The sequence below is a fragment of the Leopardus geoffroyi genome, chromosome A1, assembly GCF_018350155.1.
Source record: "Leopardus geoffroyi isolate Oge1 chromosome A1, O.geoffroyi_Oge1_pat1.0, whole genome shotgun sequence".
Taxonomy (NCBI): Eukaryota; Metazoa; Chordata; class Mammalia; order Carnivora; family Felidae; genus Leopardus; species Leopardus geoffroyi.
Window position 1 is genome coordinate 89,790,163 of NC_059326.1, and position 60,948 is coordinate 89,851,110.

The window sequence follows — 60,948 nt, forward strand, 5'->3', positions numbered from 1 at the left end:
CTTTCCTGATAGGTGACATGAGTCAGACTGTGTGGCATTTTGGGACTGGAAGGAGGCTTCCCAGCTGAGGGAACAGCGAGGGCCTAAAACAGGGGACGAGTGACCTGTGCTCACTAGAGAATGGAGCTCATACCTCTGAGAATGGCCCTGAGGTCTTTCACACTGTCTCCTGGCCTATGCTCTTTGTTCACATGCACGCATATAGATGTACACACACACCTGCCCAGAACATGCTGGGTCATTCTGATAACATCCTGAACCAACGTGGCCATGGGTAGGTTTTGGGGATAATGGAGCATGTACCAACACTGGGAGTTCACCCCACGTGCAGGTCCAGTGTCAGCACCAGCTGGTGGCTGCTCGAGGGTCCTGGCCCTGCCAGATGAATGCATGATGCACCCGGCCTCTCCGGCCCCTCTCCTGATCTGTTCAATGGGCGGATCGGCCCAGAAGGCCCCAGAGTCTCTGCAGTCTGGTACAGTCTGACTCACTCTGCAAACAAGTAACACACAGTTCATTTTCTTCATCTGCTGACAAGACAATCTTGAAAAATCCTGTTACGTTGGGAGGGGTGACAGAAAGGCCATCTGGGCAACACCCGTCCCTAAGGCCAGTGATCATTCACTTTCCAGCTGTGTTTTTAGGAGTAAATAATTAAGGCTCCAAATGCTCTCAAGAGGGTGGCTCTGCGGCTGTCCTTGGTGGTGACCCTGCGGCAGAGCCCCCTCTGATTAAGCTCTCTTACCCTGGCTGGAGTCCCACTTGCTGGTCCTGGCCATGGTCACTTTACCTCAGATAACAGGGCACCATCAATCCCTGGGCTGCGGTTCTCAGATCCTCTGTGGCCTCCCCTTGCCTCACCCACTTCTCTGCTGTCCTGTAAGCACCTGTCCTGTGCTTGGTGGTTTGTAGAGGCCATCTCATCCTTTCTCATACTTGCCGGGGAGCTGGGCTTTCTCAGCCCCATTTCACAGAAGAGAAAACTGAGGTTCAGGGAGGCAAAGGGGCTTTCAGGGTCACAGGCCAGACAGAGGGGATTCCTCAGTATTCCTGTTCCCCCAATGAAATGCACCCTCCACCTCAGCTCCTCAGCTCTAAACCCTGCATCCAGTACAGTCCCTCTCTGGGCTCCAGACTCCCATCTGTGGAAGGGACAGGTATCCAACAGGGCCCTGACCCCCTCAGCCTGCTACCCTCTTGTGCTCCAAGGATCAGCAAATGGCTCTCTTGCTGCCCCCAGAGCTGAATACTGAGGGCCATGCCATGGCTCTCTTCCTCCCCACTGCCCCTAACTGATAGCTCTAGAGCTCTGCCTGTGCAGCCTCCTGGAGCTCCCTCCTGTTACCAGGCATGCACCCAAGCCCAGCCACCCAGCCTCCTCCTGCCCCAGACATTTTCTAAAGTGAAAAGCCCACCAAGTCACTTCCGCTTAGGGGCAATCACTGCGCCTCCAACCACAGAGCTCTGGTTCTGGCTGGGTGGGCTCCCCACATGCTTTTCTTCTGCCTGATCCCTATCCTACCCACTGTGATAGAAGGTTTTGCAACCCGTTCACCATGCCCTTAGTCTGGTAACAGCACCTCAGACTTTCCTTGGCGAATGTTCACCTGCACCCCCATGGTGGGTATGTAACCCAGACCTATGATGGTGTATACAACAATTAGTTTGGGAATGCAAGAATCCCTGGACAATCTGAGGGATGTCCCCAGGACTTCTGCTGGGATCTCTGGGGAGGGGTGCTGCTGCCCACTGGGGTTGCTGTCAGTAACATATAAGCTTGGGACTGCCAAGGGCCAGCAAGTAAGGGAAGCTGACCTGAAGCCAAAGCAGAGCTGAGGGACTGCACACAGGATCCAAGCACCTGGACCTGAACCTACCCCTGCAATTTTGAGTTACGTGAACCAGCGAAGTCCCTTTATGACTTGCACTGGTTTGCATTTTTTTTCCTCCCAGTTACACGCCATCCAGATCAGTTCTAGGAAGAGTGGGTGGCTTCCTCCACTTGTTCCCATTTATCTGTTGTTCTTTGCGGCTCAGTGAGGATTCACATCTGCCACCCAGCTTCACCGTGAGCTGTCAAGGGCAAGGATGGAGCCTGACTCATCATCATCCTTCACTGCCAGCATGAGGCCGGTGCATGGTCAGCCTAGGAGGGATCCAAGGGGTAAAGGAATTCTGTCCCCTGGGGGAGAGGAAGCCATGAGGGATATTTTCTGAGCGGATCCCCATCCTTGCTTTTGGTGTTACTGCGTTCCCTCTTGATCGCTTCAGGAAAGAGATAAGATTCCTCCTTTTGGGAAGAGAAGTAATGAGAAAGGAAGGTTCTCACTGCTTCTGCAGGCTCTCTCAGACTGAGCCCACCTGTGACCTTCAGACACTCAGTGAGTGTGATGGATGGATGTAGTGTTGGACCACCCAGCATCTTCCCTTTTTCTCATCTGAGGACCCTCCCTTCACCTCTCATTCTAGGTGGTTCCAGAGTGAACCCCTGTCCTCAGCTCCCAGGACTGGTCCCTGAGTGGGGAAGTGAGCTCATGTGTCTAACCTCACCAGGGTGGTGCATTGTATAGACCTGGCCTTAGGCCTGGGCACCTGCCTGAGAGACCACAGGAGGTGGGGTGAGAGGGAGACAGCACCATGAAGATGCTATTTGAGCCCCTGGATCTACTTTTTGGGAATAGACCATTTCCTTCTTTTTTGCTCAAGTTGATGTCTTAGTCGGGCTGCCATAATAAAATAGCCAGGTGATTCAAACAGCAGACATTTATTTTTCACAGCTCTGGAGGCCAGGAAGTCAAGATTAAAGTGCCAGCAGATTCGGTTCTTTTAGTTCTTGGTGAGGGTCTTATTCCTGGAACGTAGACCGAGCCTTCTTGCCGTGTCTTCCCATGGCCTTTCCTTGGTGGCCCGTGTGTGGAGAGAGAGCAATCTCTTGTAAGGACTCAAATCCCACCGAGCGGGTCCCCCACCCTCATGACCTCATCTAAATCTAATCACCTCATCTAAATCTAAGTCCCCACCTCCAAACACCATTACACTGGGAGTTAGGGTTTCAACACATGAATTTTGAGGGGATGAAGACATTCAGTCAAATGGCCAGTTTGAGGTGCGTTCTTGGTCCAAGAACTGAACAGAGGCCTGAGGTCAGAACTGTGTGGGACTCCAGGCCAGCCTCGTGGCTGATTTGGGGTTTCAGGGGACAGAAGGCAGAAGACGGCCCACCAAAGTCCTGTGCTCAGTGGAGATCTTGGAAGTCCCATCAAAATGGAGCCATTGAGTGGCTCCAGTCACAGGATTACAAGGATTCCTTTGATGGCAAATGAGAGAACACAGAGTCACATCCCCCAGTATCTTCATTGTGCCAGGTGTGAAAGACTGGTAGGGGCACCTGGGTGGCTCAGTCGGTTAAGTGCCCAACTTCAGCTCAGGTCATGATCTCACAATTTGTAATTTTGAGCCCCAAGTCGAGTTCTGTGCTGACAGCTTGGAGCCTGGAGTCTGCGTCAGATTCCATGTCTCCCTCTTTCTCTGCCCCTCCCCCGCTCATACTCACACGCGCTCTCAAAAATAAATAAACATTAAAAAATAATAATAAAAGAAAAGCACCTGGTATGAAGTCCCATGGTCAGCCAGCATCCCTGAAATGGGCAATCACGGTGACCTGCCTGTGTGTGTGTAGGGTTGGTGGGAGCCAAGGCAGGGCTTTCCTTCCGGGAAAGGCTTTTCTGTGCTTGCTTGTTAGCAGTATCTCTGCCATGATTCCATCTGTGCACATGGGCATGCCAGGCTGGAGGGCTAAGAGTCTGGATGTTGGCCTATTTTCAGTTATTTTTGCTCACCAACATCTGCAGACCCACGAGAAGATCCAAAGTATTTCGCTCCATAGACTGAAATTGGTCAGCCTCGTGACATGGGACAATTTGCATCCCTGGAGGACACAGACAGCCTTGTTCTCCCTGCCCTGGCTTCTCTGCCACAGAGCAGGTCAGCCAGGCGGGCTGTGCCAAGAGGCCAGCCCTGTGAAGGCCTCCACAGCCTTTGGCCTCACAGGGCCGGCCGGGGCCTAAGTCACAGGCCTGCAACTGGTCACTTTGCAGGCATGACAGGAGGCCCACACTGTTCTTCCTGGGCTGGGGTGGGGCTGTCTGCTTCCCAGGAGCAGGAGGCCCTTTGGACAAGAAGCCTTTCCTGCCAGGCTTGAAAGCTTTTGATTTCTTCTTTACGGGAGGATGATGAAAATATTCTTCAACGGATTGCAGTGATGGTTGCACAGTTCTGAGAATATACAAAACCATTTTACGCTGCATGTCATTGGATTATATGCCAACAAAGCCATTATCGTTATCAATACAACCAAATGCAGTGAGGAGTAGACACTACATAGTATCTTTGTAGCCCTTGTTTCCTACCAAATCACACAGCCTGTGCTCACCCGATTCTCAGAGTTGCACAGCATTTCATGGTGGAATGAAATGTTCCACACTCTTCATGAAACCAGGCCTCTGTTGATACATATTGCCAAATTGCTCTCTGGAAGGCTGTACTAACTGACACTTTCTTAGTGTGTCCGAGAAGCTGCTATCCTCCATTTTATGGAAGGGATGCTGTTTTGCTCAAGGCCATACCTAACAAGGCAGCACAGAGCCGGAATGCAAACCTGCTTAGTCCGGCTCTGGGCCGGAGGTCTGCTCCCTGGTGTCCACCTCTGCCCCCTCTGGGCCCTGGGGTTGTTGTTTTACCAGAAGTCTGTGGTCTGTACATCTGTCTGTGCCTGGAGGGGCGCCTGGGTGGCTCAGTCAGTGAAGTGCACACCTTTGGCTCAAGTCATGATCTCACGGCTTATGGGTTCGAGCCCCCATGTTGGACTCTCTGCTGTCAGTGCAGAGCGCTCTTCGGTTCCTCTTTTTCCCTCTCTCTCTGCCCCTCTTTCACTTTCTGTCTCTCAAAAATAAGTAAACATTTTTAAAAAACAAAACAAACCAAAAAACACTTGCTAATATCAGACCATCACATGTGGGGGAGGGAGGTTGTATATGCTGTTACAGATTATAAATTTAAAAGTCGGGGCACCTGGGTGACTCAGTCTGTTAAGTGTCCGACTTCGGCTCAGGTCATGATCTCACCATTTAGAGTTCGAGCCCCATGTCAGGCTCTGTGCTGACAGCTCAGAGCCTGGAGCCAGTTTCGGATTCTGTGTCTCCCTGTCTCTCTCTCTCTGCCCTTCCCCTGCTCGCGCTCAGTCTCTCTCTCTCTCTCTCTCTCTCTCTCTCAAAACTAAACATTAAAAAAACTTTTGTTCAAAAAAAAGAAAAAAGTCTTCAAGACATACCAACCAAAGGCAATGGGTAAATGGTGTTGGTATCCTGATTTAAACCAACAAGCTATAAAAAGACGCTTTTGGGGGCGCCTGGGTGGCGCAGTCGGTTAAGCATCCGACTTCAGCCAGGTCACGATCTCGCGGTCCGTGAGTTCGAGCCCCGCGTCGGGCTCTGGGCTGATGGCTCAGAGCCTGGAGCCTGTTTCCGATTCTGTGTCTCCCTCTCTCTCTGCCCCTCCCCCGTTCATGCTGTGTCTCTCTCTGTCCCAAAAATAAATAAAAAAAAACGTTGAAAAAAAAAAATTAAAAGACGCTTTTGACACAATCGAGGAATATTGAATATACTCCAATACGTATCAATATTAAAGATGAGGTGAGTGTTAGATAATATTAATACACTGCTATTAATTTTGTGTGGTGTGATACCGCTATTACAGTCTTAAGAGCTTTACACATAATGAATTATTAATGAATCAAATCATAGCAGGACGTGTTCCATTAAAACAAAAACTTGAAAGAGAGTTAAGACAAAATCAGTTACACATCAATAATTGTTGACTCTGGGGAATGAGTATGAAGGGGTTCATTCGACTATTTTTGAAATTTTTCAGAACAAAAAAAACACATGTGGACGTGTATGTCATTGCGTGGGGATACATATTTGCCGAGACCCAAAATATTTTCTAAAGATAATATTGCTATGGTTAAAAACTGCACCCTCTGGTTTCCATTTACAAGAAAAGAAAGACGGTTTTTGGAGACAGGTCGAGTCATTCCAGAAAGTGTGCAAGACCTGGACGTGCTGGCAGAGTGGAGAAGCCCCGTGAGCTGGTAGATGCCCCCTTACCTCCCACACTCCACTGAAAGTCAAAGTGAGGGTGACAGTTGGCTGTCAGGTTCCAGAAACAGGTGGTGGTACCACCCACATCCCAGGAGGAAGCTCAGGCAGTTCACAAAGATCAGTGCTTGGAGGACCACATCCCAGGAAGGACACGACTCCACGGTGCACGGCACGTGAAAGTGATGAATGCAGTCTCAGTGACTGGGTGGGCCACCTGGGAGCCCCCAGACACAGCCGAGAGCAGAGTGACAGGGACCAGGGAGAGGGCAAACATGCGCAAGGGTCAACCTCCCCAGGTGAGCCAGGGTCCCCACCCACTCAAGGACAAAATGTGTGAGTGGTTCAGGCACACCTGCCTTCAGGCAGGGCTGGAGCCAACACAGATCTCCTTTCCTGTTTTATCTACACTCTTGGATTCTCCCCACTGGGGTGAAGCTGGGACAGGCAACACCCCCGTCCTATACCCTAATACTTGAGGGACTGGAAGAAAACTTTTTTCTGATGGTTCCGGCCAAAATCCTCTGGGATGACACTCACTGGTTGTTATCAGCCCAGGTCCAGTCCAGACTCCATCCCTATGTTCCCAGTGGTGCCCTCATTGTCCAGACCTGGGCCATGTGCCCACCACAGCAGCCAGGAGAGAAGGCAGCCCCCTGGGATCCAAGAGGCTAAGAGGAGAGAAGGGATAGTTCCACAGAGGAATCCAGGGTGTTGATCCCAGAGGGAAGGAAAACAGGCCCGAACTCCCCCACTGCCCATCAGTCGCTCCAGAAGTCGCTCCACTGCCTACGTGCCAAGTAAATGCCCAGGCAGACCCTCCCTGAAGCTAGAAGGGGCCAGGAGGTTCTTGCATCCCCACTGCCTTAACAAACATGGAAACCAGGACACACATGACATAAGAATGGCTCTAGGTCTGCTCTGGGGCCCAGACGCGGCCTCATGGAGCTGGACGGACCCTTGTATAGGATGCTTTTCACTGCCCTATCTGCATGGCCCACCCAGAAATGCTCCTCTCCATCAGAGAGTGGAGAGGGATGCCAGAAGAGTCCTGGACCCCAAACCTTCACCCTCTGTCCCTGCCCCAGGCTCTAAAAATCATAGCCAAATGCCGCTGCTAGACTGGACAACATGGAGGTGACATTAGCCACCACACTCAGAGAGCCCCTCCTCTACCCACTCCCAGAATCTACAGGACATCAGCAGTGTATGGAATAGTCAGTTCAGCTGCCCATGGGGCCAGGCAGGAAACCAAGGCTAAAAGGACAGCCAGCGCCCATCCTGGAGGGAAGCACAGGGAGGACATGGAAGGCAAGCCCCTCTCAGGACACAGCCACACTCAAGCACTGGGAAACCATCACCAGAATTGCTAGCTCATCTGATTGGTGACGAGAAACTGGAAGCCCAGGACACCCCCTGGGCCCTTCTTAGTCTCATCTTAGTAGACAAAAAGCTAAGAAAACAGGAATGCGGCATCAGAGTCGACATTAGTGGCACTAGAGTGACCAATTGCCACCCCCGCCTGGCTCGCCCAGGACTGAGGGGTTCCCTGGGGTGTGGGAACTTCAGCACTAACCCCAGGACGGTCCCAGTGAAACTCAGACAACTAGTCACCTTGGGTCACACCCTCAGACAGGATGACAGAGCATTTCCTAAAGGGAGTGGGGAGGGCTGGGTTAGCCTCAGAGGTGCCCAGCCAGAGCATTACCATTCCGAGACCTCAAGGGGCAGGATCCAGAGAGGGCAGTGTGGGAGAGGCCGCCAGACCCAAGCTGAGGCCTTAGGGAGAAGATTTCTATCCTGACCTCACCGCCTCCTTCTCCAGACCTCCTGCTGGCCAGAACCAACCAGAAGCCAGAGGGCCTGGGACCCCTGGGAAGGTCAGCCTCCCAGGGCACAGAGCCGGGGAGGGGTAAAGAAATGGATCTGGTGCCCTTTTGTCCCAGAGGAGATGCTTGCCTGAAGTGATGGGGCCAGAAAGAATTCACTGCTCGGAGTCGGAGTAGGCTGAGCTTCTGCTGTGCAGGTGTTACTATCACCAGCTCCTGCGTCTCGGCCAGAGAGCCTCCAGGGCCCACACCTCCTGGGGTCAGCTGCTGCTCTCCGTTCACCAATGCCAACAGCCAATGCGTGCAATCCCAGATTTCTGCTCGCCCACAAGGACAGACCCCACTGTCTCCTGGCTGGGCAGAGCAGAGGCCCAGCTCTGCCTGGGTGCAATGGCACTGGAAGTGCGTTGACAGTGCTGGCATTTCTGGGCCACATCCGGGCTTCTTCACAGCACAACTCTTTCTTTCTCTTTTTCTTTCTTTCTGTCCCTCTTTCTTTCTTTCTCTCTCTCTTTCTTTCTCTTTCTTTCTTTTTTTCTTTCTTTCTTTCTTTCTTTCTTTCTTTCTTTCTTTCTTTCTTTCTTTCTTTCTTTCTTTTTATATATCTAGGGGAGCCTGGGTGGCTCAGTCAGTTGGGTGTCAAACTTCAGCTCAGGTCATGGCCTCGCTGCTCTGTGCTGCAAGCTCGGAGCCTGGAGCCTGCTTTGGATTCTGTGTCTCCCTCTCTCTCTTCCATCTTCTCTGCTCATGCCTCTGTCTGTCTGTCTCTCTCTAAAATAAATAAACATTAAAAAATTTATTTTTAAGTTTTTATATATTTATTTTGAGAGAGAGAGAATCCCAAGCAGGCTCCATGCTGTCTGCAGAGGTGGATGTGGGGCTCAAACTCACAAACTGCTTGTGAGATCATAACCTGAGCCAAAATCAAGAGTCAGACGCCTAACTGACCAAGCCACCCAGGCGCCCCCACAATTCTTTCTAATCCAAAGATCAAACTCTGGCTACAAACAGTATTTGTGGTATAACTATATTATTGTTTAAATAATGACTACCAATGCAAAGAATATTGTTTTGGGGCGGTCGTAAAAAAACTTGACAGGATTAACCCTTACAAGATTCTTTTTTATTTCCTTCCTAAAACGAATGTGTATCTTTCCTGGAAGAACAAAGCTATACAGATTTATAATTAACTTTGTTATTTTGTTAAATTAATTTCCAGTCATAAAAGAATATGGGAGCTCAGGCTTGTGACAGAACTCCTCCTCAGTCCCTGGAGAAGAGAGAAAGAAGTTGGAAAAAGTCCGTGGCTCCAAGGAACTCTTTAGGAAGGTCACCTCCATGCTGAGCTGAAAGGGAAGGGAGGGCCTCTCTTGCCTCAATGCTGGCCTTGGGGGTGGGAGAGTGGGGGCAGCCATCTGGTGACCCAAAATGAGCCAGACAACGCTTCCCCTCTCCCATGCCCCGGCTAACCTCCTGAAGGCTTACTCCCTCCAGGCCTACACTCAGGGCAGAATTCCTGCCTCCGTTTCCGATCCAGATCTCCATTGCTGGCTGTCCTCGAACCCTGGTCCTGGGGCCAGTCGTTAAGACTCTCCCTAGCCCTGCGCCTCTGCACCCCACCCCACCCCTATCCACTCCACCAGAACCCAACCCCATAGAAGAGAAAAGGGAGGAGTCTGGGGGGTGTGGCTTCCTGCCCCAAGCCCAGGTCTGGCCTCATACCTCGCTCTGCTTGTGCTCCCCACCACAGATCTCAGCTGAGGACGAGCCACCCTGAGGCAAGGAACTCTACCCAGGTAGTCTCTGGCCTGGGTTCCCTGAACCTTGTCTGCCATGGGCACTATTCCAGGTCCCCTAAGAATCTCGTGCCCCAACCCCTGGAGGGAGTGATCCGATGCAGAGCTCCAGCTACACACCTCAGCACCCTGCCCCCCCCCCCCCCCCAGCTCCCTGGACCCTCTGCTGAAGCTTGGGAAGGCCTGCGCTGCATGGCTCTTGGCAGGGCTGGGTCCCTGGGACCTTCAGGAGCTGACATCGAGGTCTGCCTGGCATTTCTGCTCTCAGAGGGGAACAAGAAGATCAGGAGGAACAGGTGACTACCCTGGGCCACCCAGTGGCCACAGCCCAGCTGGGATAAGTGGAGACTGGTGGTGAGGGCCCCGATGACAGCATGGGAGCTGTTGAAAGCCCAGCTAGGAATCCCACAGGAGTTAGAGGGCAGCCCTCATCATACCTGGAACCCTATAACCCACTCCAGGACCCAGTGGAAATGTTAAAGGAAAAAAAAGCATCTGAACAGACGCTGTGGCCCAAGGCTAGCAAACACATTCCGTGTCTACCAGGACAGCCGTGGGACTTAGTGGACTATGTGGAAAGAGGAGAAGGAAGTAGATTTCTGGGTTTTTTGGGAGAAACCAGTCAGTGAACAAATTCCCCCAGTTATATAAAGTTGACTTGAGATCTGAAAAAAATGGGCAGGTGAAGAAACTACATCTGTGGCTGCTCTTACCAAATCCAGCATGTGGTCTTATTCTGTTGGCCAGAAGGGTCAAGGTCACTCCTGGAAAGTGAGGCCAGAGCCGTCCATGGTGATCAGCCAGGCCCTGTGAGTGTCTGGCTCCAGCTCGATTCTCAGGCACAGGATTCTCCTGGGAGCACAGGTATGGAGCCAGGCTAGGCAAGGCATCTACCCATGGTCTTGTATCCTCCTTCTTCTGAGAGGGGCCATGCCTGGGCCTCCTGATCCAGACCAGCCCCCTACTTCCTGGCTGTGTGACTTGGGGCAGATTGTTTAATCTTACTAAATCCCAGGGGCCTCCTGGGTTGTACCAGGACAGGTCCCTGACTAGGTTGAGGGCAGGAAGGGGCAGCACCTTATAGGTTGGGGCCACCAGCTGCCTAACTGCTTCCCTGAACCTCAGATCACAGTTCCAGGAGGTTGAAGCAATCAGGACTCAATTTGGTTGCGAATGACAGAAGTCACTTTGAAGTGCCTCCAGTGAAGATGGGAACTTATTGAGCCTTGATACCAAGAATTCCAGGAATAAATCTGGCTTCGGCCCCAGCTAAACACAGGGGCTCCAAAAAATGTGCATCTTCAGGGCTCCTGATGGCCCAGTTAGTTGAGTGTCCTGATTCTAGATTTCAGCTCAGGTCATGATCTCAGGGTCATGGGATCAAGCTCCGTGTCAGGATCTATGTTCAGTGTGGAGCCTGCTTAAGATTCTCTGTTTCTCTCCCTTTCTCTCTTTCCCTCTTTCCCTCTGTTCCTTTCCCCTGCTCATGCTGTCTCTCTCTCTCTCTCTCTCTCAAAAAACAAATGTGCACCTGTCTCCATCCTAGAGATCTGTTTTGCTCTGGATTGCCTCACTCTTGGACAGCTCCTCCCCACCCCACCCCAAAGTTGACAAGAGGGTCCCCAGCATCACCAGTCTACCCTCCAGACAGCTGTGCCACCAGACAGGGAAGAAGCTCATCTTTTCTGATCTCTCCCATGTCCCTGAGCAGGTTGTCAAGAGCTCAGCATGAGCCACATGCTGATTCCTGAACCAATGCTAGGGCCAGGGGGACCTAGTGGCTATGTGGTCCAGGTCACATAACTAGTCCCAAAGCAGGAGGGATAATGGGCTAGCAGATGCAGATACCTCCACAGGGGTCCTAGCATCCATGCCACTCCTCACTCGGGAGCTGGATGGGAGATAGATCTGGAAGCTGCTAGGATCCCAGGGCTCCTGGTGTCTTGGTGCTTGCAGAGGGCCTGATGACACTATGCTGTTCCCACCTCAGTTACATAAGGTGGGACTCGAGTTCCCATCTCTAGGCTGGGGCAGAACAGCCTCATCTCCAGACCCCAAACTCCAGCTATCATCGTCAGCACTGGGACCTTTGCACATGCCTGAACTTCCCTTCTCCAGTCTGTTAACTTCCTCTGGCAAGCTGCCCTGGGTCTACACTGACCTGTACCAACTCCAGCCCCAGCCCAGTCCCAGGCAGAGTCTGGCCCCCTCCCCACCAACCTGCCCTGCCCCCTCCCTGTCTCCCAATCCCAACCTGGAATTTTCTTGTTCTCCTGGTGTCACTGGATTAATGTCTGCCTCCCACCACTCTGTAAGTGCCACATGAGTCCCTGGAATGGACTATTTCCACTCATCATTAAATCCCATTAAGCATCAGGACAGGTATGAAGCAGCTGCTTAGGAATGAGGGAATGAATGGATGAACGAAATGAAAGTGACCCTGCAGAGTGAAGGGTGAAAGGCAAACAGCTGCTCCAGAACCGGTTCCACTATTTCCCAGCAGGATGACTCAACCAAACCCCTTCCTTACTGTGGCTGAGCCTCAGTTTCCTCAATGGGCAAGTGGGTAAACCAAACACCTTCTCCCCCGTAGGACCTGCAGAGCCCTGGTGAAGCTACAGAGTAATTACATCAGGAAAAATGCCAGAGACAAGACGCAAAAAGTTTCGTTTTGTGCTCTAACACGACTGGGGAGGATCTGTTTAGAATATCAAGATTTTTTTTTTTTTTTTTTTTTTTTAAGTAAAATAAAAAACACCAGATGGCTTCAAAGTACGCCAGTGTTGGGCCAGTTCTCGTGACCTTCCTCGGGAGACCGAGGCCCGGAGCGCAGTGGGGAGGGGAGGAGACGGCCGGGAACCGGGGCGGAGGAACTGAAGTCTCAGTGACTCACAGCTGGGCCCCATTCGGGCTCTGGGCGGGTGGGCGGAGAAGCCCCTGGCTTGTGCAGGCCAGTGCTCTGAGGACAGGTCCGCCAGCGCTGCTCACAGGTCCGCCAGGGCTGCTCCGGGAGGGGGTGGTTCCCTGGGTCGCTCCTGCTTGGCTCACGACCTGGGGGGAATCCTCATCTTGAAGCTCCGTCTCTCCAGGAAATCCCGGGTTCGAATTCTGCCACTGCCAGAATTTGTCAATTCCGGCTGCCCTGTTTTGGCAAAGTCCCTTTCCACCTCGGAGGGGGCCTCAGTTTTCTCATTTATCAATCAGGCTCTAGAGTTCTCTCCTTACAGAGAGGGGACCAGGCTTGAACACCTACAGTGTGCAGCGATTCTGGTGCCCTCGGAGAAGCCCGGCAAACAGAAGGGCGCACAGGGGAACACGTGCGTCACGCCCGCCATTGTGCTCTGCGTCTTAATCCTCACCAGGACCAGGCAGGTAGGTTCCATTGTCATCCCATTTTACAGACTGGGAAACTGAAGCACAAAGCGATTCAGTCCCCTGTCCAAGGTCCCACGCCTAGACCGAGCCTGAGTCTGGGTCTGAACTCAGACGGTCTCCACCCCTCGGTCCATCTTCAGGACCCGACACCCAGGCGTTACAGACCGAACTTGAGCCTGGGAGCCGCCCCTCGCCCAGTTCCCTGACTCCTAGGGGCCCAGGCCCCACCGTTGTCACGACAACCGGGGACCAATGGGGAGCAAGCAGGCGGGAGGAGGCCCCGCCCTGGCCCCGCCTCTGGCGGAGGGCTCCGAGCTATAAGGTCCTGAGGCCGAGCGGCGGGAGTCCAGGCCCGCGGAGCGCCAGGCGCGCACGGAATTCCGAGTGTCCAGAGCGCGCAGAGTCCCAGAGCCGCGAAGGGCGCAAGCAGCAGCCACGATGTGCGGTGAGTGTGGTGGCCGCGGGTTCCGGCTCCCCAGTCTCTCGGCGCCTGGGCCCGAGAGCCGGGCGCCGGGGACCCGGAGGTGGTGCAGGATGGGGGCATCGATCTGTCCAGGTCCGAGAAGGGGCTTTCACCGGCCGGGCCTGCCTCCTTCTGTCCCTTGTCTCCGAGTGGGTGTCCCAGGGAGGGGTGGGGGAGAAGGGTGCCCAACCCTGGTGTCGGACTTGGTGAGGGCGACCCGGCCCGGCCGCCCACGGAGGGGACGAAATTGGTCCTGTCCCGGGCCTGGACCCTCACAACACAGAGGTATCCTCTCTCCCTACCCCCATGTCCAGTGAGAAAAGCACCCCAAGTCGCCCACAAAGGCGGCCACGCGCAAGCTCACGCATCCGGGGCGCGGGGTGCCCAGCACTGCTCTCAGCCCACCGCGCCCACCCAGGAGAGGCGACCCCACCTGCAACCTCCCGGCAGCCGGCCGGGCTCGCCCCCGTGGCGTCGGGATCTGCCCTCGTGCGCTCGGGAAGGGCCTGTGCGTTCTCCTCGCGTGCCAAAATGAACCTCTTGTCCCTAGAAGGGTCGATTCCATGTTGCCGCCTCTTTGCTGAAAGAGCTCTCGGCGAGGCTTGGGGGGAAAGGCAGCATGGACCGCCGAGCCTCGAGGCAAAGCTGGGAGAAGGAGTCCGGGACGAGGCGTGGGGCTGGGCTCCGGCGTCCTGAACACCGCGGCGCCTCGGCGCTGTCCCGGGAGACTGCTGGGCCATGGCGAGGGCTGCTGCGGCCCTGCGCGCACATCTGCAATTCCTTACTCTCCTGGCTGGGCCGCCTCCGCTGGCTGGGGAGAGGGCCGGGAACTTGTGCTGGGACAAAAGGTCACTGTGCCTTTTTTATTTTTTTTCCTTGAGTAGGATTCAGTTACCCATTCCAGCCTCCTGTGGCTGGAGGGCCTGGTGGAACTTTTGAAGCCATGAAAGGCCTCTGTCTGACTTCGCCGAGGGCTGTGGGGCGGGATGTGCCAGCGGTGAGCCCTGGGCCAAGATCTGTACAGGCCTTGTTTCTGAGGCCAACGGCTCCTGAAAGTGTAAAAGAACCACTGACCAAGGAGCCCACAGCTCGCTTTGGGATGCAGACTCCCCCAGGCCAAGCGGGCATCAATTTAAATTCCTGAACTTTCAGCAAAAATCTCCGGGCTACAGGGCATCGTTAACAATGTATAGGGCTGCCTTCGATGTTGAGAGAGAGAGAGAGGAGAAGAAGAAGAAGCAAAGGTGGCAGTTTTGCCAGAAGCCCTTTGGGTTCTAAACCCTTCAGTGTGGCATTCAAGCCCTTGGCCAACTGGTGGCCTTAAGTGGGCATCAATTTAAATTCCTGAACTTTCAGCAAAAATCTCGGGGCTCCAGGGCATCGTTAACAATGTATGGGCCTGCCTGTGGATGTTTCCCGCGAGAGAGAGAGAGAGAGAGAGAGAGAGAGAGAGAAGAAGCAAAGGTGGCAGTTTTGCCAGAAGACCTTTGGGTTCTAAACCCTTCAGTGTGGCATTCAAGGCCCTTGGCCAACTGGTAGCCTTAGAGACAGACTAGTGCACTGACCAAGACCCTTGCTCTGCCTCTCCAGCACTGGCAATTTCCCTCCTTTCTCCTCTCAGGTGCCCTTCTGGGCCCGCCTCTCCCCCAGCCTGCCTTCCTGCTTCCAGCTTGCATCTAGCTTTCTCTGTTGTCTCTCTGAGCCCATCTCTGCAAAGAGAGATGGGCTCAGACTCTCCAAATCTGGGGTCCTATTCTGCTCTCTTAAAGGGCTGCACATGTCTTGTCCCCTAAGGAAAGGATGAGCTTTGGCCCTGTGACTACCTATATCCTTACATCAAGCCTCCCCACCCCAGCCTATCCCACCCACCTTGCAGCCCTTGGTTAAGTCAAGGAGTGATATCCAACGTGGGAAAGTTATTTCTTTTCACCTGGGTGCTAATGTGTCATTTACAGAGCCCCTCCCCCCCCCCGACACTGGCTGAGCACCCCTTGCATGGAGAAGGCCGTCCCAAGTCAAACCTGACAACAGCTGCTGTCGAGAATTAAACACATTGTTCTCGTTTTTTGTTTGTTTGTTTCTGGATAATGGCCTGTGTGTGCATGACAAGTGATACTGGTTTTCCTTTTTATGGTTGTGTTCTTTTGTGGAGCATTTATGTCAGTTTTCAAACACTTGGTCAATTTTATAGAAAAATGTTAAGGCAATGATTGCGTACTTGGTACAAGGACAGGGCAGAAATTGTGAAGAAGCTCCTGGAATAAGTCGCTTACCCTCGTCAACTTTCCATTTGGGGAACTGGAAGCCGAAGGGGTCTGCGCATGCCTATGTCTGAGCAGGAGCAGTCTTCGGTCTTCTCTCTGGGCTGGCTGTGGCCCTGCTGTGATCTGCCACCTCGAATGCCACCTGTGATGTGGTCACATCTTCAGGGCTGTTCCGTCCATGGTCAGCAGGGGTTGAGCTGAGAGCCTTCCCTTCAGCTGCTAATGACCAGGCTTAGGTTGGCTCTTAGTCCCCGTTGTCTACACCACTTCTCCCGCAGAAACCTGGACCCAGTGCTAGCTGACCCTGCACACACTGAGAAGACGCCCCTCAGAGCTTCAGTGCACTGAGAGTTTAGCTGAGGGACAGGTAGGTTTTGTTGACATCTGAGAGACGCTGGCATGTTGCTGTCTGCCAATAGAAAGGTTACTATCTTCCCATTCCTCCTCTCCTTCCTTCTTTGCTCAGCCATTAGTGAAGTGCTGCTCCTGGAGAGGTCCTGTGTTTTCCAGGCCCTGGGGCCACATGGGCACGAGCCTCCCCTCAGAGAAGGGGCAAGGAGTTGGAGAGGCAGGTGGTCACCAAGCAGGGATGGGGTAGCTCACTAGGTAAAAGCTGCCACAGAGAGAAGACATCTGACACAAGCCACAGCCTGGTAACTCTGTGCCAAACCAGTCAGCAGACATCTTTCTGTGTGGTACACAGGGCTTAAACTTTATGTTTTAAAGTCTTCCATTACAAAATTGGGAGATTTCACATAAGTAGGGAGGATTTTCAAGTTCTCTTGAAAAAATCTGAAGATGAACAGCCCTGAGTTATATATATCTGAATAATGCACGGTGGCCCCTAGGATGATGGGTGCTAGCTCACCAGTCCTCCTGCCCAGCTGCCTCACTCACTGATGTTACCTGATGGCCCACACGCAGTCTGAGTTGAGACCCCAGCACAGCAGAGGCAGGGAGCACTAACTTTCCCAGGAACAGTACTGCAAGAGCCTGGCCTCAAGTATGAGCTCCACATGGAGAAGAGGGTGACAGGTGTGCCAGGCTGAGAGCACAGCATGTTCAAGGGCATGGCGGTGTGGACCACGCATGCATGAGAGTTTGGCAAAAAGGATTGCACTTACCATCCGTGAATTCTTTTTTTTTTTTTTAACGTTTTATTTATTTTTGAGAGAGAGAGAGAGCATGCAAGGAGGGGAGGGGCAAAAAGAGGGGGGCAGAGAATCCGAAGCAGGCTCTGCACTGACAACAGGGACCCCAATGTGGGACTTGAACTCAAAAACCATGAGATCATGAGCTGAGCTTATGTCAAGTCAGACGCTCAACCAAGTGAGCCACCCAGTTGCACCCCCATCCATGAATTCTTAAATCTGCCCTATCCTTTACTCCTGCATTTAGTAATTTATGAGAGAGGAGGAAAAAAACTTGGCCATGGAAAATTAGCAAATTCTTAGATTTTGCTAGAAGGTAAAAAGACTTTGAAGTCGTTATCTTTTGTCTTAGTTGGTATATTAGTTTCCGCTGGCTGCTGTAACAAATTACCACAAACTTGTTGCTTTAAAACAACCTAAATTTATTTTCTCACAGTTTCGGAGGCTAGAAGTCCAAAACTCAGTTTTATGGGACCAAAATCAAGGTGTCAGCAGGGCCCCACTTCCTCTGGACACTCTAGGGAAGAATCTGTCCCTTGCCTCTTCCAGCTTTGGTGGCTGCCAGCATCCCTCGGCTTGCATCTCTTGATTCCAGTCTGTGCCTCTGTGGTCACCTCACCTTCTCTTCCATGTCAAATGTCCCTCTGCCTCCCTTTCATAACAATACTTGTGATTGCATTTAGGGCCCAACTGGATAATCCAGGAAAGTCTCCCATCTCAAGATCTTTAATTTAATCATATCTCCAAAGACCTTTTTGCATCAAGATATCTTTGAGGGCCATTGTTTATTTATCCATTATCCAATAATTTTTAAAAACATTTTTAATGTTTATTTATTTCAAGAGAGAGAGAGAGTATGTGATCAGGGGAAGGGCAGAGAGAGAGGGAGACACAGAATCCAAAGCAGGCTCCAGGCTCTGAGCTGTCAGCACAGAGCCTGACCCAGGGCTTGAAGGCTTGAACTCATGAACTGTGAGATCATGACCTGAGCTGAAGGCAGACGCTTTACCGACTGACACACCCAGCTTCCCCTATCCATTATCCAATAATTTATCCATTATTATTTGGGCTCTGGCTTTTAGGTGCCTTCCCCAAGAATAGTCCAGTGTTGCTAATCTCAGATGGTCAAGTCATGGCCACAGGGATGTTGGCCAGAGGCTACCAGTCTCCCCTCTATGTCTGACACACACATGGAAGTGCCCTGGTCCCAGAACTTGCAGACTGGACCCACCATAGTCAGAAGGTGAATGTAGGCATCAGTTAAAGACCCCATCCTTCACTGGCATGGTGCTACATACCCCGTTTGACCAAATAGTTCCCAGTTTTTCTAGAAGTCAGGGCTTGTGTCCTGTAAATATGGCACTCACTCCATTTGGCCTCCATGCATGTAGATATTCTTCCTACTCATCTCTTCCCTGTGAGAAGCAGGTGTGGTTTCATTCCCCAGAATCAAAAGGGTCCAGGACACACACACACACACACACACACACACACACGTCTATCTGCTTGCACAGCAGTCTTTAGGAGAGCTTGTCATGTGCTTAGGGGGGTTGTCTCTCATTTCAGCTGAGGAAACAGAGTTCCAGGGAGTTTACAAGACACAGGGGAGAGCTCAGACTTCTTCTGGCTCTGGGAACCCCGTCATATCTAACACTCCTTTCCTCCCTGTAATGGTTCAGTTCATGGAAGGGTACCTCAGAAGGGGCTGGACTGGAGTTCTTGGGGAACAGACTCTGGGGTCAGATTGCTTGCCTTGCTATGTCCCCAAGCCACAAGAGCCTCGCCAAACAGAGCCCCTGCTCAGGGATGTGCTGCTAAATGTTTGACCACCAGCTCACCATGGCTAATTTCAGGTCATCAATGTGAAGTCCCTGATGGTGGAGTTGAGAAGAGGTGCATATGGTTGGCTCATGGAAGCCAGTCTTAGAAGTTCCCAAACCCTGCTGGCATCCTGCCCACAAGACCACTGTGTGCACTGTCAGACAGACGGCTTCCCAGAAGCCATCTGGGGAGGGGCTCAGGGCTGGAAGTGATCTTCCCACCTCCTCCTCCCCTTCATCACGCCATTCCTCCATCAGTTGGTCTTATTCACTGGGGGTTTCCCAAGTTCCCAGGAACCTTCTGGAAATTCGGTGATGTAACATTAGCAGACAGTGCTTTTACATTGAAGGATTATTTTCATATTTAGTGAAATTTGCTCGTAAAGGGAGATGGACTGGAGGTTACAAACACCCTTGGGAGAAAGTTCTGGAGATTGATGCAAAAAGAAGCAAGTTGATCTGATCGGCTGTCTCTTTCGTTTTCCAAGGGAATATTTCACCAAAAAAAGTTTGACTTTATTTTTACGGCCAAATTTTGGCAGTTTAAACAAGACTTCACACTTTCTTGAAAGCGTGTTTTAGTACAATTTAGGGTATATGTTGTTTCTCCCTTTGCTCTTTGTGAAATCCTGAAATGACAAGGACAACAAGAACTTTTTTCTTAAAAATAGAAATGCCTTGCCCACATTTACTGCAGGAAGTGGAGTCTCCTGTTATCACAGGGATTCCAGTGGTGCGGTAAACTTTAACCCATGGGGTCCCAGAGAAGCCAGAGGCAGGGTGAGGCCGTCCTCAGAGGAGCCAGTTCCCTCCTGACCTTGAGCCAGGCTTTGGGGTCCCTGTGTCTTTGTGTGAGAACACTGCCGTGGGACCTCTCATCCCCTTGGCACCTCTGCCTTTGGTCTTGCTTCTGCGAGGAGGCAGCAGGAATTGTAGTCCCCATGCATCAATATGGTGCTGCCCAGAGAGGTCACAGCCTCCACTGTGGTCCTCTTGGTTGGCCCAGTGGCCTCCCTGACCTGGGGGCCTCACCCAGGAGAGTAGACCTGCTCCGTAACTAACACACCACATACAAATACCCAACAGTCAAACCCACACTCACACCCACACGCACTCACACACACCCAACACTCAAACCCACACACACACACCCAACGCTCAAACCCACACTCACACCTATACACACTCACACTCCACACTCAAACCCACACTCACACCCACACACACTCACACTCACTCCACACTCAAACCCACACTCACACCCATACACACACACACCCAACACTCAAACTCACACTCACACCCATACACACTCACACCCACCCAACACTCAAACCCACACTCATATCCACACCCACCCAACACTCAAACCCACACTCCCACCCATACACTCACACACACAACAGTCAAACCCACACACACATACCTAACACTCAAACCTATACTCACACCTATACATGCTCATACTCATACACACCCACAGACACCCAACACTCAAACCCACATTCACACCCACACATGTTCATACTCATGCACACTCACACCCAACACTCAAATACAAATTCACACATACACATGCACACTCATACTCTCACACACACCCAACACTCAAACACACATTCGCATCCACTCATATATACTCACATACCCCAACACGCTCACTCACACACATACACACCCTGATACTCAGACACTCACATGTATACACACATTCTCACAAACACACATGCTCAGGAATTTTGTGAGAAAGAAATCCAACTGGCATGTCTTCTGCCTGGGTGGAGAGTAAGCCGACTTGAGAACTGGACTAGTATCTAATCTGTACTAGGCTCGTGGACTAAGGTCAGCCCCTTCAGTGCAGAGAAGCATGGGATGGTGGTGGAGAAAGCATCCTCAGTCCTGGGGTGGGGGCGGGGGGTGCCCAGCCCGGCTGGGTGGTAATGTGCACCCGTGGAGTGAGCCCCTAACCCTTGGGGGATGCAGGCTGGATCTCTGCCTCCAACCGTCCACCTTCACTTACAGTGAGGGCAGGCCTTTCATTGGGAAGCTAATGCCTAGAGGGAAGGAGAGATTTTCCAAAACTGTAGTCACAGATTCATAATACAGACCCCAGCCTGCCCACTGTGAATTTGACCTCTTCCCTCATCCTCCAGGCCTCAAATAGCCCCTGCTCCTCTCCGCCACCCCAGGCATTCCAAGGGTTATAAAGAAGATTCTAGGAGTTTGGTGCTCTCAGTTTTGGCTATGTGTCCGGGGGACTTGGCCTCCCGATTTGATCATTGTCGTCATCTGTCACTCCGAGGCTGAGAGTCCCCTGCCTGCATGGAAGGACCTCATTGTGGTGCCTTTCATCCTGAGTTCCAGTATGATCTTTCATGCTGTTTGCAGAGGGTGTGTTGGATCCCCCAAGACCCCAAGGTGAGCCAGGCAGAGGGGCCACTAGTCTCCATCCTGCCTCCATCTGGAGCTTTTCCTGGGGTTTAATTTGGCTTTTCTACTTTTCACTCACTTTCCCCATGTGATTTAAGAGTAGGGCCCTGGGAAGCTGTTTGGAAGCTCTGGATGCCAGAGTGGGGTGTGGGCACGGGGCAGGTGCTGAGCTGGGGTGGTTGGGCCAGAGTGCCCTCTGTCCCAAGGCTAGGCATTTCTTTAAGCCACCTCAGGAGGGATCTTACCGTCTTGCCTGTGCAAGGGAGGGAGGGACACAGGAGGAGCCAGACTTGCTGTAGTTGCCGTGACCTGGAGGGGCAGAGAAAGTGGAGTCAGAAGCAGGAATGTCTGGTGGGGGCCAAGAAGGAGTCTCCCAGGGATCGAGAGAGGGCATGGCAGCATGGCCTGGACCCCACCAGGGGAGTTCAGAGGTTTTTTCATCAGGGTGGGCATCTCCCCCCAAAAACCAAGTCACCTCTATGGGAGCTATTTCTCACTCCTTGGGGTAGGACCGTAAGACAGGGCTTATGCTGATTTGGAGGGAGCACCAGGGAGACAACCTGCAGTCACTCAGATAAACCCGGCTGTGACTCACTACAAGAGCCAGAGGTACTCTGTCTGTCCATGGGAACCACAGCCTTGGCACAGGATGTCATGAGGATCAGACAAGATAAGGTTCTGAAAGTATTGTCTTCCTGTGCATCCCCCGCATTTTCTACGTGGGCACCTCACACTACCCAGAAGTGGGAACACCCCTGGGTGACCCTGAGCCCGCCCTTTTATACATGGGAAGGTGTGCTCAGGCAGAGTTTCCCCTCCTTGTGGCCATCGTTCTTCTGGGTGAGCGGGACTGGGGAGTCATGGAGAAGTCTGCAAAGTCAGACTGGGCTGGATGACAATCCCATACCCCCCAATATCTCATTCATAGAGCCGCACATGGTAAAATAGAATATATGGGCACGTGGCGAAATATTGTAACCTTACAAAGAGCACATGCGGAGTGGAAAAGAAGTTTCTGGCCTACATCCAGTCCCCTCCTCAGGGGCAACCACTGCCCCCACCCCCGCCCAGGTCTCGGGTGCCCTTCCAGAAATACGTGTCTCTCCACCCCTCCTTGCATAATTTATTCCTGTTCTGTGAGCTGCTTTCTCCCCTGACACATCTTGGAGATGTAGCTTGTTTTCCAGGAAAACACCGAGCTTCACTTCATTCTCTATGGAAGGCCACTTGCCTATGGTCCCACAGGGGCCCCACCACATGGCTGCGCTGCCACTTCCCTGGTCCCTGCCACGCAGCAGGCTGTCCCCAGTCTCCAGCACTGAGCAACCATCCTCCTGCACTCACACATACCCCACTGCAGAGTTATCTGTTGGATACGTTCCTAGCAACAGCTCTGGCCAACAGATGTGTACATTTTTAATTTTGAAAGATTGCCAAATTGCCTCCCAAAAAGGGTGCACAAATTTAAACTCTTGCTTCTTGTCAAACTCTTGGATCTTTGCTGATCTCATAGGTGAAAAATGAATCCTCACTGCTGTTCTTTTTACAGATGCAAGGGATTCCAGACAGGAATTCTGACGTGTATGGCAAAAGAAATGCCTGAGAGAAGCAGTTTTATTCCATTTCTTAAATTAAAAAAAAAAAATCTTTTGGGCGCCTGGGTGGCTTGGTCGGTTGAGCGTCCAACTTCGGCTCTGGTCATGATCTCGCGGTTTGTGAGTTCGAGCCCCACATCAGGCTCTGTGCTGACAGCTCAGGTCCTGGCACCTGTTTCGGATTCTGTGTCTCCCTCACTCTCTGCCCCTCCCCCATTCACACCCTGTCTCTCTCTCCTTCAAAAATCAATAAACATTTAAAAAAATCTTTTTTTGATGTTTATTTATTTTTGAGAGAAAGAGCACAAGCCGGGGGGGGGGGCGGGGGGGGGCAGAGAGAGAGAGAGGGAGACACAGAATCCAAAGCAGGCTCCAGGCTCCGAGCTGTCAGCACAGAGCCTGACGCGGGGCTTGAACTCACGAACTGTGAGATCATGACCTGAGCCGAAGTCAGACGCTTGACCGACTGAGCCACCACCCAGGCGCCCCAAATTTTTTTAAAATAGTAAGAGCATGGTGTCAAGGCCGTTTTATTTACTTCATCTCAGTAGAGTGCAGGGAGAAGCCTGCCAAGAGGGAGAGCTGCAAGGGGAGAGAGATGGTGCTTAGTTTAATGAAAGAGCTTATTGAATGGATGTCAGCATGCAAGAGATTTTATGTTGAAATTAGATTTATGCCTTCTTGCGCAAAGACCTCGGAAACCACTCCTGGCAGCTGCCCCCCCGCCCCCCGCCCCCCAGAATATTCTCCCAAACTGTGCCCGAGTGGCTGGGTGTGGACACAGCTGGTGGTCCTCAGGACAAGGGCGCTTTAACCAGCCCAGCCGCCGCTGGGGCCCTGGCAGCAGCACCCCCACATTCCCACCAAGAAGGCTACTCTGGATCTGAGAGCCAGAGACACACTCGAAGAACATACATGCCTGACAGGAGTTCAGACTGCTGGCCGGCCCGGAGAAGGGGAGTTGCAGGAGACAGGTGGACAACAGAGGCCCTAGAGCACTCTCATGAAAGTATCTCAGATTTAAAACCTTTCCAGAGTTTGTATAGGGGCCTTCAAGTCATCTGCAATGCCTGTCAGCTCCCCTTCGTGAGGCGCAGCTGTAATTCTAGAAGGATTCCCAGGATGCCAGGGAAGACTCCAAAAATGATCAGACAGAATTGTCTCACGTAGCTCTGTGGTCTTTACAGTGACTGGAATTTGACCACGTTCCCCTCCCCTTCCCCCCGCCCCCGAGAACTTTGATATTTTGCAGAATAATTAATATTATGAAAAGTTTCACCCACACAGAGATTATAAAAATTAATGTTATGAAAAGTTTCACCTGGGGACACCTGGGTGGCTTAGTTGGTTGAGCGTCTGACTTCGACTCAGGTCATGATGTCACAGTTCATGAGTTCAAGCCCTGCGTCGGGCTCACTGCTGTCAGCACAGAGCCCCGCTTTGGATCCTCTGTCTCTGTCTCTGTCTCTGTCTCTCTCTCTGCCCCTCCCCCCTCTCAAAAAATAAATAAACAGCAAAAAAAAAAAAAAAAAAAAAAAAAAAAGAAAGAAAGAAAGAAAGAAAAGTTTCACCTGAACATAGATTGTAGTGATGGTTGGACAACTCTGTGAACACAGAGTTGACCCTCGAACAATTGGGGAGTTAGGGGCACCAACACTCCACACAATCGAAAATCTCCAGATAACTTTTGACTCCCCCCAAACCCAGCTACTAATAACCTACTGTTGATCGGAAGCCTCACCAATAAGCAGTAACACATATTTTGTATGTTCTATGGAGTCTATACTGTGTCCTTACAATAAAGTGAGCTAGGGAAAAGAAAACGTTATGAAGAAAAGCATAAGGAAGAGAAAAAGATATTTACAGTACAGTACTGAAGTTATCAAAAAAAGTCCACCCGAGCACTTCAAACCCGTGTTGTTCAATGATCAACTGTACTGAAAACCACTGAACTGTACAATTGAAATGGGAGAATATTAAGGCATGTGACTTATATCTGAATAGAACTATTCAAGATTTTATAGTATTTCCATTAGAAGGTAACTATTCGGTTGTTTTTTGTTAATGAGCAAGGTGACAAAAATACAACATCTGCCCAGATGTGTTGAGGTCTGAAGTGTAGGGTAAAGTGTGAACTCCTGTGACCCAAACGCTCAGCAGCCCTGTGGGGACAGGCGCCTTCGCTGGGGCGGTGCCCCGACTATACACAAGGCCTTACACTCAACGCCTCTCACCTGATCAAGTGTCAGCCAGGAAGACAAAAATAGCTGACCACCAAAATTACCCTTAGCCATTTTAAAAAGAAAGCATCTGTAACTGCTCAGAAAGCACAGTGTTCATGTTTTTTATAGAGAAATTCTGGGAGCACGTGGGTGGCTTAGTCAGTTAAGCGTCCGACTTTGGCTCAGGTCATGATCTTGCAATTCACGGGTTGGAGACCCGCATGGGGCTCTGTGCTGACAGCTCGGAGCTTGGAGCCTGCTTTGGATTCTGTGTCTCTGTCTCTCTCTGCCCCTACCCCACTGTGCTCTGTCTCTCTCTCTCTCAAAAATAAATAATAAAAGAAATTATATAGAAATTCTGCACTTTAATACTTGTGTGCAAATATATACTGTGTATGGTAACGCACAGGACTTAAGAATGAAAAATAGCATTAAAAAAATTTTTTTAACGTTCATTTATTTTTGAAGGAAAGAGAGACAGAGCGTGAACAGGGGAGGGGCAGAGAGAGAGGGAGACATGGAATCTAAAGCAGGCTCCAGGCTCTGAGCTGTCAGCACAGAGCCCGATGTGGGGCTCGAATTCCCGAACCATGAGATCACGACCTGAGCTGAAGTCAGATGCTTAACCAACTGAGCCAGCCAGGTGCCCCTCAAATTACCATTTTTAGCACCTCTGAATTTCATCGCCTCTCTTTTGTCTACGTCTAGAAGAATGAATTTTAGCAAATTAAATGTTCATATAATGTGACCCTACTCACTGCTTAGGGATACAACATTCCTTTAATGGACATTTTGTCATTCATTCAGATACACTATACTGATTTGAACCTAATCTTCTTAATGACTGGAGATATTACAGGAGGTTTTGTGTATAATTGTGGTCAGCCCTCAGGCAGGTTGTCCTCTCTGTGGTTCATCTTTGGCATTTTCCCCCTCCCCCCCCCCCCCCAGTTTTATTGAGATATAATTGACATGTAACCCTGTAAAAGTTTTAGATGTACTCAACGCTTTGCTATATGTATATATTGTGAAATGATCACCACAATAAGGTTAAACAACCATCACTTCACACGGTTAACATTTTCTCCTCCTGATGAGAACTTTTTTTTTTTAAGTTTATTTATTTATATTTGAGAGAGAGAGAGAGAGAGAGCAAAGAAGGGGCAGAGAGGGAGAGAGGAAATCCCAAGCAGGCTCCACACTGTCAGCACAGAGCCCCATGCGGGGCTCAAACTCATGAACCGTGAGATCATGACCTGAGCCCAAGTCGGATACTTAACCAACACTGAGCTACCTAGATGCCCCCCTCCTGATGAGAACTTTAAGGAGCTACTCTCTTTGCATCTTTCAAATGTACAACACAGTAATGTTAACTATAGTCAGCATGTTGTACATTACATCCTCAGGACTTAACTTATCTTATAACTGGAAGTTTATACCTTTTGACCATCTTTGCCTAATTCTCCAATCTCCTACTCCTCCACCTCTGGCAGCCACCAATCTGATCTCTGTATCAATGAGTTTGGTTTTTTTCAGATTCCACATATGAGATCATACAGTATTTGTCTTTCTTCTGTCTGATTTATTTCATGCAGCATAATGCCCTCAAGTGACATCCATGTTGTTGCAAATGGCAGGATTTTCTTCTTTTTTATGGCCAAATGATATTCCATTGTAAATATTTATCCATCCATCTGTGGATGGACACTTGGGTTGTTTCTACGTGTTGGTTATTGTAAATAATGCTGTAATGAACGTGGGGGTGCAGATATCTGGCAAATTTTTAATCCTGGTCAGACCTTTCCAGCATCCCAGAAAAACAGTAGGAAAATTAAAAAATCAAATCATTGGGTGCCTGAGTGACTCAGTCAGTTAAGCGTCCAACTTTAGCTCAGGTCATGATGTCACGGTTCGTGAGTTTGAGCCCCGCGTCTGGGCTCTGTGATTAAAGCTCATAGCCTGGAGCCTATTTCAGTTTCTGTGTCTCCCTCGCCCTCTGTCCCTCCCCTGCTTGTGCTCTCTCTCTCTCAAAAATAACATTAAAAAAATTTTTTTAATCAAATCATTAAAATTTGGAAAATAAACCTTTAACTCCATTCATCCCTGAGGAACCCTGCCTGGTGGTTAGGAGCATTTAAGTCCTAAGGTCAGGTCTCCTTGGTTCCCAGTCACAGCCTCCCAAGCTTCTGTTCTAGAAAGTAAAGGGAGGTAATGGTAGATACAGCCTCTGAACTTTGATTGACACCTCTGAGCTTTGACTGACACCTGTATGGGAATGGTTGGCCCAGTGCCTGGCACATAGTGAGTTCTCAATAAGATGAGTTACTATGGGGTACCCTGGGTGGCTCAGTTGGTTAAGCGTCTGACTCTTGGTTTTGGCTCAGGTCATGATCTCACAGTTCATGGGTTCAAGCCCCATGTCGGGCTCTGTGGTGATAGTGCAAAGCCTGCTTAGGATCTCTCTCTCTCTCTCTCTCTCTCTCTCTCTCCTACCCTCCCCCCATCTCACTCTCTCTGTCTCTCTCAAAATAAATAAACTTAAAAAAAAAAGATGAGTTATAAATATTCCTGAAGGCCAGTATTGTTCATGATCCATACTCTTGCTTCCCTGATTAATGCAGATTTACAGTCGTTCTATTCCACATGCATTTATTGAATAAGGACGGTATGCCAAGACACAGTGAGAAATGAAAAAATAGAAGTGCCAGCCTGTGTCTTTGTCGGCGGATGTAGATGTCTCAGGATGCAAGAGCACTGGGGTGGCCCAAAACCGGGGAGGCTGGGGCCTGAACAAGCCTGCTGAGGGGGGTGGGGGCGGGGTCAGAGCTGAGCTTTGAGTACAGCAGGTTTTCCCAAGTGGAGCAGGGAGGACAGAAGGACAGAGGGACGTCAGGGTAGGGAACTCGCAGGGCAGGACAGAGACAGACCAAGGGTCCATAGTCTTAATCAGGGAGGGAGTGGAGCAGCTTAGAGAGAGCCAGTGTGACGGCGGTTACTTCCTATTTGGGAAAATGTTATTTCGAAATACAAATATGGAGAATAAAGCCAAATAAAATCTTGGAGTACAGGCCTCCCTTGAAGGTAGGGATTCTCCAGGGGCCAAGAGATGATTTTGGTTTTGCTGTTGCGAAAGTAGCATTTACTGATGCTAAAGCTCCAGGCAACAGGGCTGAGCAGGAAGGAGTAAAGGCCTCAGCCCCTGTCTTCACCTGCTGCAGCCTCCTTCACCTGCTGTGACCTCCTTAGGACCCTTCCGGGGCATATTCTGTGCAAATCAAGGAATCCACATGGGTTGTGACCTCGAGATGTCCCTAGGTGGTTGGGTGGTTTGGCTGATCTTTGCTGTTATAAATGTTGCCATGGTGAAAGCCAGGTCATGTGACTGCGTCGGTAGGAGAAATTCTCTGCGGTGAAATCGCAAGGCCAAGGCGTACGCATTCGTTCTTCACATGCTACGCGAGACTTCTCGTCCCTGGCTGGGCTGCTTGCTGGGGCTGTCCTTCCGGAAGCAGAGGGGAGCACACCGTTCTTCGGCTATGTCAGGGGAAGGCCACGCACGCAGCCAGGAAGGCCTCCCGGGATGCCAGCTGGGTGGGCGTCCCCAGAAGCATTTTTTTTTCCCTCAACACCAACCGAGTGATTTACAAACATGTTGGTTCCCCCTCTGTCAACAGGAATCTTCGCCTACATGAACTACAGAGTCCCCCGGACGAGGAAGGAAATTTTCGAAACCCTCATCAAGGGCCTGCAGAGGCTTGAGTACAGAGGCTATGACTCGGCAGGTAGGCCCCGCAGACTGCCCTCATAGATAGAACGCTTGTTCCTGTCACTTGAGAACTAGAGAAAAGGAGGGGCTCCTGGGTGGCTCAGTGGGTTGAGTGCCCAACTTTGGCTCAGGTCATGATCTCATGGTTGGTGAGTTCAAACCCCATGTTGGGCTCTGTGCTGACAGCTCGGAGCCTGGAACCTGCTTTGAATTCTGTCTCCCTCTCTTTCTGCCCTTCCCCCACTCATGCTCCATTTCTGTCTGTCAAAAATACATAAAAAAAACATTAAAAGTTTTTTTAAAAAATAAAGAAACTAGAGAACAGGAGAAAGAGGAAATAACGGTAAAAAAAAAAAAAAATCTCTACCAAAGCTCTCCCATCAATATCTTCATGTCCCTCCGCTGGTCACTGCTGTGTGTATGTTGGGGTGGTATGGGGATGTGGGGGTGTCACACGTAGCTACTTTTTAACCTGATCGTAACTATAGAATTGTAATTTTATGTCCTGTTTTCATTTACCTCCCGCATCTCCCGTTATCCTAAACTCTTCCTAAGGATCTGGCTCAGTGGCTGCACAATCCTCCCCTGGGTGACTATCTCAGAGTTTACCTCTTCATCCATCTGACTGGTGGATATTTAATCCACTTCCCATTTTTAATTAAGCAGCCTTAGGAGAAAGGGGGAGCCAGATACTTTCATATCCCCGTTAATTCTTTTTTTTTTTTTTTTTTTTGTATAGTTTATCTGGAGAGAGACAGAAACAGCACGAGTGGGGGAGGGGCAGAGAGGGAGGGAGACAGAATCCAGAGCAGGTTCCACCCTGTCAGCCCAGAGCCCTGCTCAGGGTTGGAACTCACTAACTGAGAGATCACGACCTGAGTCAAAACCAAGAGTCAGATGCTTAACCGACTGAACCACCCAGGCTCCCCTCCCTGTTCCTTCTTAACGGAAAGCATGTCAGATGAAGGATGTTAGGAACACTAATGCAGTAGGGATGTCAGCACAGGGCATGGCATCAGTGCCCTCAAGCGAGCCTGCCACCTTCAGTGGTGGGCGTGGAGGAACCTCCCTCACAGGCAGGCTCCCAGGGATGCACCCTGGTTCAAAGCCAGGTGAGGCGGCCACAGCCCAGGTCCCTGGTGCGCCTCCCCTGTTTGCTGCCACATCATAATCTTGCTGAATCGACATCCTGAATGCTGTGTAGTTCTCTTCCAGGCTGCAAGCCTGGCCAACGGGAACGGACAAATCCACAGCACTGTGCAGCCCTCACCCTGGGTTGTACTCTGTAACAAAGTGCAGGAGACCAAACAAATCCCAATGCAAAAAAAAGGAAAAAAAAAAATCATGTGTGTCCCACAGGTGTGGCAATCGATGGAAATAATAACGAAGTCAAAGAAAGACATATCCAGCTGGTCAAGAAAAGAGGAAATGTCAAGGCTCTTGATGAAGAACTTTACAGTAAGTGGGACACATGCCCAGTCAAAGCAGCATGGATCAGTTTAAAGTCTTTTATTCCAATAGCATTCGAGACTAAAAATATTCACTTATCCAAGCATGGATAAATAGAAGGAGAATTAAGCCTACATCATAAAACTGTGTTTCTCAGAGTGTGGGATTTATTTTTGTTTTTGTTTTGTTTGGGGGGGGGTTGGTTGTCTGGGGTTTTTTGTTTTTCTAGGAGGTGGTGCATGAGAATTTTTTTTTAATATTTAGTACGTATGTATTTATTTTAATTTTCCTGGCAAATGATACTATTTTTCCATTTATAGTTATGATCTATAATATTCTTTTTAAAGTAAGCTCATTTTAGCTGGTGACTTAGGTTACTGATAAGCACTAAGTAAACTACAGCAGGAATCTGGCAGAAATCCCCAAGGTGGGGCCTTTGCAGTCCAAGGTGAGATGTGCTTTTGACGTGGCTGAGGTGTGTCCATGTAATGATGCCACCTCACCATAACAGTACTGTGTCAATGATTATTTTTCTTGCTTCTAGAACAAGACAGCATGGACTTGAAGGTGGAGTTTGAGACCCACTTTGGCATTGCCCACACGCGCTGGGCTACCCATGGGGTCCCCAATGCTGTCAACAGCCATCCACAGCGCTCAGACAAAGGCAACGGTATGTAGCATGGCCCTGCGTCCCCTTCCCCTGAAGGTTCTGCCTGGCTTTGACGTGTACCACTGTGGATCCACGCTCACTGCCAACTGGCATGCTTCTCTCCCTGCCTCATCTTCCCCGAGGATCCAAACAGATAGCACTGGTCCTTAGACAGGAGGCAAACTCAGCCTGGCTCCTGGGCAGGGCTGACCCCCACCCAGACCTCTACAGGAAAACAGTGGCGACTTCCCATGACTGCTCCCAGCTTCTGAGACCCAGCCTGAGTGCGACTTGGCAGCATGAGAGGTCTAAGAGTCGGGCACTGTTCCGCAAGGGACTGCGTTGTTCTGGAGGGCTGGGTGCCCGAGGGAGGGATGGGTTTCATTTCCCCAGAGGAGAGGGTCTTGAGCCAGGGCAGTGCTGATCTCGGTTAATGTCTGAAGTGCCTGCTCCAATCCTGGGCCCTGCCATGAGGCCTCAGCTGCCAAAGGCTTGAGGTTTGGAGAAGCAGAGACTGTAGCAGGCAGCCCAGGGCCTCCCTCCAAGCAGCAGAGCCCTCTGCTTGGCTTGCGTCATGTTTTTTAAATATGAGAATTACCAAACCTGAAAGTCCAGACTTTTGTTATTCCTTGAAAAACTAGAAGATATGGTAACTGGGCTCACAGTACCTTGGAGTTCCACTGAAAAAGCGGTGGTCTAGGGTCACAGAGAGTGACCCCACAGAGAGTGGGGACATGGTGACTGCTCAGGGCAGTCACGAGGATACCAGGCCCTCTTTGGTGAGCTGCAGGATCCCTGGTTCTCCCAAATGCCCCAGCTCGTGGGTCCATGTCCCATGCCTGGGCCCACAGGATAGTTCTCTTCAGTGACACCCCCAGGCCCTCTCATCAGAGAAGGGCTGGTAGGTCTGGAGATTCCAGTGGGTCTCCGTTCTAGGTTAGGCCTGATTAGGTCAGAAGCCCCCAGTGACCCACCCCTGGGCATGATGGGGGAGGGTGACCAGCAGAGAGAATGACCTCTGGAGTCCCTTGGGACCCCCACCCCAAGACATTCCCTGGCATAGTGTCAGTTCTTACCAAGCCCCATAGTAGAGTAGAAATCAGATCCACCAGAGTCGTTGAGGAGTGCTTATTGGCAGGAAACTTTAGCTAAACACTTGGCAAGAGTCACTGCAGTTCATCGTCGTGGAAGTTGGGCCACAGGAGAGACTGGCACCTCTCTGATCAATGTCCCTTACTCCTGGGAACACTGGCTCATCCTGCCCAATTTGGAAGGGAAGGACTCCTCTGGAGAATGGAAGGAGAGCCCCATACCTCCTGCTCAGCAGAACACCTGGAGAGAACCCTGGGGGCTGGGCTACACGTGCATCCACATGGTTGGGGTCTTGGGTAGTGAGGACAGATCCTTGGATCTGGTCCATGCCTTGAACCATAGGGCATCCCACTTCCGGGGTCAGTGCCCCACATCCAGGAGGGGGACAGCAGACCCCATGGTTCTGAGGACCTAGAATGTTATTCCAGCCAAATCTCAAGCCAGATACAGAGGTTGACCCCTGGAGAAGTGGGGCTGGTGGGAAAAACTGTACCAAGACCATGTACCCTGAGAGGTTGCCACCCTAGGTGATAAAGTGAAGCCTCACTTCAGTGTAGTCAGGGATTCTGTGTCCCCAAAGCAGGGAGGCTCCAAGCAGATCCCCCTGCCCCACACCCAAACTTGAAAATGCCTGCCCTGACTCAGGGTGAGTAATTGAAAAGAAAACAACACGAGAAGTAAGCAGAGATTCGTAGAATTTCTTTAGCAACTCATCAGGGATAACCGAAGAGCACATTTTTGAGGAACACTTACACCCAGCAATAGCGTTGCACAAGAAAATTACACAAAGAAGCATTTGTAAAGAAAACACAGATTCTAGGAAGCCAACTACCGATGAGAAGACAATTAAATGAAAAAATGGGACAAGGTTAAGAAAATAAAGCAACTGTGTCACAGTCAATATGAAAACTATTGGAGCGGTGGATGAATATGGAGACAGTGAATAGAGATCCAATAGGTGAGTTACTGGTGTCCCCTAAGAAGAGAACAACACAAGTGAAATAGTAAAAATAAAATAAGATAAAATAAAATAAAATAATAATAATAGGTAAAGCCATAAATGAGTTCAGCTGTGCCCAGCACACTTGTCGAAAATGGCTTTCCTATTCAAGCCCTTCCAGTCTGTGTGTGACTTCACAAGTATAACAATAGGCTGTAAAAAAGAGGGAGAGAGAGAGAGAGAGAGGAAATTATGATAAAAACAAAGAAAAACAGTAAAGGACTAGCCTGTACTGACCAAAAACTGAATTAGAGATCCAGAGTTTCACTGAACAGTAATCTTTATGAAGAACACCCACCTTCTAGATGCATCCTGGTGGAATTACTGAATGCCAAGGATGATAAAGGGTCTATCATCTAGGCTCAGGAGGAAAGGGAATTCCTTACCCAGAAAAACTCTCAGGCTGCTTTTAGACCTTCAGGTTATCCATCAGCTATTTATTGAGGAGATGCAGTGGTGACTAAGGCATATCCCTCTTCCAGGGTTGGCCAGGGTGTCCCCTCCCCCTGCCAGCTGGGGGCAAGGAACCCTACTGGTGCTCAGGGAGCAGGGAGGAGCCACAGCAGGCAGACCCTGTAGAGAGAAATGCTCATGGCCATACAGGAATGGGGGTGACCCCAAAGATGCCAGAATTTCTGGGGTCACCCAGAAATTTTTAAGTTTATTTATTTAGAGAGAGAGAATGGGGGAGGGGCAGAGAGAGAGGATCCCAAGCAGGCTCTGCACTGACAACAGAGTGCCCGATCTGGGGCTCAAACTCACGAACCGTGAGATCATGACCTGAGCTGAAGTCAGACCCTTAACTGGTGGAGCCACGCAGGCACCTGAAAATCAGGATTCAAAATTTCAAACTTCACTCTTTTCACAATGTGGTGTGCATCAAATGGAACACGTGTGGATTGCTAGCTTGTGGCCTCATTGAGCCTAAAGCCATTTCAGAATGCCTGAACTAGTTTCTGGATAATGAAGTGTTCATCATCCCCTATTTGACATAAATGCCAAAACACATTTGACGATACTGTAGGCCACAAGTCAGAAGTCTGTGCGTAGTCAGGTTGGTAGGTGCTTTTAACCCAAAGAGAGCAGTGTATTTCCTCAGGTTTAAATTGTAGTGGTAGGGGCACCTGGGTGGCTCAGTCGGTTAAGTGTCCGACTTCGGCTCAGGTCATGTTCTTACGGTTCGTGAGTTTGAGCCCCGCATCGGGCTCTGTGCTGACAGCTCAGAGCCTGGAGCCTGCTTTGCATTCTGTGTCTCCCTCTCTGTCTGCCCCTCCCCCACTTGCGTGCACGTGCTCTCTCTCTTTCTCTCAAAAATAAATAAATGTTTAAAAAAATAGTTTAAAAAAATTAAATAAATAAAAAATAACTTGTAGTAGATGGTAACACGTCCACTCTCATCACCGCTAAGTGATGTTTGCTCACAGGAGTCTCTGTGGGAGGAAAGCTTGTAGAGAGTTTCAGACTGTCAAATCGTTGTCCTTTACTTCCGAATTGAACTTCACCTTTTCATAGCATTTCTCTCTTCACCAAACTTTTCTTCCAGAATTCGTTGTCATCCATAATGGGATCATCACAAATTACAAAGACCTAAGGAAATTTCTGGTAAGCTACTTCCCCTGGGTTAACATGTAAGTCAGGTGGTGTCGATCTTCCCCAGAACTTTCCAACCAGCTCATTTCCCTCTGGAAGCAAAAGCAGGAGCTGAGTAAGACCCATGTCACCACATTGGACATAAACCTCATCCTGGCTCCACCACCTTTCCAGATCTTGCAGGAGAAGATAGCAGGGCATTTGCATGTCCCTCAGGGACCACCGCAGATTCACATAATCAAAAGAACATGAACTTCCTTTTATTAAAGTATCTGCACTGCCTAACATATCGACTCATACACCACATGGAATGTGGGGTGAGAAGGCAGACAGTGTTTGTCTCACATATGAAAAGGTTGCGGCATTGGTTGGGATGTGGGTGGGTTTGACTCAACATATTTGATCATTTTGACGGCTGTTATTTTGCAATGTCCAGATTAATGGCGAGGACAGGCTTCTGAGCAGGATGATCTCAGGGAATACTGGAATGACTCAGCTTGCTATGTGATTCTGGCAGACATTTCTTACGCCCCGTTTTCCTTGTTCTTATCTTAAGTCACTGTGAGGGTGGATCATAAGGGAGGAGAGGGAGCTGGCCGGACAACAATATGCAATGACCGTTATCTAACACTCTGTCCAACGAAATATTCCAGGAAAGCAAAGGCTATGAGTTTGAGTCAGAAACAGACACAGAGACCATCGCCAAGCTGATTAAATACGTGTTTGACAACAGAGAAACTGAGGACATTACGTTTTCAACACTGGTCGAAAGAGTCATTCAGCAGCTGGTGAGTTACCAGGCCCACCTGTGTACATAAATCGCCCTTTCATTCCTTCACTTTTCAGTAGCATTTATGAGTCGAATTTGTGCAAAGTACCTGAGGATTAAAGATGGCTTGACTACAGTGGTGCCTGGATGGCTTAGTTGGCTAAGTATCTGACTCTTGATTTTAGCTCAGGTCTTAATCTCAGGGTCATGAGTTCAGCCTCGCATTGGGCTCTGTGCTGGGCGTGAAGTTACTAAAAACAAAAAAAGTCTATGATGTCTGGCCTTAAGATGTTACATCATGGAGAACTGAGAGAAATCCTGAGGTTTTGGTAGTAAATATCGAGTAAGAAGTGGCTTGTTCCATCTTAACCCCTCTGAATCCATGATCGGAACTTCCCATCAGTGGTTCCTCATGATGGCACACTGCACGCGGGACCTTTGTCATCTTGTCCTCTGTGTGTGCCATTAGTTCCATACCCAGGGTGCATTGAACTGATGTTGGAGACTCAGAATTGTAGTTTTTCCGCGAGTTTCAGTGAAGTGATTGTTTATCAAGGGGCGGAAATACCTACATATCCTTACTGAGCAGAGTTGGAAGGAAAAGGAAGTAAAAGCAGGTGTGAACTTTTGAGAAGTTTGATTCTAGAAAAAGAGTGTCAGGAAATGGCCCAGTGGTGGTGGGAGAGGCTTGCAGTTCTGAGGGAAGACTGTTTTTTGTGATAGGAGATACCAGATCAGGTTTGTGTGCTTATCCAGGAAGAGAGAGAGAGATTGGTGATGTCCCAGAGGGCTGGACCCACAAAACTAAGCCCCAAGACGGGGCACATGCTGGAGCAAGGGCGGGGTAGAGGGGGAGTTGTCCACAAGGACGAGGCACAACAGACTCAGGCCGTGTGTGAGATGGTAGGGGGAGGAGGAGTGGTCTCCAGATTTCCCAGAGTCCATCCTCCTGGGCATCCCTGCCATCCAGGAGCTCCTCCGACACAGGGGCAGCCTGGAGACAGCATTTGGGGCCAAGAATCTGGAATATCCAGGGTCAGAGGGTACAACACTATGGTTTAAAATATATCACCCTCTGGTATTTTCAGAGCCTTTTTCACAAATAAGTCTACTGTCAAACACTTTGCTCCCATTTTTGGAAGTCATAATTTAGAAGACATTTATAGACAAGAGCCTGTCCTATACGTAATACATAGTATAATTACTATGTAATTTACAGTAAACCAGTTTGGTTTTGCTGCACGGTATCTTCTCATTTCCATTTGTAATTTTAAATTTTGGAAATGCCTCCCCAGTGATGACAGGTGTAAATTTCAGTGATTTCTCTTAGCTGAAGCAATGAGGGGCTCTTTGGGGCTCTTTGGGACTGGGAAGTGTTTTTCTGTTCAGTACCACGTTATTGTTGACAGAACTGGCAGAGTAAACATCAGGCTCCTGGGCAGTTTGAAAGGCCCCTAGAGGCCTGGGGATGCTGACTCTGGGTCCCTCTGGCTGTGTGACTGAGTTGGCAAACTGGCCAAGGCTGCGTGGGGCCTTGGGTCTGCCCAGGATTCCAAAACATGGGGCATTTCACATGAAAATCCAGACTTCTAGCTGGTTATACATAACCCGAGTCTACTAGGGGCATGGTAAAATTAGTACAGGGTGGTCAGAATGTAGGAGAGAATTTTGCACCAGGGATTTAAATAGAGCATTTGGAGTCTAGAGTTAGGAGAACTAGGTTTGTTCTGGTTTGCACAACGCAACAGAGGGTGAATGACAGTCATTGCTAAAGAAATAATAGCAACACTAATAACAACCCATGCCACTGTTGGGTTTTTCATACGGCAGACCACTGTTCAGAGTACTTAAAGTGCATGAGCTCACATGGGGCACCTGGGTGGCTCAGTTGGTTGAGCGTCTGACTTGGGCTCAGGTCATGATCTCACGTTGGTGAGTTCGAGCCCCAACTCAGGCTCACTGCTGTCAGCACAAAGCCCACTTTAGATCCTCTGTCCCCTTCTCTCTCTGCCCCTCCCTGCTCACACACTCTCTCTCAAAAATGAGCAACAAAAGTACATGAGCTCACAGAAGCCATGCAAGGTAGAACTATTCTCATTTCCATTCACCACGAGGCACAAACTAGGCAATTGCTCAATTAAGGGGTGGAGACAGGATTTGAACCCAGGCTCTACTGTGTGTCATGGAGTAGTCCCTTTCGTTCTCACAGTTCCAGGGTAGGACCCCCTGCCACAGTTCTCATTTCCTGAGGCTCTAACTGCCCCCATCCACCCAGATCATCACAGAGCTGGGAATCGCTCCTTGTGGCCCTGAGCAGGGGTGGGTTCTGCTGAGCACCATGAAATCCACAAGTTCTGGTCTTTGGTTTTTCCTCGTGGTACAGACTGTGTCACTTTCTTCTCCTGACATCACCCTGAAAGAGCTGTCCTGCATTCAGCACCCTGAGGGAGGAACCCCAGGACCACCCACTGTGAAGAGTGACCCCCCTGTGGGGTGGTGGGCCAGGCTGCAACAGCCCTGGCAGCTCAGGTGGGGCCGGAGCACATGCGGCTCACTCTTGTTTGCTGTGTTTACAGGAAGGTGCATTCGCGTTGGTTTTCAAGAGCATCCACTACCCAGGAGAAGCTGTTGCCACCAGGTGAGGCAAAACACATTGACATTTCAAGAACAAATAAATAAAATAAGATTGCTTAGCTTGAGACAACAGGGGAGAAGTGAGACCGTGGCTTACGCACCCTACCATCTCTGTGGCTGGGCTTCTGATTTTTAAAAGAGAAAGCAAAAAGTTGATTTTTTATTTGAAATCTCCAGATTTTCAGAAGTTGACAACAAATTCAAAGTAAAAATAGAACTGTATAGCAAGGGGCAGATCCAGGTTGCAGGTCAGTTTTGGAGATGCCTTCTGGAAAAAGCTTGCAAAATTATGAACGTGAAACTAGGAACAAGTGAACATTAATTTGAATCCAGTAAGAAGAGGCCTTGAAGGCCCCACACTCAAGCTTCATCACCTGCACACCAGAGGTGTTCTAGAGGGCCAGCCGACATGTCCCTCTGTTGGATAGAGCCACATGGCCCCCAGTGATGTGTGGATTCACACAAGTGGGAGCATGAGTGCCATCCTGTTATTTTATATTCAGATGAACTGATTATCCATCTGTCCATCCGACATCAGTCTGACCATCCATCTACACATCTACCTGTCCATCTGTCCTTCCCTCCCTCCATCCATCCAACTGATATTTGTTGAGCACTTAGTCTATACTGGGTCCTAGGGATCTATTAACACCTGACCTAGTCCTGTCTTTAAGGACTGGATATTTGTTCAGGAGGACAGAGCAGGGCAGAGGGTGTTGATACTCCATGTTGGGGGCTGGGAGGCAATGCATTGGGGAGCATGAGGGGGTACAAATGTCAGCCTTGGGGAGGTGGCCAGAAGCACCAGTGTGAGCAAAAGGAAGGGGCCTAGAGTGAGCTCAGCATTCGGGGATCTGACCCAGAGCAGCCTGAGTCCCCTTCAGAAAAAAAATAGAAAAGACCCTGGTTGAGGGCACAGATGGGGTCACCAGGGACACGCCAACCCTTGCTCTTCAAAGGAGCCCCTGGAATGTGGCCCAGATTCTATAATGAAAGCAGCATCTATTTCCAAGACACTTTGTAAGCTCATTCCTCATGGTAGCAGTCATGGGGGGACTTTCTGCTCTTTCAGAAAGACAGACTGACACCTGCTGTGTCCCAGGCATTGGAGACAGCAGTGAGCAAGGTCGTGTACACTCTGCCCCTCTAGCTCCAAGTGCTGGTGGGGAGTGAGGATGTTGGCAGAAGCCCTGCTCTGCAGGGTCTCAGGTGCACTGTGGACTGAAAGTTTCATTCTGAAGCCTCTGAGGAGCCATGGAGAATGCACCTGTGGCCTGGAAGACGCAGAGAGAACGAGGCAGTCCCTCACAGACAGTCATATTCTCTAGGCAGGAAATGATGGGAATGTATCATGATTTAATTTTTGTTCAGGATAGGAAGGAATTTACCGCTTGGCATTCAATTTCTTCAGTCATAGAATTATAACAGACCGCTTGTCCCTATTAAATTTAGAAACCCCGGGGCACTTGGGTGGCTCAGTCAGTTAAGCAGCCGACTTCAGCTCAGGTCATGACCTCACAGTTCATGAATTCGAGTCCCGCATCAGATTCTGTGCTGACAGGTCAGAGGCTGGAGCCTGCTTCAGATTCTGTGTCTCCCTCTCTCTCTCAAATATAAATAAACATTAAAAAAAATTAGAAACCCCTTTTAAAACTTGATACTATCATGGTATTACTATTTTAAATGAATGCAAAAGAAGGCCATGTGAAGAAGCAATAAAGCTTTATATTTCTAAATTGTCCATAACCTGCCGGCTCTGTAACCTCCTGGGCAATCTTTGGGATGCCTCGGGAGCATTATCCGAGGCGAAGTTCAGAGAAATCATAGAGCTCTATCTACAACAGTAAAATCTGGGGGAGACGTTTGCCAAGAAAATTAGATAACCACAGTACTTTCTCCTTGTCACTGTTATAAAGGCCATTCGAGCTGGCTCTCCATTGTACCAGAGCCGTGTCTCCTCTGCTTCAGATATGATAAAAGATGGTCCAGATTATTCAAGGTGCTCACAGCACTTTCTTCAAAGCCACAGACTTTGTCCCCCCACTTGGGGAAGTCGGATGCGGGGCTGGGAGAGGAAACCTGAGTTTGAGGCTGCAGGAACTCCCACAGAGGAAACATCACTGTCCCCTCTGTGACAGAGTCCAGCTCGTGCAGGTCAAGGAATTGAAACTTCGCCCAGGAGGTGACACTCAGAGACAAAACCACCCTTGAAAGTGTGTTAAGTGGCCCACAAAGTTGAGCAGATCCAAAGCCAGTCATCAGAATGCCCCCCAAAGCTGGAGAACAGCCGAGCTAGGCAAAAGGGGCGGGGCAGGCGGAGGGAAGAGAGTCTTTGGGCAGGTCATGGGCGTCCAGGGCTCCTGCTTTAAAGATGGCAGTAAATAGCAGCAAGCTGGAGCCACGAAGTGAGGGCCTACTGATGCCTCAGCCGCAGTGATCTAACCATGTGGGGATTCACTGGGCAGGTGGGTGGTACCGTGAAAGCGAGCCAGAATTCTGCCAGTCGGTTGGTCCCTGCCCCAAGCCCTGGGAGCATCTTCCTGTGGCTCAGGAGTCTGTCCTGTAGGATCTCAACAGGACACTTTCCCCTGTTGGAAGGGCTAGATGCGGGGACCCCTCCTCAGTGCTAAGAGCCCATCCAGCCCTGCCTGGGGTGTTGAGACAATGAGCAACTCGACTCCCTGTTGTCTCTACAGGAGAGGCAGCCCCCTGCTCATTGGAGTGCGCAGCAAATACAAGCTTTCCACGGAACAGATCCCCATCTTGTACAGGACACGTAAGTTTTTCGAGAAGGACTTGAACAGGGCAGGGGGCTCTGGTGCAGGCAGATGTCTTCTGTCTGCCGGGGCCGGTCCGCATAAGGCTCCAGGTCAAAAAGGCTTTCGTGCAACTGAGACTTGGGTCCCTCTTTGCAAAAGCTTTTTATTATAGATATTTTCAAACACATACACAAGTCCAGGGGAAGGCATGCAGCTCCATTACATAAAGGCATCCACGCTCTGGTATGAGTGTTGATTTGCTTTGTTTTGTTCACAGCCATTCAAAAAGCTCTTGCAGTGGCACCGTGCTATTTGGGGATCATTTTCACGATTTGGCTGACGCAGCCAAAGCTAAAAATTGCAGATTTCTCCCACACATATTCAAAGGGGAAGCTGGCGCCTTGCTTCATGTTATTCAAACAAAATAGTTTAATGTCACTTGCAATCTTTCCTTCACCAGGCAATTTCGAGAACGTAAAGAAGATCTGCAAAACAAGAATGAAGAGGCTGGACAGCTCAACCTGCCTTCATGCCGTGGGCGATAAAGCAGTGGAATTCTTCTTTGCTTCTGACGCAAGGTAGCTAAAGCTTGTTTCCTTTCTTTGCTAGGATTATGTAACCAAAAATGACTGGCCAGACACCACCATTTTTCATTTATCCCCGCTTTTCAGCTGTTTTCTTACAGCAAGGGGCAGGGATGATGGCAGATTTCAGTTCTCTGTGACCCTTCTCCGAGAACCTCAGAGAACCACTGAGAGCACCTCATGACCAAGGGCAGGATTCACTGACCTCCACAATGTTTTGGGGCCTGCACAGAATAATTGAATTATTTGCCAACATTTTAAAAGGGGGGAGATTTCACATAAAATTCTGGATTTCTAGCTTCTCTGGAAAACCAGCAGATCTAAGCACCCTGGGTTGTGCTCCCTCTGGCCCAGGATGTCTGGGGCCACTCAAAGGCTATGCTCCCTTTAGCTAGCTGAGGCAGGTGTCTTCAGACCTTTGGTCCTTCTCTCACCCCACCTGACTCTGCCTGAGTCTGAGCACTCATGATGAGAGGGCCAAGACCTAGGAGTGTGGTCCAAGTCATTTCTAAGTCCATGTTCTCGTTAACAGACAATACTTCTGAAATTTGAGGAAGTCTGCTTCATATCCATTTTAGTACAAAAAATTTATACACACCCATATACACATACTCAGAAAAGACCAAAACACTTTCCTGGTAGTTGAAATAGAAAACACTACCATAAGGGTGCCTGGATGGCTCAGTCAGTTAAGCGTCTGACTCTTGATTTGGGCTCAGGTCACGATCTCACGGTTTGTGAGTTCGAGCCCTGCATTGGGTTCTGCACTGGCTGCTGGGGGCCTGCTTGGATTCGCTCTCTCACTCCCTCTCTGCCCCTCCCCGCTTGGGCTCTCTCTCTCTCTCTCTCTCTCAAAAACAAATAAACATTTAAAAAAAATTTTTTTAAATCCAACTGAAAGCCTGTTAGAACTAATCCTAGAGGCTAGTCAGAGAATGAAGATGTGGAAATCAGACATCCCAGCAGTTCGGCGATCAGCTGAACAAGGCTGCAGAACCATATCCACCCCGTTTCCTCTTGTGCCTCCTCACATGACTGGCACAGTAAACCCTCAGCAAGCCTTTCTTGAACAAAAACCAAAAAAAAAAAAAAAAAAAAGTAATCTATTTACCCGAGCTAGAAAAACTATTTTAATCCCTTAAGATAAATCTTAATAAAAATAGTCCAGAGTCTCTCCAGAGAAGACTACAAAAGTCAGCAATGAGAAACAAGACCAGATTTGAATAAAGGGAGAGAATCCACACTCCTTGGTAAAAAGGCTTAACATTATTTAAAAAAAAAACTAATTGGTTTAAAGTTATTTTAATAATTAAAAATTGTTTTTTAAAGATAACTGACTCTCCTTAATCTGCAAATTTGATGCTATAATTAAAAATCCTCATGATTTCTTTGCTTGTTTAGGATTTGGAACTTGGAAAGATGATTTTACAGTGTATGGTGTGGAGACCAGATATGGGTGACCCTCCCAGATACGAAGGCACACTGTAGAACCCGCAGGGCAACAGTAGCCAGTGCTGAGGGCTTCGCCAGTATGGTCTCATTTAATAAACACAACCAGGGCACCTGTGTGGCTCAACTGGTTAAGTGTCTGACTGTTGATTTCGGTTCAGGTCATAATCTCGCAGTTCGTGGGTTTGAGCCCCGAGTCAGACACTGTCAGCATAGAGCCTGCTTGGGATTTTCTCTGTCTCCCTCTGCCTCTCCTGTACACTCTCTCTTTCTCTCTCTCTCAAAATAAATAAACATTAAAAAAAGTAAACACAACAAATTTCTAGTGAAGGCACAGTGATCATCTCCCATTTTACAAATGAGGAATTTGACATAGGGGCTCAGAGGGGTCATATCTGGACTGCTTGAGGGCACAATGCTGTTAACAGACAGAAATAAGGATACCATATTGGGTCTGTCTAACTCCTGGGCCCGTAGTCTTTTTTTTTTTTCCTTTTTTTTTTTTTCACATTTATTTATTTTTGAGAGAGAGAGAGAGAGAGAGAGAGACAGAGTGTGGGCAGGGGAGGGGCAGAGGGGGAGGGAGACACAGAATCAGAAGCAGGCTCCAGACTCCGAGCTGTCAGCACAGAGCCCAACGCAGGGCTCAAACCCAGGAATCGTGAGATCATGACCTGAGCCGACGTTGGATGTTTAACTGACTGAGCCACCCAGGCACCTCTGGGCCAGTAGTCTTAATGATGGATTATACCACCATCCATTTTGTAAATAAAAATAATTATATTTAAACGTGCAGGGGCGCCTGAGTAGCTCAGTCAGCTAAGCATCCAACTTCAGCTGAGGTCATGATCTCATGGTTTGTGGGTTCGAGCCCCACACGGGGATCTGTGCTGATAGTTTGGAGCCTGGAGCCTGCTTCAGATTCTGTGTCTCCCTCTCTCGCTGCCCCTCCCCCACTCATTCTCAGTCTCTCTCTCAAAAATAAATAAAATATTTTAAAAAATAAAAAATAAATAAATTAACATGCAGACATACACGCACACGTAAATGCAAACACATGTGTATTTAGCACTGCCTGGAGACCAATACAAGTGGTGTTTCTCTCTTGGAGATGGGATCAGGCCATTTTCTTCCTCTCATTATTCTGTGTTTTCTACTGTTTAAACAATGCATGTATACTGTTCAAAGTATTTTTTTCCAGTGCGGTGGTTTCCCATCCTTCTTTAGAAGTCTGTCTTCCTGAGCATCTGTCTAGAGACACCTTTCTTAGGGCCATGGAATGTGGCCACTTCTTTCTTTAACTTTACATCAAGAATTATAAATGTTCATTTTTTGGCACAGGGCAGGTGTGGGTGTGGCACTTGGTGGAATGAGGATTTTTTTCTCCCATGGTCTTATAAGTGCCACCTTCATGGTTTTGTTTTTTATTTGTTTTTTATTTTTGACCATAACTATGTACCACTTGTGCTATTGATTAGTTTGCTTTTTCACCTACCAACTTTTCTAACGCCATTTATTTTTAAAAGAAACTTTGTATTGCCATTTGCAAGACAAAAATTATCATTACTTTCCATACAAAGTTATTATAAAAATAAGCACAATGGGGCACCTGGGTGGCTTAGTCAGTTAAGCATCCAACTCTTTATTTCAGCTCAGGTCATGATCTCACAGTTCATGAGTTCCAGTCCTGCCTTGGGCTGTATGCTGACAGCACGGAGCCTGCTTAGGATTCTCTCTTTCTCCCTCTTTCTTTGCCCCTGCCCTCCTCCTTGCACTCACTCTCTCTCTCTCTTAAAAAAAAAAAAAATAAGCATAATGACCCCCACATTTCATTGGTGGACGTATTTTTTACTTTGCTTTTAAACTATCCCTTTTTCTTTGCAGGGAGTGTGTGTGTGTGTGTGTGTGTGTGTGTGTGTGTGTGTTATGAAACTGAGTCATTTGTCCTGATGACTTTCCCACTGTCTGGATTTTGCTGAGAGAATCCCCCGTGGTGTCATTTAACACGTTCCCCTGCCCACTGCATTTCGTGTGCACTGGCGTTCACAGGTGTCTACAAACTTGATCTCCTTCTGATTTGATTTTTTGGCAAGACGGCTTCATAGATGGTGGTGTGTCCTTCTATCAGGAAGCATATATGTCTCATTGTCTGTCTTTTTATGCTGTTAAGATTGATCAGGGGGTTCATGCGCCAGACAGCCTCACCCATCCATTGTAAAGCTGCTCTCTGCTTTTCACCTCTTGGTTTCAGCAGAGCACTTCATGGTCCTTACTTAGAACTATTAGTAATTAGGAGTCCATAAATTGACTATTCTGATGCTGTCATTCCTTATTTATTAGCTGTAGTCCATCCATAAATTTGCCTTCATGAACAATGTGGTTATTCTGAAAGATCAGATCAGTTTAAAAAGCAAGATAAATGTTTCATTCTTTCCTGTTCCGATTTAGAGTAATGTGTTGGTTCCCAAGCATTCTCCAAAGGTGACACTGTCTGGATTATGATTTGAAGAAAGTGGTCATAAAAGGCCATCTGTGAGATTACTGGGGAAATCTGAACATACTGGATATTTGATGATATGAAAGAATAACTACTAATTTTAGATGTGATGATGGTATTGTGGGTTTAAAATTTTTCCCTCTCTTTTAGAGATAGAAGCTAAAATGTTTACAGATGAAATGATGTGATGTCTGAGACTGGATTCAAAACAATTCTGGGGGGAAGGAGGAAGGTGTGAATTGATGTGTATAGTGTAGTGTCCCTGTCCCTCCTGAAATGCCATCTGATGCTACTGATGGGGACCAATACTGGGGAGGCAAGTGAGTGACTGCCTTGTAGCTGTCAAGCACGTGCAGGCCCCGTCTGTGATGCCCGTGTTTCCCTTGCTCCAGTGCTATCATAGAACACACCAACCGAGTCATCTTCCTCGAGGATGACGACATCGCCGCAGTGGCTGATGGGAAGCTCTCTATTCACCGGGTCAAGCGTTCAGCTAGTGATGACCCATCTCGAGCCATCCAGACCTTGCAGATGGAACTGCAGCAAATCATGAAAGGCAGGTGTCCTCTGAGGGTCCGTGTACAGCGGCCTTGGTGGGGGGGGCAGGTGCTCGATGGGGGAGCTCCTGAGACTCTCTGTCCTACCCTGAATAGGTGCCACAGCCCTCCTACCTGCCGTGGCCATTAGGGTGGCGTTGCAAGTGCTCTGTGGCTTGCCCAGCCCAGGGGATGCGGGAAGCCTGGTCCCGCTCCCCCAGCAGGAGTTCTTGACTATATAAAGGCACTAGGTCTCCCTGCTTGATCTGACCAGTCCATCAACTGCCTCCCTTTACTAACTCTCTGGGACACATTCTTCTACCCAGACATTTCTTCTCTGGGTCAGAGGCCTGCAATAAGAGGGGTCTGTGGACTATTTCCTCCTTGCGAGGAGAGCCTGTCTCCCTACACCCCCTTCTCCACAGGGCAGCCTGGGTAAACATTTAGGAATGTGAATCAGACCTTTTTATCCAGCTGCTTAAAGCCCTCCAATGGCCACCCACTGTTCTGAGAATAAAATCTACACTTCCTGCCACAGCCCACAATACCCCATGCCCAACCTGGCCCCACCTCACTCTACCCTTTTCCCACTATGCCCTGCCCCCTCTCCAACCACCTCACTGTTACTTAGGCAGGCCAAGTGCTTACTCACCTGAGGGTCATTGTACTTGACTGACTACTTTTGGTCATTCTACTTTGATCATCGCCCAGAGAGCTCTTCCCTGACCCTCCTCACTTGTCTTGTTTGCTTTATGGCACTCTCTGTCAAGTCCCCAGCTAAAGGTGGCAGACAGGAAACACTGCAGTGTTTGGAACATTCCCACCCTGTCTGTGAATGCTTCCAAAGCTTGAGGCACAACACCTGTCAGGGGCCTTAACCCGTTGCGGCCAGATCATCCCTTTGATGTCATCCAGTTCCATTCAAATCAGAGCCCTGGAAATGCATGTGTTGGCTGAAAAGGTTTTTATTTAATACAGAAGCTCGGAGGGCATCTGTTGAAAAGAAGATTGCCAGGGCACCTGGGTTGTTCAGTCGGTGAAGTGTCCGACTTCAGCTCAGGTCATGGTCTCGCAGTTTGTGGGTTCGAGCCCCGCGTCAGGTTCTGTGCTGACAGCTTGGAGCCTAGAACCTGTGTCAGATTCTGTGGCTCCCTCTCTCTCTGCCCCTCCCCCTCTCACACTCTGTCTCTCTCTCAAAAATAAATGTTTGAAAAAATTAAAAAAATAAAATTGCCTATTTCTCAGGGCTTACTTCTTTTGTACTTCCCTAAGTAGGTTGGTTTTTGGAAATAAAGCATTTTCCTTTCCTCTGCCCCTGCTGAGAGGAGTATTGCCCCAGAAAGACCAGCACATATTTGTTGCTTACTTCTTTTGCTCCTTCAAGCTGCAGGGTCTGATATGCACACTGGAGATAGTAATCTTATCTGACCTGTTTGCCTCTCACTTGTTACCAGGAGAATCAGGTGGGACGGCCCCTGGGACGCCCTTGGTAATGTGCAGTGGTCTTCCCATGTATCACTGACACTAAACTGCATATCAGCTTTCCATCTTGATTGGAAGTTAAGCAGTGGTAAAACAACTGAATTAAAATTGACCTGCTTTGTTGGTGTTTATTTGACCAGGTAACTTCAGTGCATTTATGCAGAAGGAGATCTTCGAACAGCCAGAATCAGTTTTCAATACTATGAGAGGTCGGGTGAATTTTGAGACCAACACAGGTAATCCCCCATCCATGCCCTAGGTCGAGGCACGTCCCCGTGTGGAGTTAGCACTAATGCCCTGCATGTGCCCCACAGTGCTCCTGGGCGGCTTGAAGGATCACCTGAAGGAGATTCGACGATGCCGACGGCTCATCGTGATTGGCTGTGGAACCAGTTACCACGCCGCAGTGGCTGTAAGTCCAAGGCGCTGGGCCCTCAATAGCACTGGGGAGGGAGCAGCAGCCCAGGACAAGATGTGTCTTAAATGCCATCATGTGTTTGACCTCCCAAATTTGGTGCCCACAAGCCAACATGAGAGCCTTTCTCCTGCAGTGTGGCCTGTGCATGTCTGAAATTCCCTTCACCACGAGGACCCAGAGGTGCCACTTCATAAAACTGTCCCCAGAAGCCCAGCTGCCTGTGTCTCTGTAGTATCTGTGACTGACTTTGGTCCCCATTCTTGTTGGCTTCAGACACGGCAAGTTTTGGAGGAACTGACTGAGCTCCCTGTGATGGTTGAACTCGCCAGTGATTTTCTGGACAGGAACACACCTGTGTTTAGGGATGACGTTTGCTTTTTCATAAGCCAGTCAGGTAAGGAATACGGGTTTGCGTGAGTTCATCTCAGGGCTCTGTCCTCTTGGTAACACACCATGTATCTCCTTCCCTCCTTCATCCAGTAGAGTTCTCTGCACACTGAGCATGTGCCAAACTCTCTTCTCAGTTGACCCTCAGAGCCATCAGTCACTGTCTCATTTTAGGGGGGAGCCATGCGACCAAGAATTCTCCCTCCTCCTGCCATTCCAAGTCCAGAACTTAAGGGACCACTCACCAAAGTGCTTATACATAGGTGCTGGGTTTATTTCAAAGAGAGAAAGTTCTTCAAAATTCTGCTGGTTGAGTGTCACTTCAAGAACTATGTGGATGCTTTGCAGTTCCCATGCTGTCCAGCAGGGGATGCATTGAGAGACCTTGCTCAGGTGTAGGCCCAGCACACCCTCAGTAAACCCTGCCTGGGTGCCATCCTAACTCTAAACGTGGGCACCTGCTCCAGTCAGGCTGGGCAGAGAGTCAGGGAGGTGATTCATGGCCACATGCTTGGACTTTCTATGACCTCCAGAAGGATTTTTAAAACATTTTAATTATGGAAAATTCCAAATCTCTGTAAAAGTAGAGAGATTTACATAAGGAACTGCCTATTCTCAGCAACGATCAGCTGAGCAGAGTTTGTGTCATCCAGATCCACATTAACCTGTCCCCTCCCCTGGGTTATTTTGAAGTCAATCCCAGACATCATGTTGCTCCACAAATACTTCAGAATGGATCTCTAAATGGTAAAAGAAAAAAAAAAACATAACCATTATGTCATTATCACAATTAAAACACTAACAGCAATGCTCTAATATCCACTGGGACTTCGAATACTGCTTCCGGTTTGAATTTTGAAGACCCATTTCCATTTCCATGACAAACTAAGAAAAACGAATACAGACACACTCACCCTCCGGCTGACAACCTGTAGCCATGTGCTGCTGTGTGGCTTCATTTTGTTTGTTTGTTTGTTTGTTTGTTTTGAGAGGGAGGGAGCCCATGCATGCACAAGTGGGGGAGGGGCAGAGAGAGAGGGAGAGAGGGAGAATCCCAACAGGCGCAGACCCCGAAATGGGGCTCAAGCCCATGAACCAATGAGATCATGACCTGAGCTGAAATGAAGAGTCAGACGCTTAACCAACTGAGCCACCCAGGAGCCCCTTGATGGGTTTAATTTTATGATCGGACCGTATTTAATTTAGTTCGAGGTTTCAAGGCTTACAAATACAGGGTGCTTGCGCTGGCTTATTTGTGAATCTATTTAAGTAGCTTAGTTATAAAAATAATTTTGAGTTCACACTGGCAGGCTGCAGAAGTGTTTTGCTCTAAAGCAATGTTAGATCTATTGGAGAAATGCCATTTAGTGGCATTCTTGCTTTTTTTTAATTTTATTTATTTACTTAATCTCTATACCCAGTGTGGGGCTGGAACTCATCACCCCGAGACCAAGAGTCACATGCTCTTCTGACTGAGCCAGCCAGGCGCCTTGCATTCTTGCTTTTTATTTGTATTTATTTATTTTAAATATTTATTCATTTTTGAGAGAGAGCAAGCACAAGCAGGGGAGGGACAGAGAGAGACGCAGAGAGTCTGAAGTGGGCTCTGTGCTGATAGCAGCAAGCCTCATGCAAGGCTTGAACTCACAAACCATGAGATCATGAACCATGAGATCATGACCTGAGCCGAAGTTGGATGCTCAACCGTTCAACCGACTCAGCCAGCCAAGCACCTCACATTCTTGCTTTTTAAATGTTAAATCTCAGCACATTCTGAAGAAGGCAGCTTAAAGTCCTAGAAAGGATGCTGGGCACCTGGCTCACCTGGGTTGGCACCAGTCTGTCGCCCACAGCTGCGTGGCCCTGAAGGAGCAAGGCTTTGGTTTCTTCCATCTCTGGGGATCTCATCCTCATGGGGAGAATGGGGACAATGGCCCCATAGGGTTGCCAGGAGAGTTCCATGACATAGCGGATGAGAAAGTGCTTCCCACATAAATAGCAGCCGAATCTTGAATCCAAGAATCCACCGGAATCATGGTTGAGAGTGCATTTTCCTTTCGGAGCACACACCGGCTGCCTGTGGGCCCTGATTTCTGCATAAAAGAGTAAATGAGTTGGGGGACAGGGGGTTCGAGCTGGCAGAGCCACGCTCCTGAGACACATGGCTGAAAGGTGGGGCCCGTGTGGCAGGTGAGACCGCAGATACCCTCCTGGCATTGCGCTACTGTAAGGACCGTGGGGCCCTGACCGTGGGCGTCACCAACACCGTGGGCAGTTCCATCTCCCGAGAGACCGACTGCGGTGTCCACATCAACGCAGGACCAGAGATCGGCGTGGCCAGCACCAAGGTAGTCACCTCCTGCATGTGTCCTGAGGGAGGGCTTCGGCCAGATGGGTGGACAGGAGGCTGCGGGTTGGGGAGGGGGCGCTGCCAACAATCTGTCTCCTCCTGCGTGGTTCACATGCGCACATTCGCCCCTGCTCTGCCAGAGTCACCGTTTTATCCACAGGCTTATACCAGTCAGTTCATCTCCCTGGTGATGTTTGGTTTGATGATGTCTGAAGACCGCATTTCACTGCAAAACAGAAGGCGAGAGATCATCCATGGTTTACAGTCTTTACCTGGTATGTTTCAGAATGAAACTTTCCTTATTTTGAAATCCAGTAGACTGTCCTTAGTTGCTTTCTCTTTTGACTCTTTCCCATAAACAATGCTGTTAATCACTTCCTCCTCTTCAAAACTTCCTACTCACCACTAAATGCCTCTAGAAGCTCCCACTGGGCCAAGATTAAAGTCCTCACTCCTCACCGGGTCCTTGAACACTGCACACTGGACCCCTGCCACCTCTGACCTCATCCCACTCTCCTTCCCCTCCCTGGGCTCCTTCATTGACCTTCTGATCCTCAGCAATACCAAGCTGTCTACCACAGGACGTTTGCACTGACCCTTTCCTTTACAGGAGCCCTCTTCCTCCAGCTCTCCGTACAACTGATGCTCAGTCCAGATGTCACCTCCTGGAACCCTTCCTTGCTATCCTAACCCCCTGCCCCAGCTGTGAAATGTTAGCCCATTTCTTTTCTTCATAGCGTGTGCCATGGTATGAAATTACCTGTCCTCCAGTGTGCTGGCTTGTCTCCCAATGAGTATGTCAGCCCAGTGAGCATACAACCCTAACTGTCAGGGTCACTGCTGATAGCCAGCCAGGGCAGGCATGGAGTAGGTGCTCAGGAAATATCTGAGAAGGAGCAGAGGGCCCTGAGCCTTTTCCTGAACCGGAGTGCTCCTTCAGTCTCCCCAAACTTCCCTCTTTGGTTGGGTCCCTCCCATCTATTGTAGTCGGTGAGATGCAGTGTTTATCACACTGAATCGCAAGCTTTTGGGGGGGATAATGGTTTCCATCATTCGCCCACTGGTGTGCCCTGTCCCGTGTGCCATCCTGAGGGCCAAGGAGATAACAGCTCCTTTCCTTCAGACACTTGCTCTCCAGGGAAGGAGAGAGACCTATTGGGTTTTCTTTGTGCAGCCCTGAGATTGCAAAATGAAACAGACCTCACCCCTTGGCTGACATGAAATGCCGGGGGCAGGATGGTCACAAGGCTGTGGGACAGCCCCTTCCAGAGATGGGGTAGGCACTGGGTCCATCCTCGGAGCCAGGGGCAAACCCCAGAGAAGACAGTGAGGGAAAGCCACCATCTAATCATACAAAGCCTAGAGATCTGAATCTGGCCCACACAACATGCTGAAAATTTACTGACAAAAAACTGGTCTTCACCTTCAGCCAGGTACCAACAGTGCGAAAACAGGACTCTATCCTGATGTCTAAGTCAGCCGTTCTCAAGATGTGGTCTGCAGGTCCTATTACTATTTTCACAGTAAACATGCTATTTATAACAAATAAGACGTGTTTGCCTTTTTTGCTGTGTGGACATTTGCAAAGGCAGCGGTGGCTACCGCTGGCACCTTAGCAAATGCCTCCACACACCCCACTTCACTCAAGGACTTCTTCACGAGGCAGTAAAATGCATTAGTCTTAGTAAATCGCAACATTCTTTAGTATTCTGTTTCCAAGAAAAGCATCCTGGGATTGTTTGAGTAACAAGCTGATTAGAGTACTTGGCAGATGTTTTCTCAAAAATGAACAAAGTTAGCCCGCCACTCTAAAGAAGAAGAACTGACAGTATTTGTTGCCAGTGATAAACTTCAAGCTCTCCAGTGAAATTTAGGATTTGGGAAAACTTGTAGCTGCCAGCATGAGCTCGACCACTTCCCACACTTAAACACAACTCTGATGAAGCCATGGTGACTTTAGCATATGTGATTTCTAAAAAATATTTTATGATGAAGTGTGTCCATTTTTAGAAGATTTGCATAACTCAGTCAACCTATGTTTTCCAGATGGTCAATGCATGATGTGACAAAATTATACACCATGTAAAACATCCATTTAAATAGATGCAAGATTGGGGCACCGGGTGGCTCAGCCGGTTAAGCATCTGACTTCGGCTCAGGTCGTGATCTTGTGGTTTGTGAATTCAAGCCCTATGTTGGGCTGTGTGCTGATGGCTCAGAGCCTGGAGCCTGCTTCCGATTCTGTGTCTCCCTCTCTGCTTGTCCCTCCCCAGTCATGCTCTGTCTCTCTCTCTCTCAAAAATAAAACATTAAAAAAAATTAAATAGATGCAATAGGGGTGCCTGGGTGACTCGATCAGTTAAGTGTCAGACTCTTGATCTTGGCTCAGGTCATGATCTCACAGTTGGTGAGTTCAAGCCCCATTTCGGGCTCCGCACTGACAGTGTGGAGCCTGCTTGGGATTCTGTCTGTCTCTCCTCTCTCTCACAGTAAATAAACTTAAAAAAAAAAATAAAAGTTTTAATGTAACAAGGTAGGAAAAGCTTATTGAGATGATTTCAAATTCTACATTTGCAACTACTCTTTTAAGAAATTACTGTTTCTCCAGACTGGCTGATTCAGTCACTAGAGTATGTGACTCTTGATCTCGGGGTCATGTGTTTAAGCCTGCAGAGATTACTTAATTAACTAATTAAAAAAAAAAAAGAAATGACCATTTCTTGAGTTTCATGTAATATCAGAGAAGAACATTCACAATTTTTTGAAAAAGTTATTTAAATACTCCTCCCTTCTCCAACTACAAATCTCTGTGAGGCTGGATTTTCTTTCTATACTTCAACCAAAAAAAAATGTATCATGAGAGTTTGAATGAGGAAACAGATAGGAGAATCTGTCTTTGTTAAAAAGTCAGACATTTAAAAAATCTCCAAAAATTTAAAACTATTCTCACTAATTTTTAAAAATGTGTAATAGGTTTATTGTTACTTTTAAATGAATGAATACAAATATCTTTACTTTTCTCAGTTTCTAATCTGGTAAACATTGAGAGACAGAACCAACAAAAATAATGGCTCTTAGGGATTCACAGTAATTTTTAAGAGTAAAGAAGTCCTGAGAACAAAAAGTTTGGGAAACACTGGTCCATCTTACACTGGGCATTGTCTCTAGATTTAGCATGTGGCCTGGATTGGGGGGGGGGGGGCATTAATTTGGAGTGTCAGCTCTGTGTCTTTCCACCTGGTGACTTAGCCTCTCTGGGCCTCAGTTGCCTTACCTGTAAAATGGAGCTAGAAATAACACCTCACTGCTTATCTTACATGCTCAAGAAAGTATGAACATAAATATGAATTGCCACCCAAGAAAACCCAGGCAAATCCCGCAAGTTACTGCCCAAAATCTACATTTAACTTTTTTTAATGTTTATTCTTGAGAGAGAGTGGGGGGAAAGAGTGGGGGAGAAGCAGAGAGAGAGGGAGACACAGAATCGTAAGCAGGCTCCAGGCTCATCAACACAGAGCCCAACATGGGGCTTGAACCCATGAACTGTGAGATCATGACCTGAGCTGAAGTCAGATGCTTAACCAACTGAGCCACCCAGGTGCTCTTACATTTAAAATCCTTTTTAAACCGAGGCAAGGAAGCCAAGTGTATTAAGTGGTGTGAATTCCAAAACTATGTCTTATACACCATGATTTTTATTTGTAAATCTTGCTGTAAAATCTGTGTGACTCACAACCCCTCACTGTGTTTGCGGCTTAGGGCTGATTAAGGAAGTGCTGTCGCTGGACGAGAAGATTCATGACCTGGCCCTGGAGCTCTACACCCAGAGGTCACTCCTGGTCATGGGACGGGGCTATAACTATGCCACATGCCTGGAAGGAGCCCTGGTGAGCCTCCTTTGCCCACCCCCCCCCCACCTCCACCAGCCTGGGCATGAGGGCAGACATGGGAGACACCCTGAGACACCAGCGGGAAGGGGGGAAGGGCGCTGGGCTAGGGGAGGGGAGCGCTTGGGGACTTGCTGCCACCTGTGTGAGGCTGCATCAAGCACCAGCTCATGACCTGTTCGGGCCCTGGGGATCCTGAGGTGGACGCTCCCAATCTCCTGAGGAGAAAGGGGCAGGGCACCCTTGGGTGAGCCCCTGAGGTGTCAACCTGCACCAGGCTCCATCTGGGATGGTCCATTCGTTCCTCATGAGCGTCTTCTGAGAGGCTGGCAGTTATTGTCCACATTTCACCTAGGAGGGAACTGGACCCCCAAAGGTTCATCTTGCTCAGGAGGGAGTGATTGGTCTGAGATTCAAACTCAGGTCCATGTGGCCTTGGGTTATTTCCACGACCACAAGCAGACTGTGCGGGAGGATTCAGGCCGATGAGAATTGCGGGGCAGGCTCTCTGTGGAGTTTCCCTGTTACCCCTCAAACTTCCAAGGGGATGCAGAGATCCTGAAGGAGTGAGCTCTGAAGGCCCTGCTTTTGTCAAACTTTTAACTGGCTGTTTTGTCCCACTGCGGCAGTAAAGAGCCAAACCTGAGTAAGAGAGCTGGGTAAGGGGCAGGTTCCAGGACCACAGAGCCACAGAGAGGGTGAGACAGTGCTGTCCAGGGGGCTGAGCCTACACTCACTGTCTGCTTGCTGCTTGTGGATGGGACTGCCCAACCAAAGAAAACAGGAGACAGGGTCACAGGTGAGGCAGCCATTGGTACCCGGGCAAGGGCATCCTTCCTGACCCAGCTTGGCTCCCCTCCTCTTAGTAGGGAGCAGGTCGCTGCATTGGGCTGGGTGGAGTACACTTTCAACTCCCCCCATGCCTCTGCTGCCTGGTGCAGGGGGTCGGGGGGGCTCAGCTGCAGTGCCCCCAGCGCGCTGCTGAAAGATGTGTATTCAACTGCAGCTCCCAGTCAGTCTTGGGGGGAAAGAAAGAAGCTTTGACGCTGCTCCTGGCACACATCAATGGTCCCTCTGTGGTCTCCTGGGGGCCAGCACTCCAGCTGTCTGTGGCATTCAGGGTGGAGTCACCCACACTCCTGACAGTGTCCTGCCCCCCCCCCAAATAAATAGTTCTAGGGGAGCTGAGAAATATTTTACTAGACACTCACCAGTTCAGTGACGTAGGTTTAATAGGAACTGAATAGAAATGGATCTCCTGAACATAGGGGGAAATTCTAGTAACGGCCTGATGCGTGTGATTTTGCCTCATAAGTAAATTGGAGCATCCCTTTGGAAGTTATTAATGGTCTAGATTCAGGGGGATGATCTATCGGATAATTGAAGAAAGGTATTTCTAGATAGAATACAGTGCCATCATTACAATTTATAAATGTGGGTAGGCCACGGGTTAGTCACACAGCAGAAGGGAGAGCCAGATCGACATTGACTTGTCTATCCAAGGGTGGTGGCTGTGCTGGGGGCTGGTCTGGGGGACACAGGCTGCATGCTGGGCCTTGTGCATGCTCTGGACAGCAGCCAGCCCTCTCCCTTGGGCCCGGCATTGCCAGCAGCCCTCAGTGCTGTTGACCACCTAATGCATTCATCCGCCTTGCAGCCCTCAGCTCCCTGCCTTCTGGATTCATCCCTCCCACAGCACCCCTTCCTCCCCTCTCTGACTGATCTGCTCCAGCCCCCTGTCTGTCCAGTGTCACACTGACCCCGCCTTGTGTTTCCCTAGAAAATTAAAGAGATAACCTACATGCACTCAGAAGGCATCCTGGCGGGGGAGCTGAAGCACGGACCCTTGGCACTGATTGACAAGCAGATGCCCGTCATCATGGTCATCATGAAGGACCCTTGCTTTGCCAAATGCCAGAATGCCCTGCAGCAGGTCACAGCCCGCCAGGTGAGAGCTCTCAGCTGGGCCAGGGTCCCCTTCTCTCCTGTCCTCTCCCACACAAGCCCACCTCACCCACTGTCGGCCAGCACTGGTTATGAGCAGCCCTACCACTGAGCAGGTGCGATCACGTGCTCTCTCCTAGGCCCCCTCCTGAGGGGCACACACATTCAGAAATGACTGGCCAGCCTGTGGCCACGTGTACAATGGCTCTTCAGTGAGACCTTGTGACCCAGACTGCCCCGAGCTGCCCCAGATTCCAGGCGTGGAGCTGCCCTGAGAGGGGAGTGCAAAGCCCCCACAGATCCATCTTGGGAGGGCTCATGAAGTTATAGGGAGGTGAAGTCCAACAATGCCCTTGAGCCAGTGGCCGCCATGCCTGGCTCGGCACAGTGGCCAGAGAGAAGGTATAAAACACAAATCACTTCACTGCCTTGCTTGAAACCTCCCGGTGGCTTCCCATAAAACAAGAGTGACCACAAGCCGGCATTATGTGGCCCCTTCCTTCTGTGTCCCAAGCTGAAGGAGCCCAGCTGATTTCTGCCTCTGAACCTCTGCTCTGGCTATTCCCTCTGCCCTGAATGTGCTTCCCACCTCTTTCAGAGAATTGGCTTGTGGTTATTCACGTCTTAGTCCAAACATCCCCTTTTAAGAGAGGGCTTCCCAGACCTCACCAGTGTCTCCCAATCACATTACCATGTTTTATTGCCTTTCTGGCATTCTTCTGGAATTCATCGTTACTCATTGGTTGGCTTGTTTACATTTTTATTTTCTACCACTCAGCTATGAGTCCCCTCAGAGTGAGGAGTGGGCATGCCCTGCCCTTGGCAAGGCACATTGAAGCCACTCAACAAATGGGTGCTGGATGAATGGCTCAGAATGGCAGTCATCCTACCACGGAAGGGAGAGGAACTCACCAAACAGCATCAAACACCTTGCCCCTCACACTGGTCGTGCACATCACCTCACACATAATTCCACAAAAGCGAAAGAGGACTGTTATCCCCTCAATAAGATTGACCTCAGAAACTGCTGGTATGTGAGGGGTTGCTGCTTTCAGAGACCACCTGCACATTGTGATCCTATTTTCCCGCTCTAGGGTCGGCCGATCATACTGTGCTCCAGGGACGACACCGAGAGTTCCAAGTTTGCGTATAAAACGATCGAGCTGCCCCACACAGTGGACTGCCTCCAGGGTATCCTGAGTGTGATTCCGCTGCAGCTCCTGTCCTTCCACCTGGCTGTTCTCCGAGGATATGACGTATGTCTAAAATCGCACCGAACCCCCCAGAGGGGAAAAGCATAACCCCAGAGTCTGACTCTGTTCTTTTTTTTTTTTTTTTTAAGTTTATTTACTTATTTTGAGAGAGGGACAGGGGATCCCAAGCCGGCTCCACAAAGCCCAACATGGGGCTGTGAGATCCTGACCTGAGCCAAAATCAACAGTCAGACCCTTAACCACCTGAGCCACCCAGGCGCTCCTGATTTTGTTCTTAAATGCTTATTTGGTGTAAATATTCATAGGAAAGGTAATTTCATTTAAAACAACTCTGTTTTTAAAGTAACTTCTATCCCTTGAAAACAATTTGGGACTGCAAGATTACGAAGACCATATCATTAAACTCATCACTCAGAGAGGCAATGTTAATTAGCAAATTTAATCATTTATTCCAGTCTTTTCCTTGTGCATGTGGATTTTTTAACATTTTTGACAGTATATCAAGGATGACATTTTACACTTTCCTTTTGAGTGTATTTACAAGTATTTTCTTACATCTTGAGTTTCATGTAAGCAACATTTAATCATTGCACAATATCCCAACATAGTCTTATAACATGGATTATAACAATGACTTAGCCGGTCTTCTATTATTTAAACTGTTGCTGATTTGGGAGAATATCTGCATAAATCACAATTGCAGTGAACATGTTTGCATGTACATCTTCCTCCCACATTTAAGATATCTCCTCAGTCTAGCAAATGATTCAACATTTTGAGACTCCTTTTTAAAAAATTTTTTTAATGTTTCTTTTTGAAAGAGAGAAAGAGAGAGTGCAATCCAGGGAGGGGCAGGGAGAGAGAGGGAGACATAGAATCTGAAGCAGGCTCCAGACTCTGAGCTGTCAGCACAGAGCCCAACGCAGGGCTCGAACTCACAGACCATGAGATCATGACCTGAGCCGAAGTCAGATGCTTAACCGACTGAAGCCACCCAGATGCCCCTTGAGACTCCAAACATATATCATCAATTTATGTTCCAGAAAAAAACCACCAACAAGTATGGAAGAACCTACAAGTCACTGCATATAGAAATAGTTTTATTACAATTGTATTTTGAGAAGCTTTTGAAGATACATAACCTTACAGAAAACAATGTAACAAGTACCTGGTGGTATACAAATCCAGAACTGCCACGGCTAACATTTTGTCCTATTTGTTTCTCTTTTAAAAACAAGAGCCAAATAAGGGTGCCTGGGTGGCTCAGTCGGTTAAGCATCCCACTTCGGCTCAGGTCATGATCTCACGGTTCATGGGTTTGAGCCCCGCGTCAGGCTCTGTGCTGACAGCTCAGAGCCTGGAGCCTGCTTTGGATTCTGTGTCTCCCTTTCTTTCTGCCCCTCCCTCACTCGTGTTCTTTCTCTCTCTCTGTCTCTCTGTCTCTCTCTGTCTCTCTGTCTCTCAAAATGAAATAAACATTAAAAAAATTAAAATTAAAATAACTAAGCAATATAAGACACTGCAGATAAAGTTGAAGCCTACCATATCAACCATCTCCCATCACATTTTCCTCTCAGCCCCCACCCTGAACTAATGAGCCTCATGGATTTAGTGTGTCTCCTTCCAAGAAACGTGAACAGGACAAGCTGAGTTAGCATTTTAATAGCATGCATCATATCCTTTTAATAGGGTTAACACAGCATGACACATGTCAGGTGCACAATAAATGTATATTGAATGAACTAAACCTTCTATAGTTGAGTGAAGTTCCTGGAGTAAGGAATGCTTCCAAGATGCAGGTCTCCAGGGGCTCATGGTCAAAGGTGACCGGGAACACCCATCACCTCGTCTTCAAGTACCCCAATAATAGGCTTTATAATACAGCAGGTTGCTGGGATCTGTGGGCTCCTGAGCAGCTCCTTTCTACGTATCGTTGCAGGTCGACTTCCCCAGAAATCTGGCCAAGTCTGTAACAGTGGAATAGAGAACAAGAGCCTGAGAAGGCCATCACCACCTGCAGTGTGGTTCAAGGCCTGTCCCGGTGACATCAAGTGAGAAGAACAGCAGGTGTTCTGTGTGTTCCAAGTAGATCCCAGTAGAACTTGACAAGCTTTCACGTGCCTTGTACCCAAGTGCTTTGCTCACAGCAGATACTGTTTCTCTGTGTCCTGAAGTCGCCAGAGGAGAAGGGAATCATTGTTTACACATGGGGATCAGAGCGGACTTTTCCACTACTGTGCAATAGAGACACAGCTCTCTTCAGAGTAACTGTGAACCTTTTTGTAACCAACGCTAGTTAGTTTTGAAAGACAAAATATTTATAATGATGATTGTATAGCTTTTAAGTTATTTTTCTAGTATGTGGCTTTCTGTAGCCAACGTAATGCCCAGACCATGCACCCCAGCCTCCTGGCAGAGGGCATTCATCTCAGATTTGAGCACAAGGCATTGCCTCCCTGCACTCCTCTCTCCTCTCCTGCCCTCTCTTAGCTGCCCCTGAATCCCAGTCCCCTGATGTCAGGGAAGCCCTCCCACCATTTCCCTGTGCCTCCTGTAAATCCTTTCAAAATCTCAATGTCCTTTGACAGATTCTTCTCCTATAAATCCCTCTGACTCTCCAACTTCTGTTAAATTTGATCATGGTTCTTTTTAAGCCCAGGCAGCATTTTTGGTCCCTGCTTCTACCTATAGTAAAACAGCTTGAAATATCCCATGCAAGAAAGTAGTTTTCAAGTGGGCTATCTTGCTCTCTGTTTAAAAGCGTGCACAATCAAGATACTATGCAATTTTAAGACAATAAAGACAGTACAATTCTTTTTTGGCTTGTGCATTTGGATTTTTGTTATTCTCATTCTTTTTGTGTACTTGGATTGTGAGGGCTTCTCAAAACAGGAACTCAGCAGTGTCTGGTGGGAGTAAGCCCCATTTCTTCCTTCCTTTCTTTCTTTCTTTTGAAGTTTATTTATTTTGAGAAAAAGAGAAAGCATGAGTAGGGGAGGGGCAGAGAGAGAGGAGAGAGAGAGAATCTCAAGCAGGCTCTGCCCTGTCAGTGCAGAGCCCGATTTAGGGCTCGAACCCACGAACCATGAGACCACAACCTGGGCCAAAGTCAGACACTTAAACCACTCAGCCACCCAGGCGCCCCAAGCCCAGTTTCTCGGTAGCCCATGGCGCTGTGCCCACACTTGTGACCTGCGTCCTTCTTGTATGAAAATGAAGACTGTTTATTTTACACGATGAAACAAAATGCAGGATGTTTGAGACTCTTCATTGAGTCCACTGAAGTGCTGTTGGAGGGGGCTGGACCACGTGATGCTCTTTCAGATGGCTGCCCAGAACCTGAAAGCATCATGCAGGCATGTGAAACTCTCTAATGTATACTTTTTTATTTC

The 60,948-nt window shown here is 49.0% G+C and overlaps 1 protein-coding gene across 1 annotated transcript; it reads left to right on the forward strand.

Moving 5' to 3' along the window:
- Positions 1–12,679: 12,679 nt before the first annotated feature.
- GFPT2 (glutamine-fructose-6-phosphate transaminase 2) lies at positions 12,680–60,372 on the forward strand. The gene is made up of 20 exons (XM_045484515.1): positions 12,680–12,770; positions 13,008–13,600; positions 28,775–28,882; positions 30,226–30,324; positions 30,860–30,985; positions 34,600–34,658; positions 35,300–35,434; positions 37,992–38,053; positions 40,746–40,825; positions 41,269–41,386; positions 45,731–45,894; positions 47,497–47,592; positions 47,671–47,768; positions 48,048–48,168; positions 50,352–50,509; positions 50,672–50,786; positions 54,271–54,398; positions 56,179–56,346; positions 57,437–57,598; positions 59,496–60,372. Exons 2-20 carry the CDS (start codon positions 13,594–13,596, stop codon positions 59,538–59,540), a joined length of 2,049 nt encoding a protein of 682 aa, XP_045340471.1. The 5' UTR covers positions 12,680–12,770; positions 13,008–13,593; the 3' UTR covers positions 59,541–60,372.
- Positions 60,373–60,948: the final 576 nt, after the last annotated feature.

What these genes read in the sequence shown, in the direction of transcription:
- GFPT2 (XM_045484515.1), top strand. An exon ending in AAAGAGTCATTCAGCAGCTG is followed by an intron (nt 35,435 to 37,991) that starts GTGAGTTACCAG and finishes CTGTGTTTACAG; the next exon opens with GAAGGTGCATTCGCGTTGGT. An exon ending in TCGGCGTGGCCAGCACCAAG is followed by an intron (nt 50,510 to 50,671) that starts GTAGTCACCTCC and finishes TTTTATCCACAG; the next exon opens with GCTTATACCAGTCAGTTCAT.